The sequence below is a fragment of the Peromyscus leucopus genome, chromosome 1, assembly GCF_004664715.2.
Source record: "Peromyscus leucopus breed LL Stock chromosome 1, UCI_PerLeu_2.1, whole genome shotgun sequence".
Taxonomy (NCBI): domain Eukaryota; kingdom Metazoa; phylum Chordata; class Mammalia; order Rodentia; family Cricetidae; genus Peromyscus; species Peromyscus leucopus.
Window position 1 is genome coordinate 187,072,265 of NC_051063.1, and position 63,181 is coordinate 187,135,445.

General features: G+C 38.4%; 2 protein-coding genes across 2 annotated transcripts in view; one reads left to right on the forward strand and one right to left on the reverse strand.

The window, feature by feature from the left end:
- LOC114688203 (vomeronasal type-2 receptor 116-like) overlaps positions 1-7,204 on the forward strand; it is a gene marked incomplete at its 3' end in the record, with an annotated part of 17,003 nt that extends 9,799 nt beyond the window's left edge. Inside the window, exons 5-7 of the mRNA XM_028862825.2 lie at positions 783-906; positions 3,378-4,287; positions 7,195-7,204. Coding sequence (XP_028718658.2) covers positions 783-906; positions 3,378-4,287; positions 7,195-7,204 — 1,044 coding nt within the window. The remainder of the gene's footprint in view (positions 1-782; positions 907-3,377; positions 4,288-7,194) is intronic.
- A 16,361-nt stretch (positions 7,205-23,565) lies between these two features.
- LOC114688201 (vomeronasal type-2 receptor 116-like) lies at positions 23,566-52,990 on the reverse strand. Its single transcript, XM_028862824.1, has 6 exons — positions 52,779-52,990; positions 30,353-30,644; positions 29,199-30,005; positions 28,334-28,561; positions 27,169-27,292; positions 23,566-24,491 (listed from the first exon to the last, which is right to left on the reverse strand). Exons 1-6 carry the CDS (start codon positions 52,988-52,990, stop codon positions 23,566-23,568), a joined length of 2,589 nt encoding a protein of 862 aa, XP_028718657.1.
- Between the last annotated feature and the right edge of the window lie 10,191 nt (positions 52,991-63,181).

The window sequence follows — 63,181 nt, forward strand, 5'->3', positions numbered from 1 at the left end:
CATTGTCATGAGTCACTTGACATATTTATTTTGATCCCATCTTGAAAGGTTTCAGTCAGGGATCAGTTGGTCTTTTGCTTTTTGTAGAAGAACAATTCAATGTAGAAGAACAGGAGTAGAATGAGTAGATGTATTAGTTGTTGATTTGGCTGCTGCAGCAAAAACAACTACCTAATGAAAAATATAGGATCATTTTTCTGTGCTCACAGTTTGAAGGTATATTCAATCACTTCAGAGGGCCATGTTTTTAGAGCATCAACAGTCAGGATGCAGAGGTAGCTGAATGCTACTGTTATCATCCTTTCTTCCTTTTCATTCATTCAGGGACCAGAGCCAATATCTTGGGGCCACATCCTTTAGAGAGGATTTTTGACCACAAGTAACATAGTCTGGAAAACCTTTTACAATAATCCTCATTTATTGGTTTCCATAGTGGTTTTAAGACCTATGAAGTTGACAAGATGAACCATTACTATGGAAGAAAAATGTATAAGCCCTTGTACCCAGGAGTCAAGAGACAGTAGATTTTTAGTCTTACCAAGACATGCTACCAAGGACCTAAAGTTTTACCTCTATACTTTGCCTCATTATCTTTCAACCATTTTCCAACAAAGTTGTGTTATTAAGGCCAAGTGCTGATCACATGGACCTTTGAATGACTCATTCTACTAGTAGAAACAATTCAACAAAAACAAATTAATGATTCCATATTTGAAAACACTCTGCCTATTACAATTCCCTAAAACTGGAATATTTGCTATCATTTATTTTATTATTCTCAGATTCCGCAGTCTATATGCAGTGAAAGCTGTGATCCTGGGTACAGAAAAACTCACCAGGAGGGCAAAGCTGCCTGTTGCTTTGACTGTACCCCTTGCCCAGAGAATGAAATTTCCAATGAGACAGGTAAATGCCAATCATTTCATAGATAGATATATAGATAGATAGATAGACAGACAGATAGACAGACAGACAGATATGTGCAATAAGAAGAGAAATCATACACAGATTTATGTTGTTAACATTTTTATGAATAATTATGTTTTTTATACCTGGAATATTTTAATTGAATAGTTACTATTTAGAAAATACTTGTGGACTTACATTCTTTACCTCTATAATAGGGACTCTTTAAATTTTATTTTTTTTATAATTGGAATCCTTTCACACTATATATGTACATAGATCTAGTTCTTTCATCAAATATATTGAGGTTGGCAAGATGGAGCACCTCATCATTACATTGAATGTGTATCACTTATACACACTGGACATGTACTACATTCATGTGCTTGTTCATTTGCACAAAGGAGGAGCACCTCATCCACTATAGTCAAATTCCATAGGGCTACATGTTAATAACTAGATATTAAAGGAAAATGAAGGCCAAGGATGAGAATAATGCACAAATATTAGACAGTTGAAAATTTAATAGCTACTCACTCAAATACTGTAGGGTAATCTGAAACTATTCCATAAAGTAACACGTTTAGTACTATATGAAGTAATTTGTATAGCTTGCATATTAGATGCCTTTCTTTAAAAAGAGATGGAGTTCTGCATATGAAGCTTTTATTATGACCTAGGACATTAAGAGCAAAATAAATACTCCAAATAGAGAAGAGAAGGAGTAACAGTGGAGAAGAGAGACATGAAAGTACAGTGTAAAAATATAACTTCAGAAACTATTCATGTGGGCTTGAGAGATGGCTCCAAAGTTCAGAGCACAGGCTGCTCTTCCAGAGATCCAGGTTCAGGTTCCAGGACACACATGGTGGCTCACAGTCTCTGTAACTCCAGTTATGTCCTATACTGGTCGCTTCAGGGCCAGGATGCTCATGATTTCTAGACCTGTAGCAACACACACACACACACACACACACACACACACAAGAAATAAAAATAGATTTATTTATTTTTAAATAAATGAAATGAGCATAGGTATGTAAGCTGAAGAAATGGAAGAAAATCAAATATATTGACATAGATTTAATGCTACTAAAATTGAATTAATTCTTATATTCAATAACAATATCAACAAAAGTAAAAATTCAGTCTACACAACAGGACTGAGGCATATAAGAACCTACATGCACTGTGGCAGCATGCACAGGGCCTGCCCAGATAAATCCAGATGGGATCAAAGCATGCAGATGAAATATTGGACATGAGCTGCCACTTCTTACCAAGACCATTTCTGCAATTGATGCCCACTTGTAAAGGAATACTAAGTTTTCCCAATGAACTATCACTGGGTATTGTAAGAACCCTTAATGATAGGACTGTTGCCCAGGGGTAGATGACCAACACAAAATGATCTCAGATGTTTCTTTGTCTATTTGCTTTCTTTGGCCTCAGGTTTGTTTGTTTTGTTTTTATTGGACTTTTACTTTATAGTTTATTTTGTACCTTCATGCTTTATAGTATGAGTGTGTATGTTTGTGTGTGTGTGTGTGAGAGAGAGAGACAGAGAGAGAGACAGACAGACAGAGAGAGAGATATCTTGATTGTTGACTTGGTTTTTTTGTTTTGTTTCCATGTTAAAGAGAAAGAAACTGTGGACTTCTGTGTTCATGGAGGTCAGTGTGATCTGGGAGAAATAGAGGAGGGAAAAATCAAGATCAAATGTATTATATAGGGAGCGTGAATGGAAATGTGATGATATAAAGAAGTTTAATATATATTGAAAACAAAAAGCTATATAGAAATATGTAATGGAAATATGAGAGAAAAATCCATAGCATGCATGATAATCTAAGAAAATTGATAAGATGTCAGGAACAAAGGGATCAAATATTGTTCCATGGATACTTTAGAATATATGAGCAGACTTTCATATTCATAACATAGATAGTGTTGTACAGAATTATGAGAACAGTGTCACTTGTGAAGTGTTTCAAGGCTTTAATAATTTAAAAATACTAATTCACTCAGGATCCTTCAAAGAATAAGGAAATAGAGAACACCATGGACTTTAGGAATGTAGGTATATTTGGGACTCATATAAAAGAATACCATTGTAAGATAAGGATATCAAAGTACATTCTGTCTATCACACTGAATTTCCATGTCCTCTTGAAAATGGAGATGTATTGATGAAGAGGCAATCTCTAGGTTCATGCAATGTATATCAATGCTCTAATGACTTATAGAACAGATACCACAGTGTCACTAAGGTGAGGATACCATATGAGTAACAACAGAGAAAGCACTGGGGGTGTTTAATTTCTGTCAGCATGAAGCAGAAGGCAAATGGAGTTTAATCCTTCTGTATTTGTATCTGATGACATTTCAATGTTATGGAGGAGAGAAGAAAGTGGCTTAGGATAAAAGGGAAAACCTGAGTATGCACTCATGATCACCTGCATTTCTGCCAGATGTGGACCAGTGTGTGAAGTGTCCAGAAACTCACTATGCAAATACAAAGAAGAACTACTGCCTACAGAAAAGGGTGACATTTCTGGCCTATGATGACCCCTTAGGGAAGACACTCACCTTCATGTCCCTGGGCTTGTCCTCACTCACAGTTGTTGTGCTTGGGGTGTTTCTGAAGCACAGAGACACTCCCATTGTCAAGGCCAATAACCAGGATCTCAGTTACATCCTGCTCATCACTCTGACCCTCTGTTTTCTCTGTCCCTTGCTTTACGTTGGCCATCCTAGCAGAGTCACCTGTATCTTGCAGCAGAACACTTTTGGACTTCTGTTCACTGTAACTCTTTCCACTGTGCTGGCCAAAACTCTCACTGTACTTATAGCCTTCAAGGTCACTACTCCACAGAGAATGAGGAGGTGGCTGCTGATAGCAAGGGCCCCCAATTTCATCATTCCCATCTGCACCCTGCTGCAAGTTGTTCTCTCTGGAATCTGGCTGGCAACCTCTCCTCCATTTATTGACAAAGATGTCCTTTCAGAACATGGACACATCATCATCATTTGCAACAAAGGTTCAGCTATTGCCTTCTACTGCATCCTGGGATACCTGGGAACACTGGCTCTAGGCAGCTACCTTATGGCTTTTTTGTCCAGGAATCTGCCTGACACATTCAATGAAGCCAAGTTCCTGGCTTTCAGCATGGTGGTGTTCTGCAGTGTCTGGGTCAGCTTCCTCCCTGTCTACCACAGCACCAAGGGGAAGGTCATGGTGGCTATGGAAGTCCTCTCTATCTTGGCTTCCAGTGCATCACTCTTAGGCATCATCTTTGCCCCCAAGTGCTACATCATACTATTAAGGCCAGAAAGGAATTCACTTCATCACATTAGGGAGAAAACATATGCTAGGAGGAAAAACCTTAAAAACTAGCTTCTATGTTTCTTAAATTAAAGAGCTTTGAAGCATGATTGTTCTTCACTGTCTGAACACTCACATATAAAGCTATAATTTGGTATTTGATCCCATAGGCTGTTATTTCTTTAGGTGATCATATTGGGCTACATTAATTCTGTATCCATCTTTTTGTCGTGCTGAAATACAAGCTGCATTTTGAGTACTTCTCTTGCATTGACTATTGCTTTTGTGTTTTGGTTTCATTTGCTGATGAAATCTAAATTTGTGAATTTTTGCACTTGGATCATTCACAAATTTTATTCATTTAACAACAGAATTCCAAAAAATATTTACTCTATCAACTGTGGGTGATCACAAACATATTCAAGTCATGTGTGTAAATATTCTTCAATGTTTTTCTGTAGATTTATTTATTTTTAATTTTTAATTTTTATTTTATTTTACAATACCATTCAGTTCTACATATCAGCCACAGGTTCCCCTGTTCTCCTCCCTCCCACCCCTCCCCTTCCCCCAAGACCAACCCCCATTCCCACCTCCTCCAGAGCAAAGCCTCCCCCGAGGACTGAGATCAACCTGGTAGACTCAGTCCAGGCAGGTCCAGTCCCCTCCTCCCAGACTGAGCCAAGCGTCCCTGCATAACCTCCAGGTTTCAAACAGCCACCTCATGCAATGAGCATAGGACTCGGTCCCACGGCCTAGTTGCTTCCCAAACAGATCAAGCCAATCAACTGTCTCAACTATTCAAAGGGCCTGATCCACCTGGGGGCCCCTCAGCCTTTGGTTCATAATTCATGTGTTTCCATTCGTTTGGCTATTTTTTTTTTCAGTAATTGAGTAAAACTGAAATTTATTATAAGCCACAGTTGTCCTTGGGACCTCCATGCTATATATATAGCCTCCATGGTTCTATGGGTTGTGGTCTGATTGTTCTTTATTTTATATCTAGAATCCACTTATGAGTGAGTACATTACCATTACTGTCTTTCTGGGCTTGGGTTACCTCATTCAGGATGATTTTTTTCTAGTTCCATTCATTTGCCTGCAAATTTCATGCTTTCATTGTTTTTCTTTGCTGAGTAGTACTCCATTGTGTATATGTATCACATTTTTTTTCATCCATTCTTCCGTTGACGGGCATCTAGGTTGTTTCCAGGTTCTGGCTATTACAAATAGTGCTGCTATGAACATAGCTGAGCATGTATCTTTATGGTATGAATCAGCATTCCTTGGGTATATGCCCAAGAGTGGGATGGTTGGGTCTTGAGGTAGTTCGATTCCTAATTTTCTGAGAAACCGCCATACTGATTTCCACAGTGGTTGTACAAGTTTACATTCCCACCGACAGTGGAGGAGTGTTCCCTTTGCTCCACATCCTCTCCAACATTGGCTGTCATTGGTGTTTTTGATCGTAGCCATTCTGACAGGTGTAAGGTGGTATCTCAGAGTTGTTTTGATTTGCATTTCTCTGATGATTAAGGATGTTGAGCATTTCTTTAAATGTCTTTCAGCCATTTGTGATTCTTGTTTTGTGAATTCTCGGTTTAGCTCTTTAGCCCATTTTTTAATTGGACTGTTCAGTATTTTGATGTCTAGTTTCTGACTTCTTTATATACTATGGAGAACAATCCTCTGTCAGATGTGGGGTTGGTGAAGATCTTTTCCCATTCTGTTGGCTGTCTTTTTGTCTTATTGACTGTGTCTATTGCCCTGCAAAAGCTTCTCAGTTTCGAGAGGTCCCATTTATTAATTGTTGTGCTCAGGGTCTGTGTTGTTGGTGTTTTATTTAGGAAATGGTCTCCGGTGCCACTGCGTTCAAAAGTGCTTCCTACTTTCTTTTCTATTAAGTTTAGTGTAACTGGATTTATGTTCAGGTCTTTGATCCACTTGGACTTGAGTTTTGTGCATGGTGACAGATATGGATCTATTTGTAATCTTTTACATATTGACATCCAGTTATGCCAGCACCATTTGTTGAAGATACTTTCTTTGTTCAATTGTATAGTTTTGGCTCCTTTGTCAAAAACCAGGTGTTCATATGTGCATGGATTAATGTCAGGGTCTTCAATTCGTTTCCATTGGTCTGTATGTCGGTTTTTATACCAGTACCAAGCTGTTTTTATTACTATAGCTCTATAGTAGAGTTTGAGGTCAGGGATGGTGATGCCTCTAAAGGATGCTTTATCGTATAGGATTCTTTTAGCTATTCTGGTTCTTTTGTTTTTCCATATGAAGTTGAGTATTTTTCTTTCCAAGTCTGTGAAGAATTGTGTTGGGATTTTGATGGGGATTGCATTGAATCTGTAAATTGCTTTTGGTAAGATTGCCATTTTTACTATGTTAATCCTACCTATCCATGAGCATGGGAGATCCTTCCATTTTCTGATATCTTCTTCAATTTCTTTCTTTAGAGATTTAAAATTCTTATCAAAAAGGTCCTTCACTTGTTTAGTTAGTGTTATCCCAAGGTATTTTATATTATTTGTGGCTATTGTAAAGGGTGATGTTTCTCTGACTTCTTTCTCAGCCCTTTTATCATTTGTGTATAGGAGGGCTACTGATTTTTTTGAGTTGATCTTGTATCCTGTCACTTTACTGAAGGAGTTTATCAGCTGTAGGAGTTCCCTGGTAGAGTTTTTGGGGTCACTTATGTATACTATCATATCATCTGCAAATAGTGAAAGTTTGACTTCTTCCTTGCCAATTTGTATCCCTTTGATCTCCTTTTGTTGTCTTATTGCTCTAGCTAGAACTTCTAGTACTATATTGAATAAATATGGGGAGAGTGGACAGCCTTGTCTTGTTCCTGAATTTAGTGGTATCGCTTTGAGTTTCTCTCCGTTTAATTTGATGTTTGCTGTTGGCTTGCTATAAATTGCTTTTATTATGTTTATTCCTGATCTTTCTAAGACCTTTATCATGAAGGGGTGTTGGATTTTGTCAAAGGCTTTTTCAGCATCTAAGGAGATGATCATGTGGTTTTTTTTCTTTCAGTTTGTTTATATGGTGTATTACATTGACTGATTTTCGTATGTTGAACCATCCTTGCATCCCTGGGATGAATCCTACTTGGTCGTGATGAATGATTGTTTTGATGTATTCTTGGATTCGGTTTGCCAATATTTTGTTGAGTATTTTTGTATCAATGTTCATGAGGGAGATTGGTCTGTAGTTCTCTTTCTTTGTTGCATCTTTGTGTGGTTTGGGTATCAGGGTAATTGTAGCCTCATAAAAAGAGTTTGGTAGTGTTCCTTCTGTTTCTATTGTGTGGAACACTTTGAAGAGGATTGGTATTAGTTCTTCTTTGAAAGTCTGGTAGAATTCTGCACTGAAACCATCTGGTCCTGGGCTTTTTTTGGTTGGGAGACATTTGAGGACTGTTTCTATTTCTTTAGGGGTTATTGGTCTATTTAAATGGTTTATCTGGTCTTGATTTAATTTTGGTATGTGGTATTTATCCAGAAAATTGTCCATTTCTTCCTGGTTTTCCATTTTTGTGGAGTACAGGTTTTTGAAGTATGATCTGATGATTCTCTGGATTTCCTCGTTGTCTGTTGTTATGTCTTCCTTTTCATTTCTGATTTTGTGAATTTGGGTGCTCTCTCTTTGCCTTTTGGTTAATTTGGCTAGGGGTTTGTCTATCTTGTTGATTTTTTCAAAGAACCAACTCTTTGTTTCATTGATTTTTTGTATTGTTCTCTTGTTTTCTATTTCGTTGATTTCAGCCCTCAATTTGATTATTTCCTGGCGTCTATTTCTCCTGGGTGAGTTTGTTTCTTTTTGTTCTAGAGCATTCAGTTGTGCTGTTAATTCATTGGTATGGGATTGCTCCATCTTCTTTATGTGTGCATTTAGAGCTATGAATTTTCCTCTTAGCACTGCTTTCATGGTGTCCCATAAGTTTGGGTATGTTGTACTTTCATTTTCATTGAATTCTAGGAAATCTTTAATTTCTTTCTTTATTTCTTCCTTGACCCATTGGTGTTTCAAGTGGGCATTATTCAGTTTCCATGAGTTTGTGGGTTTTCTATAATTTTTGTTGTTGTTGAGGTCTAACTTTAAGGCATGGTGGTCTGATAAGATACAGGAGGTTATTCCAATTTTTGTATCTGTTGAGATTTGTTTTGTGTCCAAGCATGTGGTCAATTTTTGAGAAGGTTCCATGGGGTGCTGAGAAGAAGGTATATTCTTTTGTGTTGGGATGGAATGTTCTGTAGATATCTATTAAGCCCATTTGAGTCATAACATCTGTTAGGTCCTTTATTTCTTTGTTAAGTTTCAGTCTTGTAGATCTGTTTTTGGTGAGAGTGGTGTGTTAAAATCTCCCACTACTAATGTGTGGGATTTGATGTGTGTTTTAAACTTTAGTAGTGTTTCTTTTATGAATCTGTGTGCTTTTGTATTTGGAGCATAAATGTTTAGAATCTAGACTTCATCTTGGTGGATTTTTCCTGTGATAAATATGTAATGTTTATGCTGATCTCTTTTGATTGATTTTAGTTTGAAGTATATTTTATTAGATATTTAGTATAGCTACACCAGCTTGTTTCTTCGGTCCATTTGCTTGGAAAGCCTTTTTCCAGCCCTTTACTCAGAGGTAGTGTCTGTCTTTGAAGTTAAGGTGTGTTTCTTGTATGCAGCAGATGGATGGGTCCTGTTTTCTTATCCAGTCTGTTAGCCTGTGTCTTTTTATAGGTGAGTTGAGTCCATTGATATTGATGGATATTAATGACCAGTGATTGTTAATTCCTGTTATTTTTTGTGGTTGTGTTGTGTTGTCCTTCTGTGGTGTATGTTGGTGTGGGATTATCTATTGCTTGATTTTTCATGAATGTGTTTAGCTTCTTTGGTTTGGATTTTCCCTTCTTGTGCTTTCTGTAGGGCTAGGTTTGTGGACAGGTATTGATTAAATCTGGTTTTATCCTGGAATATTTTGTTTACTCTGCCTATGGTGATTGAGAGTCTTGCTGGGTATAATAGTCTGGGTTGGCATCCATGGTCTCTTAGTGTCTGCATAAGATTTGTCCATGATCTTCTAGCTTTCATAGTCTCTATTGAGAAGTCTGGTGTTATTCTGATGGGTTTGCCTTTATATGTTACTTGGTCTTTTTCCTTTGTGGCTCTTAATATTTTTTCTTTGTTCTGTGTGTTTAGTATTATATGGCGAGGGGACTTTTTTTTTTTTTCTGGATCCAGCCTATTCGGTGTTCTGTAAGCTTCTTGTATCTTCATAGGTATTTCTTTCTTTAGGTTAGGAAAGTTTTCTTGTATGATTTTGTTGAATATATTTTCTGTGCCTTTGAGTTGGTATTCTTCCCTTCTTCTATCCCTATTATTCTTAGCTTTGGTCTTTTCATGGTGTCCCAAATTTCTTGGACGTTTTATGTTACGACTTTTTTGTCTTTAGTGTTTTCTTTGAAGAATCTATTTTCTCTATTGTGTCCTCAGTGTCAGAGATTCTCTGTTCCATCTCTTGCAATCAGTTGATTATGCTTGTTTCTGTAGTTCCTGTTCATTTAGTCAGGATTTCTATTTCCAGCATTCCCTCAGCATGTGTTTTCTTTATTGTCTCAAATTTATTTTTCAGATCTTGGAATGTTTCTTTCATCTGTTTAATTGCTTTTTCTTGGCTTTCTTTGATTTCTTCCCATTTTTTTGTTTGTTTTTTCTTCCATTTCTTTAAGGGAGTTTTTTTTATTTCCTCTTTAATGGAGTTTTTCATTTCCTCTTTAAGGGAAGTTTTTATTTGCTCTTTAAGGGAATGTTTTATTTCTTCTTTAAGGGCCTCTATCATCTTCTTAAAGTCATTTTTAGGATTGATTTCTTCTGTCTTGGTATGTTCAGGTCTTGCAGGTGTAGGATCACTAGGTTCTGATGTTGCCATATAGGTCTTTATGTTGTTGCCTGTATTTTTGCACTGGCGTGTACTCATCTCTTCCTCTGCTCAGTGCAGGTGGGGTCTGCGTCTGAGAGTGCCTCTCTTGTTCTAATTTTTCAGTCTTGGTTCACTAGGAGTTCTTGGTTAAATTTGTGCTATTGGGCTGTTTCTTCAGGGGCAGCTGATTTCAATCGGTGAATTATATACTTATGATTCTGGTGATCTGGTTTGGTGGCTGGGCAGTGCCTTCTTCTGTGTTCCCAGGTCACGTTTTGTTCATTGGTCAACTCCTCAGCTGATCTTGTTTCTTCAGACTTCAAACTGTAGGCATCTGAATCCTCTCCCAGATGGGTTTCAGCTGAGCAGGGGTATTCTCACCAACACCTCCAAGTTGTTGGGTTTTGCAGGATCAGCAACTGGGCCCTGGGTTGGTCTCAGATGGAGTGTTCAGATTTGTTCTGGTTCCGTCCCAAGGAGACAGCTTCTTTCCCCGGTGTTGGGGTTAGAGGCGTCCCTGTTCCAAGCTTTTGATTAAGAGTTTGTTTTCACTAGCTCTTCAGCAGTTAATAGCTCTGTTTCTGGTCTTTATTGAAACTATGTTTCGGCTGCCACCTGCTGGGCCTGCCTGCCTCTGCACCGGGCTTGCCTGCCTCTGCTGGGTCAATCTACCTCTGTCAGCCGCCACCGCGGGCCTACCTGCCTCTGCCTGTCTACCTCTGCGGGCCACCACCAGGTCTGTATGTCTCTGCCGGCCGCCACAGTGGGCCTACCTGCCTCTGCTTGTTGCCGCTTCTGGGCCTACCTGCCACTGCCTGTGGCTGCCCCCGCCGGGCCTGTCTCTCAATGTTTTGTATTTGACATTCAGTACAGCAAATTTGTGTGAATATAGTGTATTGTTTCTGAAGCCCTTAAGACACTTCACCAATTTATCATGCTTTCTTATGGTATATTACTATATTCCAATGAAATTCAAATTCTTTACACGCTGTATATCCTTTCATGATTATACTATACCAGATTACTACATACTAAGTTAGGACCTCATTTTATAACCCAACTACAAACATCAACCAGAACAGCCAATTTGCAGTCAATGCATGGAGGCACTCTTTAATTTTGCTGATGTAGACAAAATGTGTAGCTATAACTATGCTCACTTTGTTTTCATTTCTTGTTTTGACACTAAATATCTAAACAGCCTTTATCTCCTTACTTCTCGACCTATCATCACCTTTTATTATATTGTTGTGTATTCCTTCAACTCACAACACGGACTTGGAAAGGCTTTCAATCCAGAAGGGCATTATCAGCCACAAAAGTGGAGGCTTCTCTGTACCTAGGAATTCAGATGAAATCAGCACAAGATCCTGGGCCCCAGTGCCTGTCTGTGTGTTGGGTGTATGTGAACCAGGGTGTTTGCATCATGTCTGAGAAAGCCAGACCAGTCAGAAAGACTAGTTCAAGACGTTTAAATTAGAAGTCATAAAGGCAAGGAATAGCTCATACAGGGTCTCCATAAGTGTGTGCTACTATTGCCTTACCTGTCTCTAAAGACTCAGGACTTTTCCCATGATGCACTCCTATCATGCATAGGGAATCTGACTTTTTATCTTCAAAACTCAGCTACCTGATCCCTTCAAATAGTAGCTTATAAATGTTCTAAAATGTCTGCATGAGGGTCATGGCCTCTAGTTAAGCTCCCTTATCATAGAAGTTGCCACACATGTGAGCCCAAACAATGAGGACTCTGCAGAAAGACCAGTGGTGGCAGTCCTCAGCTGGCACCATCTGGTCACCAGATGTTCTGCACTCCAGACCTTCCACTTTGAATGTGCAACTCATCAGAGCAGTCACACCTGCTATTGCTTAGAAGGATCATGACCCTGGGAAAGGTGAGCAGGGTGATATCAGTACATAGACATTTATATTCTCATAAGACCCCTCAAATGCAAAGAAGAAAGCCACAAGAACACCAAGCTACTCAGCCATCACATATATGTGAAGATCTAGGTTAGACTCGTACAGACTCCCTGATCTCTGTGAGCCTATGTGAGTTCAGGTCAATCGATTCTGTGGGCCATGTTTCCTTGGTGTCCCTGATTCCTCGATTTTTCCCATCGTTCCTCCCCCTCTTCCACAGGACTCCTCAAGTTCTGCCTAATGTTCTGCTTTGGATTCTGCATATGCTCCCATCACTTGCTGAATGAAGTCTCTCTTGTCTCTTGATGATGATTCTGTTAGGCTCTGGTGCCAGAAATTCTGGATGCATATCCAACTGTACGTTGAATGTTTTGCAGCTGTGTTCATGTCCCAGTCCCTCCACTTGAGGCCTTTATCTGGATGCAAAATCAAAAAGATGCACAGTGAAAAGAAAATTGTGGATTTATTTTTCTGGTGATAGGCAAATAATATAGTAAAACACCTTTCAACATATTTCAATAACAAATCAAAAATGTAATTCATCCTTGTCAAGTCAGTTTTAATCTGAACATGCAGGAATGCTTCAACATGCATCAATCAATAAATGTAATTCACAACACAATTATCTCATGATTAGAAATTTCATGATTGTAGAGACTGGCTCCCAGCTCCCATCCTGCCCTGGATTTCCCATCTGGACAAGAGGTGAGTGCCTGGGCTCATCCTAGATCCCATCCCAGGGCACCAGCCATTCCGGGGATGACCTGCCCAACTTGGCCCCAGGTTCTGACCATTGGGCAGGATCCCCTCCACCCCCACAGGGAAGGCTCCCCTTCTCCAAGGCCCCCCGGCAGACCCTGCAATCTCAACACCTTGCCCCCACGCCTATCCACCTGAAACCCCAGCCACTTCCTGAGACTTAGAGACCCTCCGCCAGCTCCCATCCTGCCCTGAACCTCCCATCTGGATAAAAGAGAGAGACATCCTGAATCTGTCAGCTCTGTCGGGACCAAGTGGGCTGATAAGACCAAGAACGAAACCACAAGGAGATGAGCAGATGTCAAGGCAGAAGTACATACAACAAAATGAAGAGCAATACAGCATCACCAGAACCTAGTCTTCCGCCAACATCTAGACCTGAACATGCAAAAAAAAAAAAAATGGAAGAAGCAGAAGAAAACAGCCTTATGAATAACATCATGAAGAACATAGAGGCTCATATAGAAGAAATCACAAGTGAAATTGAGGAAAAGACAAACAAAAAATGGGAAGAATGCTATAAAAAACTAGAGGAAAGGACAAATAAAGTAGAAGAAAACAATAAAGCTCTGGAAGAAAACAATAAAGCCCTGAAAGAAAATCATGAAAAAGCAATGGGACAGATGAAGGAAACAGTTTAAGGCCTGAAAAGGGAAATAGAAAAAATGAAGAAGACACAAACAGAGGGAATGCTGGAAATAGAAAATCTGAGTAAAGGATCGGGAACTTCAGATGCAAGTATAACCAACAGAATGCAAGAGATGGAAGAGAGGATCTCTGGCATTGAAGATAGAGTAGAAGAAATAGATTCATCAGTCAAAGAAAACACTAAAGCCAACAAAGTCATGAACCAAAATGTCCAAGAAATTTGGGACACCATGAAAAGACCAAACCTAGGAATAATAGGCATAGAGGAAGGAAAAGAATACCAACTCAAAAGCACAGAAAATATATTCAATAAGATCATAGAAGAAAACTTTCCCAACTTAAAGAAGGAAATGCCTATAAAGATACAAGAAGCCTAGAACACCAAATGGACTAGACCCCGAAAAAAGTTCCCTCGCCACATAATAATTAAACAACTAAATGTACAGAATAAAGAAAGAATATTAAGAGCAGCAAAGGAAAAAGGCCAAGTGACTTATAAAGAAAACCCATCAGAATAAAACCCGATTTCTCAATGGAGACTTTGAAAGCCAGAAGGACCTGGACAGATGTAATGCAGACACTAAGAGACCATTGATGCCAGTCTAGACTAATATATCCAGCAAAACTTTCAATCATCATAGACGGAGTGAGCAAGACATTCCAAGACAAAGCCAGATTTAAACAATACTTATCCACAAACCCAGCCTTACAGAAAGCACTAGAAGGAAAATTCCAACCTAAGGAAGTGAGATTCACCCTCAAAAACACAGGCAATAGATAATGCCACAGCAGTAAACTCCAAAGAAGAGAACTGCACACACACTACCACCAAAAAATAACAGTAATGAACAATCACTGGTCATTAATATCCCTTAATATCAATGGACTTAATTCACCTATAAAAAGACACAGGCAGCCGGGCGGTGGTGGCGCACGCCTTTAATCCCAGCACTCGGGAGGCAGAGCCAGGCGGATCTCTGTGAGTTCGAGGCCAGCCTGGTCTACAGAGTGAGTTCCAGGAAAGGCGCAAAGCTACACAGAGAAACCCTGTTTCGAAAAACCAAAAAAAAAAAAAAAAAAAAAAAAAAAAAAAAAAAAAAAAAAAAAAAAGACACAGGCTTATAGAATGGATATGAAAACAGGACCCATCTTTCTGCTGCATACAAGAAACACACCTCAAATTCAATGATAGACACTACCTAAGAATAAATAGCTGGGATAGAATTTCCAATCAAATGATCTTAAGAAATAAGCAGGTGTAGTCATCCTGATATCGAACAAAATAGACTTCAAACTAAAATCAATCAAAAGAGATCAAGAAGGGCATTACATACTCACCACAGGAAAGATCCACCAAGATGAAGTTTCAATTCTGAACATTTATGCCACAAACACAAGGACACCCACATATGTAAAAAAAAATTACAAAAGCTTAAACCACATATAAAACTCCACACATTAATAGTAGGAGATCTCAACACCCCACTTTCACCACTGGACAGATCTCCCAAATAGAAACTTAACAGAGAAATAAAGGACTTAACTGATGTCATGACTTTAAATACACCTAATAGATATCTACAGAACATTCCATCGTAACAAGAAAGAATATACCTTCTTCTTAGCACCCCATGGAACTTTCTCTAAAGTCGACCACATACTTGGCCACAAAGCAAATCTCAACAGATACAAAACAATTGGAATAACCTCCTGTGTTCTATCAGACCACCATGGTTTAAAGTTAGATTTGAACATCAACAAAAACTACAGAAAACCTACAATCTCATGGAAACTGAATAAGGCTCAACTGAATCACCAATGGGTTAAGGAAAAAATAAAGAAATTAAAGACTTCCTAGAGATCAATGAAAATGAAGACACTATATACCCAAACTTATGGGACACTATGAAAGCAGTGCTAATAGGGAAATTCACAGCAATAAATGCCCACATAAAGAAGTTGGAGAAATCTCACACTAGTGACTTAACAGCACACCTGAAAGCTCTAGAACAAGAAGAAGCAAAGTCTCCCAGGAAGAATAGACGCCATGAAATTATCAAAGTGAGAGCTGAAATCAACAAAATAGAAACAAAGAGAACAATACAAAAAATTAATAAAACAAAGAGTTGTTTCTTTGAGAAAATCAACAAGATAGACAAGCCCTTATCCAAACTAACGGAAAGACAGAGAGCATCCAAATTAACAAAATCAGAAATGAAAAGGGGGACATAACAGGAGACATTGAGGAAATCCAGAGAATCATCAGGTCATACTTCAAAAACCTCTACTCCACAAAACTGGAAAATCTAAAAGAAGTGAATAATTTTCTGGATAGGTACCACATACCTAAGTTAAATCAAGACCAGATAAACTATTTAAATAGTCCAATAACCCCTAAAGAAATAGAAACAGTCATTAAAAGTCTCCCAACCAAAAAAAGCCCAGGAACAGATGGTTTCAGCGCAGAATTCTACCAGACCTTCAAAGAAGAGTTAATACCAATACTCTCTAAATTGTTCCACACAATAGAAACAGCAAGGAACATTACCAAACTCCTTCTATGAGGCTACAATTACCCTGATTCCTAAACCAAACAAGGATACAACAAAGAAAGAGAACTACAGTCTGATCTCCCTCATGAATATTGATGCAAAATACTCAATAGAATACTGGAAAACAGACTCCAAGAACACATCAAAACAACTAATACCATGATCAAGTAGGCTTCATCCTAGGGATGCAAGGGTGGTTCAACATATGAAAGTCTGTCAATGTAATACACCATATAAACAAACTCAAAGACAAAAACCACATGATCATCTCACTAGATGCAGAAAAGGCATTTGACAAAATCCAACACCCCTTCATGATAAAAGTCTTGGAGCGATCAGGAATACAGGGAACATACCTAAACATAATAAAGGAAATTTACAGCAAGCCAACAGCCAACATCAAATTAAATGGAGAGAAACTCAAAGCAATTCCACTAAAATCAGGAACGAGACAAGGTTGTCGGCTCTCCCCATACTTATTCATTATAGTACTTGAAGTTCTAGCCAGAGCAATAAGACAACATAAGGAGATTAAGGGGATACAAATTGGAAGGGAAGAAGTCAAGCTTTCCCTATTTGCAGTTGACATGATAGTATAATTTAGTGATCCCAAAGATTTCACCAAGGAACTGATAAAACTTATAAACACCTTCAGCAACATAGCAGGATAGAAGATCAACTCAAAAATATCAGTAGCCCTCCTATATACAATGGAAAAAGAAGTTGAGAAGGAAATCAGAGATACATCACCCTTTACAATAGCCACAAATGACATAAAATACCTTGGGGTAACACTAACCAAGCAAGTGAAGGACCTATATGACAAGAACTTTAAGTCCCTGAAAAAAGAAATTGAAGATGTCAGAAAATGGAAAGATCTCCCATGCTCATGGATAGACAGGACCAACAGAGTAAAAATGGCAATTTTACCAAAAGCAATCTACAGATTCAATGCAATCCCCATCAAAATACCAACACAATTCTTCACAGACCTGGAAAGAATAATACTCACCTTCATATGGAAAAGCAAAAAACGCAGGATAGCCAAAAGAATCCTGTACAATAAAACAACCTCCGAAGGCATCACAATCCCTGACTTCAAGCTCTACCATAGAGCTACAGTAATAAAAACAGCTTGGTATTGGCATAAAAACCGACATGTGGACCAATGGAATGGAATTGAAGACCCTGACATTAATCCTCACACCGATGAACATATAATTATTGACAAAAAAGCCAAAAGTGTACAATGGAAAAAAGAAACCATCTTCAAAGTGTAGAAGGCTGCAAATAGATCCATATCTGTCACTGTGCACAAAACGTAGGTCTAAGTGGATCAAAAACCTCAACATAAATCCAGCTACTCTGAACCTGCTAGAAGAGAAAGTAGGAAGTAGTCTTGAAAGCATTGGCATAGGAGATCACTTTCTAAATATAACACCAGTAGCACAGACACTGACAGAAATAATCAGTCAATGGGACCTCTTGAAACTGAGAAGCTTTTTTTTTCTTTTATTTTATAATACTTTTTAGTTCCACATAACAGCCACAGATTCCCTTGTTCTCCCGATTACTGCCCCCCTCCCCTTCCCCCCAGCCCATCCTCTATTCCCACCACCTCCAGATCAAGGCCACCCCCGAGGACTGAGATTGACCTGATAGACTCAGTCCACGCTGGTCCAGTCCCCTCCTCCCAGAGTGAGCCAAGCGTCCCTGTATAAGTCCCAGGTTTCAAATAGCTATCTCATGCAGCGAGCCCAGGACCTGGTACCACTGCCTAGATGCCTACCAAACAGATCAAGCCAATCAACTGTCTCACCTATTCAGAGGGCCTGATCCAGTTGGGGGCCCGAAACTGAGAAGCTTTTGTAGAGCAAAGGATAGGGTCAATAAGGCAAAGCGATAGCCTACAGAATGGGAAAAGATCTTCACCAACCCCACATCTGACAGAGGACTGATATCCAGAATATATAAGGAACTCAAGAAATTAGACATCAAAACAACCAGCAGTCCAATTGAGAAATGGGCTTTAGAACTAAACAGAGAATTCTCAACAGAGGAAACTCAAATGGCTGGAAGACATTTAAGGAATTGCTCAACATCCCTAATCATCAGGGAAATGCAAATCAAAATGACTCTGAGATACCACCTTATGCCTGTCAGAATGGCTAAGATCAAAAACACTGAAAACAGCTTATGCTGGAGAGGATGTGGAACTAGGGGAATGCTCCTCCACTGCTGGTGGGAATGAAAGCTTGTACAACCACTTTGGAAATCAATATGGCACTTTCTTAGAAAACTGGGAATCAAGCTCCCCCAAGATCCAGCTATACCACTCTCGGGCATATACCCTAGGGAGGCTCAATCATATCACGAGGACACTTGCTCAGCTATGTTCATATCAGCATTGCTTGTAATAGCCAGAACCTGGAAACAACCTAGATGCCCTTCAACTGAAGAATGGATAAATAAAATGTGGTACATATTCACATGGAATACTACTCAGCAGAGAACAACAATGACATCATGAGGTTTGCAGGGAAATGGATGGATCTAGAAAAAATCATCCTGAGTGAGGTAACCCAGACTCAAAAAGACAAACATGGTATGTACCCACTCATAGGAAGATGCTAGATGTGGAACAAGGATGACTGGCTACTACTCACATCACCAGGGAGGCTACCTAGAAAATAGGACCCCAAGAAAGACATGTGGATTGCCCAATGACAGAGAAATGGATGAAATCTATATGAACAGCATGGACGTGAATGGGGGTAATAAAAGGTTGAAAGAAAGAGAACTTGGGGGCACAGGACATCCCAGCTGGATCAAGAACAGAGAGGAAGAACAAGGAATAAGAGACCATGATAAACGAAGACCACATGAGACTAGGAAGAAGCAAAGTGCTAGAGAGGTCCACAGAAATCCACAATGATCCCCCCACATTAGACCACTGGCAATGGTCGAGAGACAGCCCGAACTGACCTACCCTGGTGATAGAATGGCCAAACACCCTAATTGTCATGCTAGAAACACCATCCAATGACTGAGGGAACTGGATGCAGAGATCCACAGCCAGGCCCTAGGTGGAGCTCCAGGAGTCCAATTGGCAAGAAAGAGGAGGGTTTGTATGAGTGAGAATTGTTGAGACCAAGGCTGGATAAAGCACAGGGACAAAGAGGCAAACAAATGGAAACACATGAACTATGAACCAATAGGTGAGGAGCCCCCAACTGGATCAGGCCCTCTGGATAAGTGAGACAGTTGATTAGCTTGATCTGTTTCAGAGGCATCTAGGCAGTGGGGACCAAGTCCTGTACTCAATGTATGAGTTGGCTGTTTGAAACCTGGGCCTTATACAAGGACACTTGGCTCAGCCTGGGAGGAGGGGACTGGACCTGCCTGGACTGAATCTACCAGGTTGAACTCAATCCTAAGGGGAGTCTTTGCCCTGGAGGAGATGAGAATGGGGGGTGTGATGAGAGATAGGTGGGGGGTACGAGAGGGGGGAAAACAAGGGAATCAGTGGCTGATTTGTAAAATTAAATTAAATTATAAAATTAAAAGAAGAGGCAAAGAAAAAAAGAAATTGCATGATTGCGTCAATAGGTATGGAATTTCAGCATCCATTTATGTTTAAAGCTCTGGAGGGATTACAGATTAAGGTTGGAACATATCTCAATATAATAAAGGCTATGTATGGCAGACCTATAGTCAAACATCATGCTAATAAAGAAAAATATTCCTAAAGACATCATAACCAAGACAATTGTAATAAGAAAACTTTTCTCCATGCCAAGTAACCAAGGAATTTCTGGTAGATAAACAAGGCAAGTGAAGGTCAAATACATGTAAATAAGAAAAAGTCAGAATATTCCTCTTTGCAGGTGATCTGATTAAATACTTAAGGTATTCAGAAGATTTCATGGAACAATTCCTAGAGCTGATAAACAGTTTCATGTGGGCAGAGTTTTCCTGTCCCAACTGCCTGTTCCCAAATATCCACTCAGAGGCGTGTTACTAGCTCTCACATTTAAATTAACCCACTTCTATTAATCTTTGTTTTACCACATGGCTTGTGCTTGTGGCTTTACCTGTCCTCTAGTATCTCTTGCTCCCCCGGTAGCTGGATCGTTTCCCTCCAGACATCACTGTTCTTTCCTGTCCTTAGTTTGGTTTTTCCACCTAATCTTATTCTGTCCAGATATTTGCTAATCAGTTTCTTTATTATACCAGCTACAATCACATACATTCACACAGCATAAAAGAATATTCCACAGCAGTTTCAGGTAGTGGCTGGTTACAGTGATTATATAAAAAGTCAAAAAACCTTCCTCTGTAATAGTGAATAACACACTGAGTCAGAAACATCAGAGAAATCTCATAACCCATAGGTTCCAAAATTACTTTTGAATAAAGTTCATCAAAGGCATTACAATTATCTACAATGAAGCTCTATAACACTGATGTAATAAATTGAAGACATTAGAAGATGGAAGTAACTCCAATCCTCATTGGTGCAAAACATTATTATTGTGAAAATGGACATACTTTCTAAAGGAAACCACGGATCTTATAGCTCAAAGAAAAATGTGGTGCTACTCTTTAAAAAAAAATTTCTCGTAATTCATTTGGAAGATTAAAATACTCCCAATCTCCTAAGTTATCTCCTTCAAAAATAATCAATATGGATGAACAAATATCATGCTCACAGTTTATATAGCAGAATCCTAATAAACAAATGATCATAGCAGAGAAAGTAGTTATAATAAATAGAGAGATGGGCATAGATGGAAGTTAGACTCCCGATTTTTGACAAAGATAAAAAGACACTCATTTGAAAAAAGAGAGTATCTTTCACAAGTAGTGCCATGAGACAGACATCTGTAAAAGAAAGAAACTATACCCCTATCTTCCACTGTGCATAAAAATCAAATCCAGTTGGGTAAAGTACTTCAACTGAAGACACCTGAAACTTGTATTTCAAAGAATACATACACATTAGGATTTTCTGACTAAGATTCTAGCCATAGAGGAAATAAGTAAAAAAAAAAAAAAGAAAACAAAAGAAAAGAAAGTCATGAAACAATGCAAAATTAAGACACCTCTGTGTAGAAAGGACATTTGTGGATAGAGTCCAGTGGTTACTGCTGTGGATTTTCAAAGGCACCCTGAAGATATTGAGAAAAGCTTTGCTAGCTGTACATTTGTCTGAATGTTAATATCTGGACTCTACAAAGGACACAAGAATCTAAGTGACAAGAACATAAGCCATTGGGTATGGAACTGAACAACAAATTCTCAAAGGACAAGTACAGAGGTTAATAAATATTTAAAATAGTATTCAACACTCTTACACACCAAAGATGAAAAATAAATCTATAGAACTCCATCTCACTCCTGTCAGAGTGTCTACCCATAAGGAAACAATGACAACAAAGGATATTAAGAATGTGGGGGAAGGGAAAATTTATTCACCATTGGTGTGAGTGCTAACAGCAGTGGGACTCAGTGTGGAGTTTGTCCAAAAGATAAAGATAAAACTTCCACATAATTGAGTTAATGACACCTTCACATGTACCTCATGGACTCTGTATAATTCTACAGAGAGACTTTCTCATTCACATCATTCTTCTCTATTCCCGATAGCTAGGAATTAAAATCAGCATAGATCTTCATCAGCATGAGAATGGACAATGAAAACGTGCCATGCATGCACAGTGGAAAATCATTCAATTTATAAGGAAAAATAAAATTCTGATGTCTACAGCAAAATGGATGCATTTGGAAAATATTGTACTGAATAAAGAAAACCAGAAACAGAAAAACAAGTGTCATGTGTTCTCTCATTTGTGGGTCCAGACTATGAATGGTTACAAGTGTGTTTATCCAGGAGTACACACAGAGACTAGGAAGGTAGAGGGTAATCAAGTCGAATTAGTTTTGAAAGGGGCATTGGAACACATCCGAATCCTACCTGGATCACTTCAACCGGATGAGTGGTGGCTGCAACATTTTCAATTCTCCATATATCCAAATTGAGAGGGTCTTATGTGGGTGAATATAAAGGTCTATGTACTGATACCACCCTACTCACCTTCCCAAGGGCCACTATCCTTCTAGCCAATAACAGGTGTGACTGCTCTGATGAGTTGCACATTCAAAGTGGAAGGTCTGGAGTGCAGAACATCTGGTGACCAGATGGTGCCAGCTGAGGACTGCCACCACTGGTCTTTCTGCAGAGTCCTCATTGTTTGGGCTCACATGTGTGGCAACTTCTATGATAAGGGAGCTTAACTAGAGGCCATGACCCTCATGCAGACATTTTAGAACATTTATAAGCTACTATTTGAAGGGATCAGGTAGCTGAGTTTTGAAGATAAAAAGTCAGATTCCCTATGCATGATAGGAGTGCATCATGGGAAAAGTCCTGAGTCTTTAGAGACAGGTAAGGCAATAGTAGCACAATCTTATGGAGACCCTGTATGAGCTATTCCTTGCCTTTATGACTTCTAATTTAAACTTCTTGAATTAGTCTTCCTGACTGGTCTGACTTTCTCAGACATGATGTGAACACCCTGGTTCACATACACCCAATACACAGACAGGCACTGGGGCCCAGGATCTTGTGCTGATTTCATCTGAATTCCTAGGTACAGAGAAGCCTCCACTTTTGTGGCTGATAATGTCCTTCTGGATTGAAAGCCTTTCCAAGTCTGTGTTGTGAGTTGAAGGAATACACAACAATATAATAAAAGGTGATGATCGGTCGAGAAGTAAGGAGATAAAGGCTGTTTAGATATTTAGTGTCAAAACAAGAAATGAAAACAAAGTGAGCGTAGTTATAGCTACACATTTTGTCTACATTAGCAAAATTAAAGAGTGCCTCCATGCATTGACTGCAAATTGGCTGTTCTGGTTGATGTTTGTAGTTGGGTTATAAAATGAGGTCCTAACTTAGTATGTAATAATCTGGTATAGTATAATCATGAAAGGATATACAGCATGTAAAGAATTTAAATTTCATTGGAATATAGTAATATACCATAAGAAAGCATGATAAATTGGTGAAGTGTCTTAAGGGCTTCAGAAAAAATACACTATATTGACACAAATTTGCTGTATTGAATGTCAAATACAAAACGTTGAAGAATATTTACATACATGACTTGAGTATGTTTGTGATCACCCACAGTTGATAGAGTAAATATTTTTTGGAATTCTGTTGTTAAATGAATAAAATATGTGAATGATCCAAGTGCAAGAATTCACAAATTTAGATTTCATCAGCAAATGAAACCAAAACACAAAAGCAATAGTCAATGCAAGAGAAGTACTCAAAATGCAGCTTGTATTTCAGCACGACAAAAAGATGGATACAGAATTAATGTAGCCTAATATGATCACCTAAAGAAATAACAGCTTAGGTGATCAAATACCAAATTATAGCTTTATATGTGAGTGTTCAGACAGTGAAGAACAATCATGCTTCAAAGCTCTTTAATTTAAAATCACGGTATCTAGGTTTCAAGGTATTTCCTCCTAGCATATGTTTTCTCCCTAATGTGATGAAGTGAGTTCCTTTCTGGTCTTAAAAGTATGATGTAGCACTTGGGGGCAAAGATGATGCCTAAGAGTGATGTACTGGAAGCCAAGATAGAGAGGCCTTCCATAGCCACCATGACCTTCCCCTTGGTGCTGTGGTAGACAGGGAGGAAGCTGACCCAGACACTGCAGAACACCAGCATGCTGAAAGCCAGGAACTTGGCTTCATTGAATGTGTCAGGCAGATTCCTGGACAAAAAAGCCATAAGGTAGCTGCCTAGAGCCAGTGTTCCCAGGTATCCCAGGATGCAGTAGAAGGCAATAGCTGAACCTTTGTTGCAAATGATGATGATGTGTCCATGTTCTGAAAGGACATCTTTGTCAATAAATGGAGGAGAGGTTGCCAGCCAGATTCCAGAGAGAAGAACTTGCAGTAGGGTGCAGATGGGAATGATGAAATTGGGGGCCCTTGCTATCAGTAGCCACCTCCTCATTCTCCTTGGAGTAGTGATCTTGAAGGCTATAAGTACAGTGAGAGTTTTGGCCAGCACAGTGGAAAGAGTTACAGTGAACAGAAGTCCAAAAGTGTTCTGCTGCAAGATACAGGTGACTCTGCTAGGATGGCCAATGTAAAGCAAGGGACAGAGAAAACAGAGGGTCAGAGTGATGAGCAGGATGTAACTGAGATCCTGGTTATTGGCCTTGACAATGGGAGTGTCTCTGTGTTTCAGAAACACCCCAAGCACAACAACTGTGAGTGAGGAGAAGCCCAAAGACATGAAGGTGAGTGTCTTCCCCAAGGGGTCATCATAGGCCAGAAATGTCACCCTTTTCTGTAGGCAGTAGTTCTTCTTTGTATTTGCATAGTGAGTTTCTGGACACTTCACACACTGGTCCACATCTGGCAGAAATGCAGGTGATCATGAGTGCATACTCAGATTTCCCCTTTTATCCTAAGCCACTTTCTTCTCTCCTCCAGAACATTGAAATGTTATCAGATACAAATACAGAAGGATTAGACTCCATTTGCCTTCTGCTTCATGCTGACAGAAATTAAACACCCCCACTGCTTCCTCTGTTGTTAGGCATATGGTATCCTCACCTTAGTGACACTGTTGTATCTGTTTTATAAGTCATTAGAGCATTGATATACATTGCATGAACCTAATTTGTCTCTGAGATTGCCTCTTCATCAATACATCTCCATTCTTAAGAGGACATGGGAATTCAGTGTGATAGACAGAATGTACTTTGACATCCTATCCTTACAATGATATTCTTTTATATGTATCCCAAATGTACCTATATTCAGAAAGTCCATGGTGTTCTCTATTTCCTCATTCTTTGAAGGATCCTGAGTGAATTAGTATTTCTAAATTATTAGAGCCCTGAATCGCTTCACGAGTGTGAGTGTTCTCATAATTCTGTACAATACTATCTATGTAATGAACAAAAGAACTGCTCATATATTCTAAAGTATCCATGGAACAGTATTTGAACACTTGGTTCCTGACATTATCAAGTTTCTTAGATTATTGCCTGCTATGGATTTTTCTCTCCTATTTTCATTACATATTTCTATATGCCTTTTTGTTTTCAATATATATTTAACTGTCTTTATGTCATCACATTTCCATTCATACTCCCCATATAATAAATTATGATTTGATTTTCCCCTCTATTTCTGCCAGATCCTCCTGACCTCCATGAACACACAAGTCCACAGTTTCTTTCTCTAAAATGGAAACAAAACTCCAAAAAAAAACCAAGCCAAACAATTACGATCTCTCTCTGTCTCTTTCTCTGTCTCTGCCTCTCTGTCTTTCTCTGTCTGTATCTCTGTGTCTCTCTCTGTCTCTCTCTGTCTGTCTGTCCGACTGTCTGTCTATCCTTCTGTCTGTCTTTCTGTCTGTCTGTCTGTCTCTCTCTCTCTCTCTCTATCACCACACACACACACACACACACACACACACACACACACACACACACACACAGACACACACACTCAAACTATAAAACATGAAGTTGCAAAATAAACTAAAGGAAAAGTCCAATAAAAACAAAACAAAACTGAGGCCAAAAAAGCAAATGATACAAAGATACATCTGAGATCATTTCGTGTTGGCCATCTACCCCTGTGCAACAGTCCTGTCCTTAAGGGTCACTACTCTACCCAGTGATAGTTAATTGGGAAAACTTGGTATTTCTTTACAAGTGGGCATCAATTGCAGAAATGGTCTTGGTCAGGAGTGGGAGCTCATGTCCTTGTCTTCATCTGCATGCTTTGATCCCATCTGGATTTCCCTGGGCAGGCCCTGTGCATGCTGCCACAGTCCCTGTGGGTTCTTATGTGCCACAGTCCTGTTGTGTAGACTCTATTTTTACTTTTGTTGATATTGTTATTGAATTTAAGAATTAATTCCATTTTTAGAAACATTAAATCTCTTTGTCAATACATTTGTTTTTCTTACATTTCTTCAGCATAAACACCTATGCCCATTTCATTTATTTGAAAATAAATAAATCTATTTTTAATTCATGTGTGTGTGTGTGTATGTGTGTGTGTGTGTGTGTGTGTGTGTGTGTGTGTCTTCTGAAGGTCTAGAAACATGAGCATCCCTGCCCTGAAGCGACCAGTATAGGGCTTAACTTGAGTTACAGAAGACTGTGAGCCACCATGTGTGTCCTGGAACCTGAACCTGGATCCCTGGAAGAGCAGCCAGTGCTGTGAACTTTGGAGCCATTTCTCAAGCCCACATCATTAGCTTCTGAAGTTAAACTTTTATACTGTACTTTCAAGTTTCCCTCCTCCATTGTTACTCCTTCTCTTCTGTATTTGGAGTATTTCTTTTGCTCTTAATGTCCTAGGTCATAATAAAAGCTTCATATGCAGAATTCCATCTCTATTTAAAGAAAGGCATGTAATATGCAAGCTATACAAATTACTTCATACAGTATTAAGAATGTTCCTTTATGGAATAGTTTCAGATTACCATATAGTATTTGAATGAGTAGCATATTGAATTTCACCTGTCTAATATTTGTGCATTATTCTGATCCTTGGCCTTCATTTTCTTTTAGTGTCTAGTTATTAACATGTAACCCTATGGAATTTGCCTGTGGTGGGTGAAGTGCTCCTCCTTTGTGCAAATGGAAAAAGCATAGAAACCTCGTACATGGCCAGTATGTGTAAGTCATACACATTTAAGGTAATGATGAGGTGCTCCATCTTGTCAACCTCAATATATTTACTAAAAGAACTAGATCTATGTACATATATAATGTGAAAGGATTCCAATTATAAAAAAATAAAATTAAAAAATCCCTATTATAGAGGTAAAGAATGTAAGTCCAAAAGTATTTTCTAAATAGTATTTATTCAATTAAAATATTCCAGAAATAAAAAACATAATTAATTATTCATAAAAGTGTTAGCAAGATAAATCTTTGTATGACTTACCTTCTTAATCAACATAATGACATAATTATACTTACATGCAATGGATTTAGATTTTATTTTCTATCTATCTATCTATCTATCTATCTATCTATCTATCTATGAAATGATTGGGATTTACCTGTCTCATTGGAAATTTCATTGTCTGGGCAAGGGGTACAGTCAAAGCAACAGGCGGCTCTGCCCTCCTGGTGAGTTTTCCTGAATCCCAAATCACAGCTCTCACTGCATACAGACTGAGGAATCTGAGAATAATAGAATGAATGGTAGCAAATATTCAGGATTTTTTGGATTCTATAATAGGTAGAGTGTTTTAAAATATGTAACCATTAATTTGTTTTTATTGTCTCTTAATGTAAAAAGTTAAATTGTTTCTACTAGTAGAATGAGTCATTCAAATGCACAACTGGTCAACACTTGGAACCAATAACACAACTCTCATGGAAAATTGTTGAAAGATAATGAAGCAGAGTATAGAGGTAAAAATTCAGGTCCTTGGTAACATGTCTTGGTAAGACTAAAAATCTACTGTCTCTTGACTCCTGGATACAAAGGCATATACATTTTTCTTCCATTGTATTGGTTCATCTTGTGAACTTCATAGGTCTTAGAACCACTATGGAAACCAATAAATGAGGATTATTGTAAAAAGTTTCCTAGATTATGTTACTTGTGTTCAAAATCCTCTCTAAAGTAGGTAGCCCCGAGTTACTGGCCCTGGTCCCTGAATGAATGAAAATGAAGAAAGGATGATAAGAGTAGCATTCAGCTATCTCTGCATCCTGACTATTGATGCATTGTGAATAGCTACTTCAATGCCCTAAAAACATGGCTTCCTGAAGTGATTGAATACACCCTAGAAGTGTGAGCCAAGAAAAATGATCCTATATTTTTCATCAGGTAGTTTTTTTGCAACAGCAAAATCAACAAATAATACATCTACACATTCTAATCATGTTCTATATTGACAGAGGTCAAAAAGAAAAGACCAACTGATCACTGAATGAAACCTTTCAAGATGGGATCAAAATAAATATGTCAGTGACTCATGACAATAATATAAATAATAATGAATCAGATACTATATTTATGACATGAAATAAATGAACAGATTGGAAAATAAATAGTTCATCCACCGAAATTAGGCATGAAGACAATTCTTTATATTGGAAGTCATTATGTGTCTATAAATTGGCCCTGTGTGAGAAGTCAATGGTCATTAAACACAGAAATATATTTTTTAAATTTACATACACGTCAAAATACTGAAGGATGATGAACCCCACCTCTGTTAATCCTGTGGCCCACTGTATCATGTGAGAAGATAAGGACAATTTCTGGCCCTCTGGAGCATTTGGAGAAAATGTTCCTACTTTTGCTTTTATCCCAAGACCTTTTGGGAAATTCCAAAAATTGAGAATGTCATATTGTACATGTGATTGCCTTTTCTGATCCAGAACCACATGGTCTCCAGCATGATTGATGAGTTTTGTTTTCCTTAGGAAAGGGTGAAGCTAAAAGAGATGCATGCTGTTATCTTACATAATCTCCAGAGAAGTACAACAGAGGCAGAATCAGGGAACATCTCTTATTGAATTTAATCCCTATTGTGAAAAGCACCTTTAATATAGGTACCAATCACATCAAACAATTAAAACCCTAGGATAATGCGAGCATCTTTATGGTTCTAAAACATTTGAATCAGTTCCATTAGAAAACTTAGAAGCAAGCACTCAGAGTGTGCATAGAGAAAACTTTCCCCTTTTTTGAATATACAGTCATATCCAACTAAGTTTTGAAAATATTTAGAGTTTCACTATGTAAAATGAATGATTTTTATGAGTGATGGTTTACATAACATAAGCATCTTAGAAGATTTCATATCCATTGAGACCATCTCTGCCTATGACTTTTCTGTTGTGTGAAATCTCTGGGATAAATGGACTTTTTATGTTGAAAATATTTCCTAGAAATATTGTGTGACACTTTGCAATACAACTGCATAAGGACTTAAAACAGTCTCCTCCTTGCACAGTCTTTCTTGTAGAGTTTTCTCAAAATAATCTAAAATACATATTGTCTAGTTTGATTATATTTATAACTCTTAGTGTGTGGTGTTGCTGATGTTATAACACACAACAGCACCATTACCTGCCAGGGGAAGAATTCCATCTCTTTCCCTTTTCCATGAGATTGAAATTGTACTTGATTGAGCATCATCTCATGTAGACTGTGGGCCACAGCATACACTGCATTGTACACATTGAAACTCTCTTCACTCATGGTCATGTCAAACATGTTCCCTGGCAAAAATCCCAAGGAGGCATTAGGCAGACAGTTATCCACAATTTTACAATCTTTTCTCAAAAATGAGCAATTGAAGAATGAGTGCCACAATACATGAAGAATAATGTCTTGTGGGTATTTGAAAGGATTGGCTGTCTGAATAAAATCTGTAAAATTAATGATCTCCTCCTTGTGGTGTGAAAAAATAAGGGCCCCATGCAATGAATCTAACAGGAAATAGTTATCAAAATTGGAATGATCCCAGTGTGAGTTCATGACCCAGACTTTCCATGTGAGTAACTTCTCTTTAATATTTACTATTAAGCTTAATAAGGAATCAGTGTCCCCATAAATAATAATCACATTTGCTGATGATTCCAGGATCTGCACCTGATTTTTCCAGGATGTGGTCAGAAATGAACCCCTGATGGCTAGGATCATTTCCACAAATGCTATGCAGACTCCATTTTTCTCCAGCTCACTTCTCAAATCTGACAGAATCTGGGCACCTTTGTCATCATCTATGATGAACAGCCCAATCCAGTTCCAGTGGAAATGAAGCATCAATGATACAATGCCAAGAGTCAGAGATGTGTCTTTAGGGGACACCTGGTACAGGGAAGAAAACTTTCTTTGTTCACTGAGGGTAGTATCAAAAGGCCCAAAAGTAAGCTGCAGAGAGAAACAATCAGAAAGAAGAATATTGTCATGAAAATAAACTCAATTCTACAGCAATGGTTTGAAGCCTGTAGACTTCACTGCATTGAAGGTCAAACCTGCCTTCCTATGGGTTTTCCAAAAAGTCCAGAAAATATTCAGAGGTTCAATAGTTTTCTGTCTCTACTCCACCCTTTCCTTTCTCTCCATTCGAAGCTAGAGAAATATAGATGCATCACCACCTGTCTGTATCATTTCCCCACCCATCCTGAGTGATTTAAGTTTCCTGTTTTCCCCCACAGCCACCTAAAATGTCCCCAAGCAGAGTTGATATCATGTCCTATCCCAGCAGCCTCTCTCACCTGTGGATATTTGTAAAGATCCAGCAGTGTCCCTATGTATTCTGATATTGCCCATGATGGTCCCGTAAGTACAGCAGCTGACATGCCTTCTCTTGCACATCTGTAGTTAGTGATGGCATAACCAGAGCCTGAAAATGTACCAATAAGATAGGCCAGAGTATATCTTTGACCCTCAGGGACATTCTGGACAATGAATCCCAGGGACATGTTTGGTAAAAAATAGGGATTGCTGTTGATCTCCTCAATGGCATACATCATGGCCAGAATACATTGGTAGTTCCTCAACTTAAACCTGCACAGAAGGTAGAACAATATTTAGGATGAAGATTCTCACCATAACACGTGGTATATGTGTAAGTTTAGTGCAACAGGTTTTACAATTTGAATTCTTCTGTTTCCAAAAGTCCATTTTTAAGTATCTTTCCAGCATTTGGTAGAATTAGAATAGAAGTATTGTTTCTATTTCTAGTATTGAAAATAGATTTTTTTCATACTGTATATTCCAATTACAGTCCCCCCTACTATCTCCTCCCAGGTCTCCCCACATCCTTTCCTGCAAATATCCACACCTTCTTCTCTCTCATTAGAAAACAAGCAGGCATCTAAAAATAATAGTAAGCTAAAATAAAAATAAACAAATCAGTATGAGACAAAATGAACAAACAGAAGAATAAGCGCCAAAGAAAAAAGAACACCTAGGGAGGCAGAGACACACACATGTTTTAATACACAGAAAACAAAAAAAAAGTCAGAAATTCAGTCCTTCAAATTTCCTACTTCACTGACAAATCTGCCTGATACTCTAGTCCTGTAGGCTGAAGATGGATGTCTCAATGTTGCAGAGGAATTTTCGGTGACTGTCCAGGCAATAAGATATCTGTGTCATGTCTAGTGTTGTTGGAAGTTGTTTGCAATGCACTTTTGATTACTTAAATAATATTATGTCTCTCTGGGGTCTTTGATGTAGTTGAAGACTAGGTAGTTATAGTTGTAGTTCTCCTTAGTTATGATAGAAAGTAGATTATATATAAATCTTTGGAGTCACTAAGATGGATGGATGGTGGGGTGCTTTCTCTGAATTTGCTAAATGTAAATGAACTGAATATTGTAAATGGAATTCTTACTTGAAAACTTTTTGTTGTGTTTAGTTATACTGTGTTAAAGTTAAAACCTTTCTTTTTATTTAGAGAAAAGGAGAAATGTTATAGACTATTATTTTAAGGTATGTTATTTTGTTTATGTTGCAGTTGTTTAACTCTGTGAATCTGTGTTACTTTGCCTGTCTAAAACATCTCCTTGTCCAATAAATCTGAATGATTATAAAAAAGTCAGAAACTATAATATGCACACAAAAGACATATAAGGTTGAAAAAAATTAACCTCCAAAAAACACCATTGAGCTTTTATTTTCCCCCATCTACTACTGAGCTTGGGGCCTGCCCTTATGAATACTTTGTAGCCCTGAGACAATCTGCCAGCACCATTTGCATTAAGAGGTAATTCTTTGTTGTCATTGCCCAGCCTGTAGGATTTGAGCCTAGGGGCACAACACTGCACCCCACACCACCACCCATTGCAGCCTCAGTTTCAGACCAGCAGGCAAGTCTCTTGCAGACAGGCTGGACTACAACCATCCCCCACCAGATTCTGTAAACCACAAGCACCCACAATCCTCCAAGACTGCAGCTATTCCCTAAGACAGAGCCCACCAGCACCAATTGGACTAAGAGCTAAGTCTGGGTTCTCATAGCCCATCATATCAACCTCTAGGCTTGGAACCAGGGGCAAAACCCTGTGTCCCCACACCACCACCATTACAGTCCCAGTTTCAGGCCAGTTGGCAGGTCTCCTGCAGGCAGGCCAAACTACCACCATCCCCCACCAGGCTCTGTGTGGCTAGTATGCAGACATGAAGTATAAGCAGGGCAAGAAGACTAAAAGAACTCTGTGAAGAGGGAGGGAAGAGTCAGCCAGACACAGAGGAAGCAAGATGTCAAGGCAGAACTGAGAAAAGGTACCAAGCCATGTGGTTAAACATAAATAAGAATTATGGGTTAATGTAAGTGTAAGAGCTAGTCAGTAATAAGCCTAAACTAGTAGCCAAGCAGTTATATTTAGTATAAGCCTGTGTTTATTTGGAGGACGTGAGTTGGAGAGAATTGCTCCAAATGCCAGCCAAATGGGACACAGAGAAGCTCCCAACTACATCTGGCCCCTGAGCAGATCATGACACCCATGCCCCTGGTGCAGACCAGGCCCCCTGCTGTGCCTCCTGAGCCATGATACAAGGTGGCTGTGCCTCAAGCCCGAGCAAACAGTAGCCCCTGGTGCTGGTCGATGACAATGGGGCTGGGCTGAGGGTAGGCGGCAACAGCAGCAGCAGAGGCTGCAAAAGGGGCCGCCTGGTCCCCTGCAGCATTTTGACTGCTCTGGCCAGGAGGCCACCAAGGAGTCATCATGAGGAGTCAGAACGGTGGCACTGCTGGGCTGACAGCAGCATCCTAGGATCTTGGTGTCTGCACATAAGATCTGTCTTCACCTGTTGTGTGAAGCACAGCTACCTCTCCCAGGACTTGACAAATAACCCAAAATTATTCTTTTCAGGATCCCCTAAAGATGACTTCTCCCACCAACAGCAGGAAGCAATTTTAAGAGCATGGCACCCACATTGCTAAAAGGAGGGGCAGGTGGTTTCTGGACTTTCAATGGGTTTTAGGTTTGGGTTAATTGCCATTGTTTAGCATGGTTGGTTATAAGTTGTTATTGTTAATGGTCAGGAAAAAGTCTAAACAAAAGATTATATTTAAGGTACTTGTTTGAAAAAAAAAGGCTGTAGATAAGATGTAGATTATTGAATCTACTCTGAAAAGAAAAAAGAGAGGATATAGATATGATACTGATGAAAAGTTAGATTATTGAATCTATTTTTTGAAAGCAACAACTAGTTTTAAGTAGTTTACATTGCCTTGGATTTTTGTATATTGTATACAAATTATGTATATTGATAAAAATTTGATATTGTTAGAAAATGCTGTATGTATATTTCTAATCTTGTTCAGGATGTTGTACCTATACAGTTCATTTAACAATGTAATGGAACTGCTAATCCTTGAATGTTATTATTACCAACTATTAGGATATAAAGAAATGAAAGTTAGAAGTTAGACATTACAACTAAACTTGTAGTCATACTAGATATGTTTTCAGGGTTAAGCAGAAATATATTTCAGATAGACAGGCCATCTTCAAAACCTTCAGAGATCTACAGAATATTAAAATGTTTCAATAACATAGATTTTTTTATGACTATGAGACATGTTGGCTCCTGGCAGGACAAATCTACTTCAGAGAAGATATGGGCATTGAAGAAACTGTAAATGGAGTTAACTTTCACTGTGGCAAAATTTAGCCACTGAGCATGGAATTGCCCTCACATTGACTGCTAACAGTATGCTGTCCAAATTTGACAAACAGGACATAAAACAAAGAATTACCAATCCTGTATGGTTGCAGCTTTGGCAGCAGGTGTCCTCTGAGGACATATGGTCCTCCAGGACAATATGACATCATTGCTGAAGTGGCTTTGCAATCTGGAAAAGGTACAGTACCCCTTTCTTCGAAGGCAGCTGAACAGGCAATGCACCGACGGCTTCTGGTGTGCAGTGGAACAGTAGCTGAAACAGTTACTCTTGAAGGAGTAACTAGGCTGAGGGTGTCTAACCACTCAATAGTAGACTGGTATTTAATAAAGGAAATGATGCCTGGACCCCATCCCTGGGCACCAGCCACTCCGGGGAAGACCTACCCAACTTGGCCCCAGGTTCTGGCCACCGGGCAGGTTCCCTTCTAGACCCACCAGGAAGGATCCCCTTCTACAAGACCCCCGGCAGACCCTGCAATCTCCACGCCCTGCCCCCATGCCCATCCACCCAAGACCCCAGCCACTTCCTGAGACTTAGAGACCTGCCCCTATCTCCCATCCTGTCCCAGACTTCCCTTCTGGACCAGAGGTTAGTGTCCTAGCTTAGATGGGACCCCATCCCTGGGCACCAGCTACTCAGGGGAAGATCTGCCCAACTTGGCCCCAGGTTCTGGCCACCAGGCAGGTTCCCTTCTAGCCCCACTGGAAAGGATCCCCTTCTCCAAGACCCCCAGGAGACATTGCAATCTCCACGCCCTGCCCCCATGCCCATCCACCCAAGACCCCAGCCACTTCCTGAGACTTAGAGACCGGCCCCCAGCTCCCATACTGCCCCAGACTTCCCTTCTGGACCAGAAATGGCTCAAATCCTGCCCAGGAATTCACTTCTGGACAAGAACTTCCATACTGCCCCGGACTTCCCTTCTGGACAAGAGCACCCATCCTGCCCCGAAATTCCTGTCTGGACAAGAGCTCCCATCCTGCCCCGGAGTTCCCATTTGGACAAGAGAGCTCCTATCTGGACACGAGAGAGAGACTTCTTGAATCTGTCAGCTCTGTAAGAACCAAGTGGGCTGATAAGACCAAGAACAAACCACAAGGAGATGGGCAGATGTCAAGGCAGAAGTACATACAACAAAATGAAGAGCAATACAGCATCACTAGATCCTAGCCTGCCTCCAACATCTAGACCTGAACATCAAAAAATGGAAGAAGCTGAAGAAAACAGCCTTATGAATAACATCATGAAGAAGGTACAGGCTTATATAGAAGAAATCACAAGTGAAATTGAGGAAAAGACAAACAAAAAATGGGAAGAATGCTATAAAAAACTAGAGGAAAGGACAAATAAAGTAGAAGAAAACAATAAAGCTCTGGAAGAAAACAATAAAGCCCTGAAAGAAAATCATGAAAAAGCAATGGGACAGATGAAGGAAACAGTTTAAGGCCTGAAAAGGGAAATAGAAAAAATGAAGAAGACACAAACAGAGGGAATGCTGGAAATAGAAAATCTGAGTAAAGGATCAGAAACTGCAGATGCAAGTATAACCAACAGAATGCAAGAGATGGAAGAGAGGATCTCTGGCATTGAAGATAGAGTAGAAGAAATAGATTCATCAGTCAAAGAAAACACTAAAGCCAACAAAGTCATGAACCAAAATGTCCAAGAAATTTGGGACACCATGAAAAGAACAAACCTACAAATAATAGGGATAGAAGGAGAAGAATACCAACTCAAAGGCACAGAAAATATATTCAACAAAATCATAGAAGAAAACTTTCCCAACTTAAAGAAGGAAATGCCTATGAAGATACAAGAAGCCTATAGAACACCAAACAGATTAGACCCCCTAAAAAAGTCCCCTCACCACATAATAATTAAACAACTAAATGTACAGAATAAAGAATAAAAAAATTAAGAGCAGCAAAGGAAAAAGGCCAAGTGACTTATAAAGGAAAGCCCATCAGAATAACACCCGATTTCTCAATGGAAATTTTGAAAGCCAGAAGGACCTGGACAGATGTAATGCAGACACTAAGAGACCATGGATGTCAGCCCGCACTAATATACCCAGCAAAACTTTCAATCATCATAGACAGAATGAACAAGACATTCCAAGACAAAACCAGATTTAAACAATACTTATCCACCAACCCAGCCCTACAGAAAGCACTAGAAGGAAAATTCCAACCTAAGTCAGATACACCCTCAAAAACACAGGCAATAGATAAAGCCACATCAGTAAACCCCAAAGAAGAGAAGTACACACACACTAACACCAAAAAATAACAGTAATGAACAATCACTGGTCATTAATATCCCTTAATATCAATGGACTTAATTCACCTGTAAAAAGACACAGGCTTACAGAATGGATATGAAAGCAGGACCCATCTTTCTGCTGCATACAAGAAACACACCTCAAATTCAAAGACAGACACTACCTAAGAATAAAAGGCTGGGAAAAGACTTTCCAATCAAACGGCCTTAAGAAACAAGTGGGTGTAGCCATCCTGATATCCAGCAAAATAGACTTCAAACTAAAATCAATCAAAAGAGATCAAGAAGGGCATTACATACTCATCACAGGAAAGATCCACCAAGATGAAGCTTCAATTCTGAACATTTATGCCCCAAACACAAGGACACCCACATATGTAAAAGAAACATTACAAAAGCTTAAACCACATATAAAACTCCACACATTAATAGTAGGAGATCTCAACACCCCACTTTCACCACTGGAAAGATCTCCCAAATAGAAACTTAACAGAGAAATAAAGGACTTAACTGATGTCATGACTTTAAATACACCTAATAGATATCTACAGAACATTCCATCGTAACAAGAAAGAATATACCTTCTTCTCAGCACCCCATGGAACTTTCTCTAAAGTCGACCACATACTTGGCCACAAAGCAAATCTCAAGAGATACAAAACAATTGGAATAACCTCCTGTGTTCTATCAGACCACCATGGTTTAAAGTTAGATTTGAACAACAACAAAAACTACAGAAAACCTACAATCTCATGTAAACTGAATAAGGCTCTACTGAATCACCAATGGGTTAAGGAAGAAATAAAGAAAGAAATTAAAGACTTCCTAGAGATCAATGAAAATGAAGACACCACATACCCAAACTTATGGGACACTATGAAAGCAGTGCTAATAGGGAAATTCATAGCACTAAATGCCCACATAAAAAAGTCGGAGAAATCTCACAAGAGTGACTTAACAGCACACCTGAAAGCTCTAGAACAAGAAGAAGCAAAGTCTCCCAGGAAGAATAGATGCCAGGAAATTATCCAAGTGAGAGATGAAATCAATAAAATAGAAACTAAGAGAACAATACAAAAAATTAATGAAACGAAGAGTTGGTTCTTTGAGAAAATCAACAAGATAGACAAGCCCTTATCCAAACTAACCAAAAGACAGAGAGAGAGAATCCAAATCAACAAAATCAGAAATGAAAAGGGGGACATAACAACAGACATTGGGGAAATCCAGAGAATTATCAGGTCATATTTCAAAAAACCTTTACTCCATAAAACTAGAAAACCTAAAAGAAAGGGACAATTTTCGGGATAGGTACCACATACCTAAGTTAAATCAAGACCAGATAAACTATTTAAATAGTCCAATAACTCCTAAGGAAATAGAAACAGTCATTAAAAGTCTCCCAACCAAAAAAAAGCCCAGGACCAGATCGTTTCAGCGCAGAATTCTACCAGATCTTCAAAGAAGAGTTAATACCAATACTCTCTAAATTGTTCCACACAATAGAAACAGCAAGGAACTTTACCAAACTCCTTCTATGAGGCTAAAATCACCCTGATTCCTAAACCAAACAAGGATACAACAAAGGAAGAGAACTATAGACCAATTTCTCTCAAGAACTTTGATGCAAAAATACTCAATAAAATACTGGCAAACAGGCTCCAAGAACACATCAGAAAAATTATCCACCATGATCAAGTAGGCTTCATCCCAGGGATGCAAAGGTGGTTCAACATATGAAAGTCGATCAATGTAATACACCATATAAACAAACTCAAAGAAAAAAACCACATGATCATCTCACTAGATGCAGAAAAGGCATTTGACAAAATCCAACACCCCTTCATGATAAAAGTCTTGGAATGATCAGGAATACAGGGAACATACCTAAACATAATAAAGGAAATTTACAGAAGCAAACAGCCAACATCAAATTAAATGGAGAGAAACTCAGAACAATTCCACTAAAATCAGGAACGAGACAAGGTTGTCCACTCTCCCCATACTTATTCAATATAGTACTTGAAGTTCTAGCCAGAGCAATAAGACAACATAAGGAGATTAAGGGGATACAAATTGGAAAGAAAGAAGTCAAGCTTTCCCTATTTGCAGATGACGTGATAGTATACTTGAGTGACCCCAAAGATTTTACCCAGGAACTGATAAAGCTTATAAACACCTTCAGTAACATAGCAGGATACAAGATCAACTCAAAAAAATCAGTAGCCCTCCTATATACAATGGAAAAAGAAGCTGAGAAGGAAATCAGAGATACATCACCCTTTACAATAGCCACAAATGGGACATAAAATACCTTGGAGTAACACTAACCAAGAAAGTGAAGGACTATATGACAAGAACTTTAAGTCCCTGAAAAAAGAAATTGAAGATGTCAGAAAATGGAAAGATCTCCCATGCTCATGGATAGGCAGGACCAACATAGTAAAAATGGCAATTTTACCAAAAGCAATCTACACATTCAATGAAATCCCCATCAAAATACCAACACAATTCTTCACAGACCTGGAAAGAATAATACTCAACTTCATATGGAAAAACAAAAAACCCAGGATAGCCAAAAGAATCCTGTACAATAAAACAACCTCTGGAGGCATCATGATCCCTGACTTCAAGCTCTACTATAGAGCTACAGTAATAAAAACAGCTTGGTATTGGCATAAAAACTGACATGTGGACCAATGGAATGGAATTGAAGACCCTGACATTAACCCACATACCTATGAACATATAATTTTTGACAAAGAAGCCAAAAGTGTACAATGGAAAAAAGAAAGCATCTTCAACAAATGGTGCTGGCATAAGTGGATATCAACATGTAGAAGGCTGCAAATAGATCCATATCTGTCACTGTGCACAAAACTTAAGTCCAAGTGGATCAAGGACCTCAACATAAATCCAGCTACTCTGAACCTGCTAGAAGAGAAAGTAGGAAGTAGTCTTGAATGCATTGGCATAGGAGATCACTTCCTAAATATAACACCAGTAGCACAGACACTGAGAGAAAGAATCAATCAATGGGACCTCTTTTTTTTTTTTTTGGTTTTTTTGAGACAGGGTTTCTCTGTGTAGTTTTGCGCCTTTCCTGGAGCTCACTTGGTAGCCCAGGCTGGCCTCGAACTCACAGCGATCCGCCTGGCTCTGCCTCCCGAGTGCTGGGATTAAAGGCGCGCGCCACCACCGCCCGGCTTCAATGGGACCTCTTAAAACTGAGAAGCTTTTGTACAGCAAAGGATAGGGTCAATAAGGTAAAGCGATAGCCTACAGAATGGGAAAAGATCTTCACCAACCCCACATCTGACAGAGGACTGATATCCAAAATATATAAGGAACTCAAGAAATTAGACATCAAAACGACCAACAGTCCAATTAAGAAATAGGCTATAGAATTAAACAGAGACTTCTCAACAGAGGAAACTCAAATGGCTGAAAGACATTTAAGGAATTGCTCAACATTCCTAATCATCAGCGAAATGCAAATCAAAACAACTCTGAGATTTGACCTTATGCCTGTCAGAATGGCTAAGATCAAAAACACTGAAGACACTTTATGCTGGAGAGGATGTGGAACTAGGGGAACTCTCCTCCACTGCTGGTGGGAATGAAAGCTTGTACAACCACTTTGGAAATCAATATAGCACTTTCTTAGAAACTGGGAATCAATCTGCCCCAAGATCCAGCTATACCACTCTTGGGCATATACCCAAGAAATGCTCAATCATACCACAAGAGCACCTGCTCAGCTATGTTCATATCAGCATAGTTTATAATAGCCAAAACCTGGAAACCACCTAAATGCCCTTCAACTGAAGAATTGATAAATAAATTGTGGCACATATACACAATGGAATACTACTCAGTAAAGAAAAATAATGACATCATACGGTTTGCAGGCAAATGGATGGATCTAGAAAAAATCATCCTGAGTGAGGTAACCCAGACTCAGAAAGACAAATATGGTATGTACTCACTCATAGGAGGACACTAGAGGTGGAACAAGGATGACTGGACTGCTACTCACATCACCAGGGAGGCTTCCTGGAAAACAGGACCCCAAGAAAGACTCGAGGATCGTCCAATGACAGAGAAATGGCTGAGATCTACATGAACAACCTGGACATGAGTGGGAGTAATGATGGGCGAGGGTTGAGGGAAAGAGAGCCTGTGGGAACGGGAGATCCCAGCTGGATCAAGAATAGAGAGGAGGAACAAGGAATAGGAGACCATGGTAAATGAAAACCACATGAGAAAAGGAAGAAACAAAGTGCTAGAGAGGCCCACAGAAATCCACCAAGATACCTCCACAACAGATGGCTGGCAATGGTCGAGATACTGCCGGAACTGACCTACTCTGGTGATGCGATGGCCAAACACCCTAATAGTCATGCCAGAAACCCCTTCCAAGGACTGAGGAGTCTGGATGCAGAGATCCACAACTAGGCCCCAGGTGGAGCTCCAGGAGTCCAATTAGCGAGAAAGAGAAGGGTTTATATGAGCAAGAATTGTTGAATCCAAGGCTGGATAAAGCACAGGAACAAATAGCCAAATGAATGGAAACACATGAACTATGAACCAAAGGCTAAGGGGCCCCCAACTTGATCAGGCCCTCTGAATAGATCTCTGAAGTATTCGAAGGCCACCTGACCAAACATCCTAATTATCATGCTAGAAACCCCATCCAATGACTGAGGGAACCGGGTGCAGAGATCCATGGTCAGGCCCCAGGTGGAGCTCCAGGAGTCCAATTGGTGAGAAAGAGGAGGGTTTGTATGAGCAAGAATTTTTGAGACCAAGGTTGCAAAAAGCACAAGGATGAATATACAAACGAAAGGAAACATGAACTATGAACCAATAGCTGAGGAGCCCCCAACTGGATCAGGCCCTCCGGATAAATAAGACAGTTGATTAGCTTGATCTGCTTGGGAGGCATCCAGACAGTGGGACTGGGACCTGTCCTCAGTGCATGAACTGGCAGTTTGGAACCTGAGGTTAATACAGGGACACTTGGCTCAGCCTGGGAGGAGGGGACTGGACCTGCCTGGACTGAATCTACCAAGTTGAACTCAATCCTTGGGGGAATCTTTGCCCTGGAGGAGATGGGAATGGGGGCTAGGCTGGGGGGAAGGCAGGGATGGGGTGGGAGGAGGGAGAACAAGGGAATCCGTGGCTGATATGTAAAATTAAATTTAATAAATAAATTTAAAAAATAAAAATAATTAATTAATTAATTAAAATAAAGGAGAGGAAACCATGCACAAGCTGATAAGAATAGGCAGCCAAATTCCAAAACCACCACCAATTTCCAGAATTTAAAAGCCTGAACCATGAAAGGACACTGGTGGAATTCAGGTTTATCTGGTAAATGGAATACTTGCACCAAATGTGAGGTCGAGCTGCTGGCCTTGTGTACATCCTACTTCACAAATGAGTCTGTCAGATATGCTAAGCCTGTGGGCTGAAGATGAAGTCCCAATGTTGCAGAGAAGCCTTGGGCGACTCTCCAGGCAGCTGGCTGTTTCTGCCAACTCACACTTTTTGGAAGTCTCTTGTTTGCACTTCATGCTTAACTAGGTAATATTATTTCCTACATGGGGTTCTGAAGGAGTTGAAGATTAGATAGTTATAGTTATAAATTTCCTTGCTATGAAATTTCAGGAAAGAAACTCATTAAGGAGATATAAAATATAAAAATTTGAAAGACATAATAAGATAGTTTTCTGTTGGTAATATATAAATTAGGATAGAAAGTGAATCAGGTACATTTTGGGCTCACCAAAATAAGAGAGATAATGGAATATTTTCACTGATTTTGCCAAATACAAATAGACTAGATCTTGTAACTGTAACTTTTGCTTGGTAACTATTCCATTATATGTAATTTTATTATGTCAAAGTTAAACCTTCCTTTTGAATTAGACAGAAAAGGGACAGTGCAGTGGGATAAAGCTCTTGTACATTGGTTTAATAAAATGCTGATTGGCCTGTAGCCAGGCAGGAAGTACAGGCAGGGAGAGAAGACTAAAAAAATTCTTGGAAGAAGGGCAGAGTCAGGAGTCACCAGCCAGACACAGAGGAAGCAAGATGTCAAGGCAGAACTGAGAAAAGGTACCAAGCCACTTGGCTACACATAAATAAGAATTTTTATGGGTTAATATAAATGTAAGAGCTAGTAAGTAATAAGCCTGAGCTAATGGCTAAGCAGTTATAATTAATATAAGCCTCTGTATGTTTACTTGGAGGACACAAGTGGGAGAGATTTATCCCTACTGCCAGCCAGCAGGGATACAGGAAAACTTCCACCTACAGAATCTGAAAGCCAGAAGGTCCTGGACAGACATAATGCAGACACTAAGAGACCATGGATCCTAACCTAGTCTATTATACCCATCAAAACTCTCAATTGCCATAGACAGAGTAAACAAAATATTCCATGATAAAACCAGATTTAACCAATACCTATTCACAAATCCATCTCTACAGAAAGCACTAGAAGGAAAAATCCAACCGAAAGAAGTTAGATACAAACATGAAAACATAGGTAATAGATAATCCCACACTAACAAATATCAAGAAAAGGGAAACACAGAATACGACCACCAAAAAATTACAGGAATTAACAATCACTGGTCATTAATATGCCTTAATATCAATGGACTCAATTCAGCTATAAAAAGACACAGGCTAGCAGAATGGATACAAAAACACGATCCATCTTTCTGCATACAAGAAACACACCTCAACTTCAATGACAGACATTAACTCAGAGTAAAAGCCTGGGAACAGACTGTCCAATCAAATGGACTTATCCCATATTTAAGTACACCATAAGCTGGTGTACTTATCCCAATATTTAACAAAATAAACTTTAAACTAAAATCAATAAAAAAATTAAAAAATTACATATTTATCACAAGAAAAATCCACCAAGATGAAGTTTCATTTATGCCCCAAATTTATTTATTTACTATAGAAGTTCATCTGAACAAGGGCACCCACATTTGTAAAAGAAACATCAATAAAGCTTAAATCATACATCAAATCCCACACACTAGCAGTGAGAGACATCAACACCCTACTCTCATCAATGGACCGGTCTGCCAGAGAGAAACTTGTCAGAAAAATGAGTGAAGTAATATATGTTATGACTCAAATGGACTTAATACATATCTACAGAACATTCCATCCTAACAAAAAAGAATATACCTTCTTCTCAGTACCCCATGGAAACTTCTCTAAAATTGACCACATGCTTGGACAAAAAGAAAATCTCAACAGATTAAAAAAAATGGAATAACCTCCTGTGTTTTATCTGACCACCATGCCTTTAAGTTAGATTTCAAAAACAAAAAATTACACAAAGCCTATAATAACATGGAAACTGAATTATGCACAAGTGAATTACCACTGGGACAAGGAAGAAATAAAGAAAGAAATTAAATATTCTCTAGAATTCAACTTAAATGAATGTACATCATAGGGTAACTTATGGGACACTACAAAAGAAGTGTTAAGAGAAAAATTCATACATAGCACTAAATGCCCACATAAAGAAGATGGAGAACTGTGGTACATATACACAATGGAGTACTACTTAGCAGTAAAGAACAATGGCATCATGAGGTTTGCAGGCAAATAGATGGAACTAGAAAATATCATTCTGAGTGAGGTAACCCAGACTCAGAAGGACAAACATGGTATGTACTCACTCAACAGTGGATATTAGATGTAAAGCAAAGGACAACCATACTACAACCCACAGCTCCAGAGATGCTAGCAAACAAGGAGGGCCCTAATAGGGACCCTGTGAAGGGTAAATAGATGAGATCTTCATGAGCACACTGGGCATGAGTGGGGTAGGCAATGGAGGGCATGGATAGGGGTTGAAAACATAAGGGAATGGGAAGTTTGAGCTGGAAGAGGGGCAGAGTGGGAGAGCAAGGAGAGAGATACCATGATAGATGGAGACATCATAAGAATAGGGAGAAACATGGTGCTAGGGAATTTCCCAGGAATCCATAAGGATGACCCCACCTTAGACTACTAGCAATAGTAGAGGGGGTGCCTGAACTGACCTACCCTCGTAATCAGATTGGTGTATACCCTAACTGTCATCATAGAGCCTTCATCCAGTAACCTATAGAATCAGATCCAGAGACTGGATCTCAGCTAAGCACCAGGCTGAGCCTCAGGAGTCCATTTAATGAGAGAAAAGAGGGATTCTGTGAGGAAGGGGCATCAAGATCATGATGGGGAAACGTACAGAGACAACCAAACCAAGCTAGTGGGAACTCATGAATTATGGACCAAAGGCTATGGAGTCCCCATGGGACTGGACTAGGCCCTCTACATAGGCCAGACAGTTATTTAGCTTGAACTGTTAAGAGGCCTCCTGGAAGTGGGATCAGGATCTGTCCCAGGTGCATGAGCTGGCTTTTAGGAGCCCAGTGCCTATGGTGGAACACCTTACACAGCCTTGGTGTAGGAAGAGGGCCTTGGACCTGCCTGAACTGAATGTAGCAGTCTCTGCTGACTCCCCATGGGAAGCCTTACCTTGGAGGAGGTGTGAATGGGGTGTGGGTTGGAAGGGAAGCCTAAGGCGTGGGAGGAGGGAGGGAAGGGAGATCTGTAGTTTGTTTGTAAAATAAATAGGAAAAAATTTTAATAATAAGAGGAAATACAAACCAAACAACGCAAAAATAAAAAAAGAATACTTTGTATAACTATCAAGTCTCCCTTAGAGAAAACTAATTTTCTCTTTACCACTGAGGTTAGGGATGGAGGCTTGTGATAGCTTTGAGATAGCTTCTGCATTAAAAAAGGGGGCTTGTGTCCACTCAGTTCACTTGTGTTCACCTCTCAGCACAGGCCCTGCATCTGTCTTGTACTGTACAGGTCCTGGGCAAGTTTCTGCGTTTATCTGAGTTCACATGTACAGCAGTCCTGCTAGGTTGAGATGACTTTGTTTCCTCAGTGTTGTTCATCTTCCCTGGCTCTTACAATGTTTCCACCTCCTCTTCTGCAGCATTCCCTGAGACACAAGGGAATGGGTTTTATGAATACATCCCATTAGGACTGACTATGCTACACTTGCAGGTAACTTCTCTGGTGATGGCTGAGTAAAACACGTATCTATGTATATAGCAAAATGCCCTATGGAGTCATTTTATTTCTACATTCCTATAGCAAAACAATAGTATTTGGCTTCTGCCTAGGTCTGTGGCCTATCTAGTCTCATGTTCTTGGCCACCTGAACAGTGTTGGATTTTCCTTACTCTACTCAGTAGCGATTCAGTGTGGCTGGCATTTAAAAAAATTCCATATTTTTGACCAATAGTATTATTCTCTCTTTGACAAAAATCAGGTGACTATATGAGTGTGGGTTTATATGTCTTTATATATTCTCAATTCCATTCCATTGTTCAATCAAAAACATGGTTTTTGTCCTTAACAGCTCACCAGGAGAAGGCTTCTGACTGCACTGTGATCCCAAACACCTGGTGCAGCCCTGTCCAGCTAATAAAGACTTCATTTGGCTTAAACCCACTTCTGGGAATTCTCTAGTGAACACCACACAACAGTAGCTTTTTAAAAATCTTTCATTGTCTTAAAGATTTTATTGCATCTGTCTTTCACCTCCTTGGTTACACTTATCCACTGATACTTTATTTGGGGAGTTATTTTCAGAGGGATTGGTTTCTTGATTTCTTTCTCAGTATGTTTAGCATTTGTCCATCACATTTTCTGTGAGGCTTTTGTATCCTGCTGTGCTACTGAATGTCTGTATCAAGTGTATAGATTTCTGAGACAGTCTTCAATATCTTTTATGGTATTTCATTACATCATCTGCAAGTAAAGATGCTTTGGCTCTTTTCCTATCTGTAACCTCTCTGTTTCTATCATTTCCCTTATTTCTCTTGGTAGGAATACACATTCTATGTTAAACAGAAGTGGTGAGGACGGATCTCCTTGTCTTTTTCAGAAGTTTATTGAAACATACTCAGTTATTTTTTTATTTCTGTTGATGCTAGCTGTAGGTTTATTATATGTTACTTTTATAGTACAAAGGTACATTCTTTGTATCCCTATTTTCTCCTAGACTTTTATCATGAAATGCTCTTGGTTTTTATCAGAGGCCTTTAATCAGCTGATCAATTTTTTCTGTACTTTAGTCTTTTTTTATGGTGTCTTACATTAATTAATTTAGGAATGTTCAACCAGCCTAACATGTCTTGGATGAGACAACAAGATTATGGCATATAACCATTTTGGTGTGTTCTGAAATTTAGTTTTCAAGCATTTGATTGGTGTCTATGTTCTTCAGATACTAATCTATACTTTTTCCATTTTTGGTAGGGTCTTTGTATGTTTTTGAAATCAGAGTAATACTGCCTGATTTCATAAAGTGTATGTTCTTTCTTCTCCTTTTTTGATATATTAGTGTAAGATCTTCTTTCAAAGTTTTGTACAATTATGCACTGACTCCATCTGATCTTGAATTTTTTTTTACATAGAAGATTTTTAATTAATGTTTTGATCTCACTGGATGTTATGGGTCTATTTAACTTAATAATGTTATCTTGATTTAATGTCGGTAGAAAATATGTATATCTGGAAATTTATTCATTTCTTTAAACTTATTCAATTCAGAGGAACATATATGTTTTTAAATGTCTCTTTACAATTCTCCAAATATCCTCAGTGTCTGTTATAATGTCTCCCTTCCATCTCTAATTTTATTAATTGTGATTCTTATTATGATATTATTATAATATATAAAAAAATATAGTTATTATAAAATTTACTAATTTTGATTATGTTTTTGTTAATTGGCTCAAGTTTTGTCAGTCTTTTATCTATAGTTTCATTCATTCTTTGTATAGATTTTTTCATTTGTAGGTCATTAATTATTGCCCTGATTTTGATGATCTCTTCCCACTTGCCTTTATGACTTGTTATTTGTTCTTATATTTTCAAGGCTTTCGGGGTGTCTCATCAAGTTGTTAATTTGTGATTTCTGAGACTTTCTGATGTGGATTCACAGTGCCCTAAAACTTTCCTCTTATGACCATTTTCAGTTTTCCCACAGGTTTAGGTATCTTGTGATTTAATTTTCACTCAACTCTTAGAATTTTTCAAGTTCCTTTTTTATTTCTTCCTTCAATTGAGTTTGATTCAGTTTTGTGTAACTTAACGTCCATAAATTTATTTTTTCACTTTTTTCTTTTGTTGTTTCTATCCTGATCTAGTCCATGAAGGACTGATAGAATGCAGGATGTGATTTTAATTTTTCTGCATTTCAGAGACTTGCTTTTATCTTAATATATGGTGTATTTTGCAGAAAGTCCCATGAACTGCAAGGACGAATGTGTAATCTCTAGCTTTTGGTTGCAATGTTCTACAGGCATATGTTGCATCTATTTGATTTTGCAGAACTCCAAATATAGAGGACCACAAAAAGCTTTACAATATAATAAAATAGTAGTGACAGTTAGTATACAGGGCCACAAAAGGATGCAGAAAGCTGCAAATGAGAAAGATGAAGTCACATTTAAAGGGAGACCCATCAGAATAGCAGCAGATTCTTTCAGTAGAGACTAGAAAGCCACAAGGGATGGATGTTCTACAAGTCATGAAACAGCACCAGTGCTCCAGCAGACTAATATAAACAGCAAAACTGTCACTCATAGAAAGAGGTAAAAGAAAAATTTTCATGATAAAAGAGGTTGAAGGAAATTATCACCACTAAACCAGTTCTACAAAGGAAACAGGAAGGAATAGTTAGGTCTGAAGAAAAGGCTAAATATATCCAAGATGGTAGGGAGCAATGAACAACTCTAGAATACTGAATAATAGACATCTAATAGAACAATTCAAAACAACAACAACAACAAATGACAGGAAGTAATACATACCATCCAATAGTAACTTAATGATCTCATGGACAACATAAATAGATTGAATCAGAAAACAATACCCAGGATTTTTCTGTCTCCTACAAACACAATTCACAACCATGATAGACCTCAATTACAGTTAAAGGATGGAAAAAGAATCCCAAGCAAATGCAAGTAAAAACTTAGCATGCGTAACTCATAAGGTGTGATAACTAAGGCATCAAACAAAACCTACTCAGAAGAAATAGTGAAGCATACTTTCTACTCATTAAAGGGAAAAATCCAACAATAGGGCATTACATTCTAATCATGTACACATTAAACACAGGAGTCCCCAACTGCACTAATGAAACAGTATTAGATTCAAAAGGACAGATCAACCCCAAAACAGAGATGGTGAGTGACTTCAATTCCCCACTTTCGACAGACAAGTAATACAGAATAAAAATCCTCAATAGAGAAATTCAGAAGTCAAAGAACATCATAAGTCAACTCCATCTTTATATTGAACACACCTAGTGCATTACTAATTCTCTAGATAGCTGATGTGTTTACAGAAATTACTGCTGGTCCACTGTGCATATAGCAGCCTTCAACAACACACCCACATGAAACAATACTTTCAAAATGCTCTCAAAACATGGGTGTCTGGCCCAGAAACATTATTTTATACAAACCAATAGGCTATGATGCTCAAAATCTTGAGAAGACAGTTTCAACACAAAACATATTAATTTAAAAGCTTTTAAACAACTATAGAGCACAGATGATGTAAATAAGGACTACTTTATGTTTCTATGCATTATGTACACATCAATGCAAAAAATGGGAGAATGTTTCTCTGTTTCACTGTGAGCACACAGATGTGGAGCTTGGAATTTTGTTCTCATGGAACCCAAGATACAAAATCACTGTGGTCAACTACATAGGATTTTATATCCCCTCTTAAATTTATTAAATATAATTTTTTATTAAAAGATATTCACAAACTGTGTTGTTTTATTTGGTCTACTTACAAAGTATTTCTTGCACTTAAGAGCATCAAGAAAGATTTTTCTAAAGGAATGCTATTATTAAATATATAAATATTTATTTGGGTTTCCTTATACTTTCTATATAGTCCAAGCCTGCCTTGAAAACCGGTCTGTGCCAAACAAATGCTCAAATTATAGGTGTGCACCACCACAATATCCAGCAACATACTTGGTTTGGATAGTACATGGTTCATGGTTTGCCAGAAAATATATAATTATGATTAAAGTTGAAAGGAGAACATATTAACCTCCATAATTTAATCACTGTACATTTTTACATATGACGATTTATCATTCTCTACTCCATAAATAGATATTGACATCATGATAATAAATATATTCAAAACATGCTTAAAATTCTATGAGCTTGTATAATATTACTGAGAACCATGGCAATTCAAAGCTTAAAGAAATCAGTGCAAATAACCGAGGATTAAACAGAAAAGATGTGCCATTACTGAAAATATAGTTTTGATAATTGATAATTATTAATATTTTAAGAAGTATGAGAATGGTGTCAGAATTCACAGATTGGTCAGTAGGAAAAGCAGGAAAGCATCAAGATCCTACGTGGGTTGCTAAGTGTTTCCAGCCTCACATCATTTGCACTCTATAGCCAAAGAGATTCAATAAATATTCATTCTTCTAAATAAAATGGATGAAGGTAACTCAATTTACAACTTGATATTTACCTAATCTTTTTATTTTCAGAGAAAACCCAATCATTGAAAGTCTGAATTATTATGAAAGGAAAAAGCTGTAGTATATTTAACATGTTTTTCCCCCTGTTATTTTAGATTAGGGATTCATGACCAAAGATGAACAAGAATAAAAGATAAGCAAATTGTTGAATACCCTATCTGTCATCATAGAGCCTTCATCCAGTAACTGATGGAAGCAGATACAGAGATACAGAGCCAAGCAACTGGCTGAGCTCCAGGAGTCCATTTGAAGAGAGAACAAGGAGCATCAAGATCATGATAGGGAAACCTACAGAGACAAACAAACAAAACAGGTGGGAACTCATGAACTTTAGACCAACAACTGTGAAGCCTCCACGGTACTGGACTAGACTCTCTGCATAAGCTAGACAGTTGTATAGCTTGATCTGCTTAAGGGGCCCCTTGTCAGTAGGATTAGGATCCATCTCTGGTGCATGAGCTGGCTTTTTGGAGCACACTACCTATGGTGGGACACCTTGCACAGTCTTGAGGCAGGGGGAGGGTCTTGGACCTGCCTCTACTGAATGGACCAGGCTCTGCTGACTCCCTATGGGAGGCCTTACCTTGTTGGAGGAGGGAAAGGGGTGTAGGTAGGGAGTAGAAAGGCTGAAGGAAAAGAGAGGAATCTGTGGTTGGTATGTAAAATGAATTAAAAATTCCTTAATTAAGAAAGATAAATAGACTTTGTACAATTAAAAGTTCTTGTTTTTTTTACACCTTCAGAATGAAATATTGTAAATATTTACAATAAACCTTACATTCTAAAATATTTTCAAATAATCTGTAACCAGATATTTATGTCCTTCAATTTGAAAAATACTGAAAAATGGTGAATATCCACAGTAAACTAGAAAAAAATCTTAAAATCTGACTTTTCATGTTTATCTAGTACATGAATTGTTTGAAGTTATTGATACACAAATGCACACATAACTGATGCAATGCAGCTTGGACATACTAAGTCAGCCATATTTCTAAGTTAGTGTTAAGGAAAAGCACACTAATACCCAGTGAGAGAAACTATATATCATTATTACTTTGCAGGGAAATTAACCACTGTGCATAAAAGATTCTATAGTGTGCATCAACATGTGCTTATGTAGATTAATCTGTTTTAATCAGATGGTAGACATGTTTTGTACCTATTAGACATTAATATGTACTTATCAAATATTTATTGACCATCTTTCAACAAGAAAGTAAAATCCAATTAGATAATTAGTCCACACAAAAAGAGTGAAATAGAAAATAATGCTACACCCAGAACTCATGATCTTTTGTAGTTATGGCAATGTAGATGAATATACTTATAATTCTACCATTAGAACATGAGGAAATTTAACTGGAGAAGGACAGAACAATACACTTTTGTAATTACATATATACTTTCCCACACCTTTGTAAAAAGTTTATCAAAAGCATGACAACAGTTGTGATCCTTGCAGTGTATATAGTTGCATATACCTCACTCTCTATGAAAAGCATAATTTGAAAATGAGTTGTCTAAATCAAACATATTGGCTTTTGTAGCTTTTATAATTGCAAGTTTATTTTAGTTTTATTTTTTCATCATAAGATATTAAATCAAACTTACACAACACTCTCTTCATTTACATATTAAACAACCCAGCCACAAAGAACTCACATTATTACAGTATCTTTGGAGGCATGGGGGTGCTGCTGTATAAGCTGAAGAGGGACTTAGGCTGATGCACAGTGGTGCCTGAGCTGCTGAGATTGGAGAGCAGAGAAGAAGAGGGGGAACGGGAAATAACAGAGACACCATTATTAACAGGACAGCAGTAAAGCAGATGCATCTCCTTCCTGCATACAAAGTCAAATGTCTGGTAGACCATAGAGCTTCTTAACTTCACATGAAGTAAGCAATGATCCCTGGAGCCAGTAGACCCTTCCACAGAATATTTTATCCAGTTGCCAATTTTTAAATTTCCCCTGCTGCCTTCATTGTATCATTTCAGAATTAACCTTTTACAATATCCTTCATGTAAAATGACATTCCCTGCTTGAACATTTTTCCTCTTCCATTGCTGAACTGATTACTTTCTTCACAGCCACAGCTCAGTAGACACAGTATTGCCATACTGACATTTATCCATCCTCAGTCTTATGTTTATTTTAGGTGATTTTCCACCCATTGCCTCCAACCTAACTCTTGAATATGTATTTCCATGTTGAGTTCAGACTTGAGAGCAAGCTGCACTTCTCATTTTCAGACACTTATTGTTTGGTTACCTATAGCTGTGAGCAGGTCAGTGCGAGATAAAACACACCTGACTTCTTTTAGACCCTAACATACATGATTGTTTCTCTCTAGCAGAACCTGAGATACCTCAATTAGACTTGTCTGACACAATGTCTTAATCTTGCATCTATGAGAATAAGTAGAAGCAGTCCTCAGAGGCTCCGTCACAATTGAGGGGCACACAGAAACACATTCATAACAATGAACAAATACACACTGTATTTTCATGGCGCAAACAGGTAAGCATCTAAGTTATCAGATAATACAAATATTAGACGTCAGATAAAGAATCTGAAATAGATGAAGATATTTCTAAAGCAGAAAGTTGGTCCGATTGTCTATTTCTGACATCCCTGCTCCAAAATCTTGAGCAGCAAACACACATAACACTTGTCACTCACACACAACGAAATTGCTGGCCACTAACTCCAGTGGCATTCATTTCTTCTCACAGGGGCAGAGCTAGACTTCTAGAGTCCCACCAAATACTCTATCATACTTTTATTATCTAATCCATCTACAGTAGAGCTAATATTGAAAACATCCAAATCCTGAGGAGTAAGAGGCTTGGCTGAGAATATGGGGGATCTTCCCCCTTGTCTACTGTGGGAAAAAATGAATAAAACCCAAATTCTCATTTCCCCCTTGAAAGCACAAGATGAGTCACTAAGAAGACAGCACCAGAGAAGAGATCTAGGAATGGAAGAGAGGAAAAATGATGTTGGAATCCATACTTCCATCAAGGCATATGAGTGTCAAAGTTAGATAATGAATAAATGGAAAAAAGACATACTCAACCATAAAATCTCTGTTAAATTTAATCATCCGCCAATCAGTTTTGTTGAGTGGATAGATAGCATATGCAGGAAAAAACCCAGTAATCACCACATTTCCTTTACCAATTAAACGGTAATTCATTCTGACTAAGCACTCACTGCTGCTGTAGTAGCACTCAAGGACAGGAATCTGCAGAAAGCAAGAGATAAAAATCCAAGAGAACAGCATGTTAACAACATATCTGGCCACACATGAGCATCATAGCATGAACTCCAAGCATCCAGTGTGGATGTGCACAGCTCATATGTGTGTGCATGTTTGTTTAGAATTTTATTGGTGACTGGAGCTATGCCTTGAATCATCCCAAGTTCTTCCTGACAAGACTCTTCACTCCCCTGTGGAATTATCCAATAATTTCTTCCCTCAGGCTTTGAATCTCAGGCCCCACATTAATAATCACAAGATGGATGAAAAATATTTTTATGATCTTCTCCAGCCATAGGCAGTATGACTTCATCTAAGATCAGACAGAACCTGTCCCAAGGCATGGAATTCTTGTTGGATTTGGCTGTTAGTGTGAACCTTGAAACTTCTTTTGAGAAAGCCATTTTTGATGATACAAACATGTGAAACCAGATGAAGCAATAGTAGATGAAAGGGAAAAGGATCAGAAAAGGCCCATGACAGGCCTGACCAAGTCACAATACCAGGCTCAATGCTCTCTAGACTAGAGCCGATCAATTGCTTTACCTTCCAGCATTCCATGAGTCATGGAATATTATTTCTTCTACAAATGTATGTCTCAATGAATATATTATGTCTCTGGTTGACTCTGAATACTTCTGTCTTTTTCTGACAAAAAATAATGATTCTGTTGAATTGACTTCTAAATGATTAACTTTATGTCAATGAAAAAATCAAGTTTCCTGTTTGAATCTGAACTTTGACCTTCTGCAATATTTTTTTATCCACTATGAATCACTGAATCAACATATTGTCATGATACACTCTATTTCTTGAACATTAGGTCCACTGTGGTGATCTATTGTGTTTCCCAATACACTGCCCCCCCCACAGTACCTGTATGGAGAAAAGAGGAAAAGTTCAGCCATCATATAGACGTCAAGTAATAGTAGCACATGCCTTTAATCATATCACTTGGGAGGCAGGGATCTGTCTGGTTCTCTGTGAGTTCAAGGACACACTGGGAACAGAGGTGATATATGCCCAGTACTAGCCATAGAGGCCTGGAGGTCTCTACAGATGGACAGGAAGTAATTATCTGGGCTGAGAATGCAAGTGAGAGAACAGAACAGAAAGGCATATAGGTGTGGGTAGACAGAAAGTATCTTGCTTTGGAGGTTGCAGAGTTGGTGAGGTGAGGTTAGCTGTGGCTTTTTCTATTCCTCTGATCTCTCTCAGGCTTTAACCCCAATTTCTGGCTCCACGTTTTTATTAATAAGACCATTTAGCAATTCATCTGTAATTGGTGCTCCAACAATTGTGGCAAGAATTCAATAAAAATCTGCGTGTGGCCTTACAGGCCCTTTGGCTCAGTCCTGTGATGCACTGCTCAGGCTGGAGCTGCACGCAGCTGGATCTTCATCCCACATGGACCAGAGGAGTCTCTCTGGCTTTCTTTTCTTCTGGTAGGTGGTCAAAGTCAATACCTTTCTAAAAGAAGAAAGGGGGAGAGGATATTGATATGATAGTAGAAAAGAGTAGATTGTTGAACCTACTTTTTTTTTTTTTTTTTTTTTTTGGTTTTTCGAGACAGGGTTTCTCTGTGTAGCTTTGTGCCTTTCCTGGAACTCACTTGGTAGCCCAGGCTGGCCTCGAACTCACAGAGATCCGCCTCGCTCTGCCTCCCAAGTGCTGGGATTAAAGGTGTGCGCCACCACCGCCTGGCTGTTGAACCTACTTTTAAAGAACAACAGCTTGTTTGAGATTTTTGACATTGCTATGGATTTTAGTTTATTGATACAAATTTAAAGTTAATTTTATTATACTGTGTATATATTTCTACTCTCATAGAAGGTATTTAAGGTATTATGTTTATACAATTCATTTAAATTGTAATGGATACTTAAATACCAATTAACAATTAGTCTTCTATGATAGTCAAACTTATAGTCATGTGTTCTAGGTATACATAGATATATTTCAGATAAATAGCTAATTTTCAAACACTTCAAAGACCTACAGAATATGGCATTTAAAACATTTTTTAAAAGTTTACTTTCTGGACAATGAGAATGTCTGCTACTGGTAGCACCAATTTACTTCATAGAGGTGGATGGGCATTGAATACACTCTATATGGACTTTATCTTTTTCTTGACAAAAATAGACACTTGGGCAAGAAACTGTTCTTTTCTGGACTGCTTGATTGACTGCACATGCAGGACCCATAGGAAGGTACCATGAACTTTTTGCTTGGCAAAATTGTCCTTCAGGAACCTCCTTTCCAGAGGAAACTGCCAGACATTCTCCAGGACACATACAGATGTGACTGAGAGACTCTGGGTCTATGGGGTGAAAACAGATGTCCTAACTTTACAGAACATCTTTGGATGACTATCCAGGCTGCCAGCTGTCTCTGTCTACACTCATGAGACTCCTAAATGTTCCTTGCATCCTTCCCTTGTTTCTCAGCTAATATTGTATCCTTCTGAGCTCATTGATGTAGTTGAAGACTAGATAGTTATGATTTTCTTATTTATGATGAAAGCTTAGTTATATATGAAATCTTAGACTCACAAATATAGGATAGATGGGATATCTTGTTTAATTTTGCCAAATGCAAATAGACTATATATTATAACTGTAATTCTTTCTTGATAACTGTTTTGTTATATGTAATTTTACTATGTTAAAGTTAAAACCTTGCTTTTTGAAGAAAGAAAAGGAGAAGTGCTGAGTATGTCTTTCTGTTTGCTGTGAATGTGTTGCTCTTATTGATTGATAAATAAAATGCTGGTTGGCCAGTAGCCAGGCAGGAAGTATAGTATAGGTGGAATATTCAGAGAGGAGAATACTGGGAAGCGAAAGGCTGAGTGAGAGGATGCTGCTAGCCACTGCCACCATGAATGGCAATTTGTAAAGGATTGGTAGCCACAAGCCATGTGCCAACTTACAGATGAATAGAAATGGGTTGATTTAAGATATAAGAACTAGATAAAAAGAAGCCTGCCATGGCCATACAGTTTATGAGTAATATAAGTCTCTGTGTGTTTACTGATGTCTGAGCAACTGAGGGCCCGAGAGGGACTGGAAAAATCACAGCTACAAGGCTCTGGCTCGATGCCCATTTTGGACTGCCATCACACTAAGTAGCTGCCTTGAAATTCCGTCAGAGTTCTACTGTTCTTTGTAGCCGACAAACTTTGTAAGTCAATGAAGATATCTTAAAGTGAAATATTAGTTAAAGGAGAATTTTTTCTTCCACTTTAAAAAATGGAAAACATTTGTACAATGGTAGGAGTTTAGTCTCTGTTTGATAACACATTAGTAAGTCTGAAAATGGAACAACTAAATGAGAGAATAATTAATGTTGATGGGATATATGTGACAACAATTATGAATATTATTTGTTTGCCCATTTGTATTCTAACATTAAAAAGGTTGGTCAATTAGAGTGCTAAGTTAAAAGCTTTAGAGAAACCTCTTAAAATGAATTATATTGAAAGTCAGACTCAGACAGTAGAATTTAAAAGTGAACCTAAATCATGATTGAATTATATGGTTACAAAGAAACAGCCTGTTATCAAACAACCAAACTTATGCTCTCCAGTAACCTTACAGAAACTTCCAAATGTTCAAGGGTGTGTATGATCTAACTGAATTCGAGTGGAAATGTTTGATTTAAGCAGATTTAAAGAAGATACAGTATCATATGGCATGCATTCTCCATTTGTAAAGCAGATGTTAAATTTGTGGTCAGCTTGTAATATAATTACCTCTCAAAACTGGAAAGAATTAGCTATAGTCATCCTAGAGACCAGACCACAATTACAGTGGAGTACATGGTAAAGAGAAGAGACTAAAACAATAGAACAATGATGTAGGATCAGTTTCTTGGAGAAGGTGATTATGCTTATATACAAAGAGAAAATGTTTTGATAACCAAACCCTAATTCTATGCTGCATGGCAGCCATCAATGTGTGGATCAGAATTGAGGAAGCAGGGAAAAAATTAAATTATTTACAAAAGTTTTACAGGGTCCCAAAGAATCCTTCATGGATTTCTTACAAAGAATGTCTTCAAACATAAATAGAATGATATCAAATTCAGAAGCTAGATAGATAATAATTGAATCTTTGTCTTTTTAGAACATGAATGCAGCATGCAAAAGGGTAATCAGGCCATTAAAGGCATTATCAGCATCTTTGGAGGATTCAATCAGGGACACAATTAATATTGAGTCTTATGACCATGATTATATGTGCATAGGAGAAGTTATTTCAAAAGCTTTGAATAATAATAATAATAATAATAATAATAATGTCAGATGTTTTAGTTGTAATAAACAAGGTAACCTCAAAAGGGACTGTAAACAGGGCATTCCTAGAAAATATGTTTATTTTAGGAACAATGGCAAAAGAATACCCCTCCCTTCTGGATTATGCAGAAGGTATTGTAAAAGTAAAGTAGACATTGGAGTAATGAATGTAAATCAACAAGGAACAGACAAGGAAATCCTTTGCTTCTGCCATCTGGAAACTCCCTGAGGGCCTCATGCATCCACCACTGCAGATTCAGTTCAGTCCTTCTCAGAACAATTAAATAACCAGATGCCTATTGTACAAACCCATATTGCTTGTGGTGATATAAAAACTATATCAGTAAGAATAGGAAATTCAGGAGAAACCATAAAGCCATTTTTTTGCAGTCTTCTATGAATGAACAAAGATCAAAATTAACAATAAAAATAAATGACATTCTCTTTGGTCTTGTAGACACATGTACAGACATAACAATAATTGCACCAAATTTTGGGATCCAATTGGCCTCTTCAGAAGGTAAATGTTTAGCTGTGAGGGCTTGGAACATTATCTCAAGTGAAACAGAGTACAAGATGGGTCAAGTGTATGGGGTCAGAAGGACATAGAGGAAATTTAAAGCCATATGTGGCAAATATAACAATGAATTTATGGGGGCCATGACCTATTAAACAATGGAATGCACAGATTACCATTCCTCTGACCTCAGATACAAACCACAAACTAACACATTTTTCTGAGAGAAATATTAGGAGGTATTACGATCAAATGTCTCTCTACAGTTAAAAAAAACCCAAAGACAATATAATCCACCTTTGCTGTGTGATTTCCATCTCTACATGGCTTATTTTTTATATTATTTTTCTGCCTCCTTAAAAGACTTTATTTTTTTAAAGCTATTTCTTTATATAACTGTCTATATTCATTTTCCTCTGTTGTCCATGCCTACATACATTTTAAAACACACTGTAAACTGTTTATGGTTTATTTCATCTGAATCCATTTTATTTTGAATCTATTGCTTTAAACTGCAGAGTGGTTAAACAGAAGCAGCAGCCTTGGCTGTTGGCTCTGTCCACCTCAGCTTTTCAACATGGTGGTGGATGTTTACCGGCAGCTCTGGAGACATGTATACCACCAACTCTCAGAAGTAGAGGGACTATGCCTCTATTAAAGCATCATGTAGCCCAGAAATCTCTCTTTTTTTTGTCTGTACTAGTAAAGGCTAAATCCACCATGCACTGTGTGGTTTGGAGCTGCCTCTGTGTCCTGCAGCAGGAATCCACAGCCAGCAGCCATGCTGCTTAGCTCATGGTGGCTGGCAGCCAGCTCCATCTTGCAGGCAGACGCTGGGAGATAAGTAGGTGCTGCTGCTGGCATGAAACTGTGAGACTACGAAGCTTAGTGTGACTTCATTTCTGTGCATTCAGAATTTTTAAGCTTTCTTAGGTCTATGTGGATCAATGCCCAAAGGTGAGGTGCCATTTGTGGCTGGAAGTTTTCCTGTGTCTCAGCCAGATGGTGGTCGGGACAAGTCTCTCCCACTAGCATCCCCCAAGTAAACACACAGAAGCTTATATTAATTATAACTGCTTGGTCATTAGCTCAGGCTTATTACTGACTAGCTCTTACATTTAATTTAACCCATAATTCTTATATATGTTTACATGTGGCCTGTTACCTTTTCTCAGTTCTGCCTTGTCATCTTGCTTCCTCTGTGCCTGGCTGGCAACTTCTGACTCAGCTTTCCTCTCCCTAGAATTCTTCTTGTCTGCTTATCCTGGCTATACTTCCTGCCTGGCTATTGGCCATTCAGCATTTTATTTATCAACCAATCAGAGAAACACATATTCACAGCATCAACTAAAACTAAGAGAGAATTGGCCTTGGTGGAAAAGAAAGTACAGGAAGGACATGTGGATCCTCTGGATACAAAGCTTGATAGCATTTTGGTTAATCTACCCTCTAAGCATTCTCCTACAGGAACTTTAATGCAGAGGGAGGATGTTATATTGGAAAGAATATTTCTACCAAATAAACAGAGTAAAAAATTAAAAACTTATGTGGAAAAGATGTCTGACTTGATTTTAAGAGGAAAACTGAGACTTCATCAATTTAGCAGGAATAGACCCAGCAGAAATTGTAGTACCTTTATCTAAGGATGACATTGACAAATGATGGGCAGAAAGTGAATCTTGGCAAAGAGCTTGTAGTAATTTTTTGGGAGAGATTAACAGCAAATATCCCAAAAGTGATAGAATTCCACTTATAAAGAGAGCTGATTGGATTCTGCCTTGCATTGTTCAGGAACACCTGTATCTGGAACCCATGCATTTTATACAGATGCAAAGAAATAAGAAAGGCAGGTTACAAATCAGAAAATTTAAGTAAAGTGATTCAAAGTTTTTATAATATGGTTGAAAAAAATCAGAATTGTATGCTATTCTGATGGCATTAATAGATATTTTGGAATCTCTCAACATTCTTATTGACTCTCAATATGCTGAAAGAGTGGTCTTACATATTGAGACTGCAGACTTTTCCGTCATGAGTCCGAATTAACTTTGTTATTTATTCAGTTACAAGTTAATATAATCAGGAATAGGAAGCTTTCCTTTTATATAACTCACATCTATTCCCATATAGGTCTGCCAGGCCTACTCTCCTAAGGTAAAGACAAGATTGATAAACTATTGATAGAAAATGTGCTGGAGGCCTCAGAAATTCATAAAAAACATCATGTCAATAGCAATTGTTTTAAAAAAATCATAAAAACAAAAATAGTAAGAATTTAAAAAAAAGATATTTCCATAACCTGGCAACAAGCCAAGGAAATTACAAGGTAACTTGTTCTTTTTATAGCCAGACTCCACTACTAGCAGGATGTAACCCAAAGGGTACTCAGAGGAATGTAATCTGGCATATGGATGGGTTTCACTTTGCAGAATTTGGAAAATTGAATTATATACACCCTACCATTGATACTTATTCAGGATTTCAATGGGCAACTGCTCTGAGTTCTGAAAAAGCTGATTTTGTATTTACACGTTTTCTAGAAGTTATGGCAATCATGGGTATAACTGCACAAATTAAAACTGACAATGCTCCAGCATATGTCTCTGGTAAAATAAAAGTTTTTTTGCTTATTACAATAAAGAATATTACCGGTACACCCTATAATCTAACAGGCCAATCAGTCAATGAAAGTTCAAATCAAATTCTAAAGGATATTCAAAATAAACAGAAAGGGATAACAATCTCCCCAAAGGTGGATTACATAATGCTCTATTAACTTTGAATTTTCTAAATGCTAGAGAGAAAGGAATAACAGCTGTGGAGGTACACTGGATAATAGAAAAAAACTACAAAATTAAATCAGCCAACATATTCTTTTTTTTTTTTTTTTTTTTTTGGTTTTTCAAGACAGGGTTTCTCTATGTAGCTTTGTGCCTTTCTTGGATCTTGCTCTGTAGACCAGGCTGGCCTCGAACTCACAAAGATCCGCCTGCCTCTGCCTCCTGAGTGCTGGGATTACAGTCATGCGCCACCACTGCCCGATCAGCCAATATATTTTAATGATGTGCTGACCTCAGAATGGAAACGAGGATATGTATTATGTTGGAGACGAGGTTTGCCTTTTGTTTCTACAGAGGAAGAAAAGCTATGGATACCATCAATATTGATTAAGGTTTGATTTGAACAAGAGAGACCTGTTGATTAGAAGAGGTGATAGTTCATCAACCAGCATAACAATTAAATTTAAATTAACGTATACCACTAACAAATGCTTTTTATTTAATCAGATATAAGTTGCCAAAGGGATCATTGCCAAAGTTAGGCTTGGAGAAGGATTTATGGTTTTGTCTTTCAGGAGAATGAAGGCTAAGGAATCTGAAGAACACTGGACAAATGAGACATCTGAAGAAAAAGGACAAATCATCCAGAATAAATGTCCCACAAAAAAGTAAATTCACCTATTGGTATATCACATATCAAACAGAATAAAATTTCATAAGTCTTCCTAAATGTTTGTTTCTGCTCTTCTCTACAGTCAAATAACACAAATGGTCTTTATGTAGTCCCAGTTCAATTAAAAATTAAAGTTGGCTTTGGTGTTAGAGAATGGCTCTCTCCTTCTCTAAAGTCAAGCATGTTTCTTAAAAGAAAATACAAAATCTCTGTGTTGTGTTAGAAGTGTTCTCTGATATGGGACAGAAGAAAACCAAAATTAAAGGACTCTTCTATTGCCACTAATCTCATAATTCTTTGGTTCTCTTTAAACTTTTCTTAAGGTATGGATTTTATATCAAAATATATAACATATAATACATATGTGTATTTTTAGCTTTTGTCATGATGTTTAAATTAATGGTCTTATAGAGTACTAACTAATTATAGAAAAAAGGCTTTATTTAGCTGCCTATACACAAGAATCTAAGTGACAAGAACATAAGCCATTGGGTATGGAACTGAACAACAAATTCTCAAAGGACAAGTACAGAGGCTAATAAATACTTTAAAAAGTGTGCAAAACTCTTACACACCAAAGAAATGAAAAATAAATCTATGGAACTCCATCTCACTCCTGTCAGAGTGTCTACCCATAAGGAAACAATGACAACAAAGGATATTAAGAATGTGGGGGAAGGGAAAATTTATTCACCGTTGGTGTGAGTGCTAACAGCAGTGGGACTCAGTGTGGAGTTTGTCCAAAAGATAAAGATAAAACTTCCACATAATTGAGTTAATGACACCTGCATATGTACCTCATGGACTCTGTATAATTCCATGAGATACTTACATATCCTCATCATTTTTCTCTATTACAAATAGCTAGGAATTAAAATCCACCTAGATCTTCATCAGAAAGAGAATGGACAATGAAAACATGCCACACATGCACAGTGGAAAGTCATTCAATTATAAAGAAAAATGAAATTTTAATGTCTACAGGAAAATAAATGAATTTGAAAAATATTGCACTGAATAAATAAAACCAGAAACAGAAAACAAGTGTTTTGTGATTTCTCTCATTTGCAGGTCCAGGATGTGAGTGTTTACAAATGTGTTTATCCAGGAGTACACACAGAGACTAGGAAGGTAGAGGGTAATCAAGTCGAATTAGTTTTGAAAGGGGCATTGGGACACATCTGAATCCTATCTGGATCACTTCAACCGGATGAGTGGTGGCTGCAACATTTTCAATTCTCCATATATCCAAATTGAGGGGGTCTTATGTGGGTGAATATAAAGGTCTATGTACTGACACCACCCTACTCACCTTCCCCAGGGCCATGATCTCTGATGAGTTGCACATTCAAAGTGAAAGGTCTGGAGTGCAGAACATCTGGTGACCAGACGGTGCCAGCTGAGGACTGCCAGCACTGGTCTTTCTGCAGAGTCCTCATTGTTTGGGCTCACATGTGTGGCAACTTCTATGATAAGGAGCTTAACTAGAGGCCATGACCCTCATGCAGACATTTTAGAACATTTATAAGATACTATTTGAAGGAACCAGGTAGCTGAGTTTTGAAGATAAAAAGTCAGATTCCCTATGCATGATGGGAGTGCATCATGGGAAGAGTCCTGAGTCTTCAGGGACAGGTAAGGCAATGTTAGCACACACTTATGGAGACCCTATATGAGCTATTCCTTGCCTTTATGGCTTCTAATTTAAACTTCTTGAACTAGTCTTTCTGACTGGTCTGACTTTCTCAGACATGATGCGAACACCCTGGTTCACATACACCCAATACACAGACAGGCACTGGGGCCCAGGATCTTGTGCTGATTTCATCTGAATTCCTAGGTACAGAGAAGCCTCCACTTTTGTGTCTGATAATGCCCTTCTGGATTGAAAGCCTTTCCAAGTCCATGTTGTAAGTTGAAGGAATACACAACAATATAATAAAAGGTG

Bases quoted from the DNA above. Each gene is read 5' to 3' on its own strand.
- LOC114688201 (XM_028862824.1), bottom strand. From the start codon at position 52,990: ATGCTGTTCTCTTGGATTTTTATCTCTTGCTTTCTGCAGATTCCTGTC. The intron at 30,645-52,778 runs GTATGTCTTTTT...CCTTCTGTGCAG, and splicing joins AACAGAGATTTTATGGTTGA to GTTTAAGTTGAGGAACTACC. The intron at 24,492-27,168 runs GTAAATCCCAAT...CATTTCTGCCAG, and splicing joins TGAAATTTCCAATGAGACAG to ATGTGGACCAGTGTGTGAAG.